Genomic DNA, 70,153 nt, shown 5'->3' on the forward strand with positions numbered 1-70,153 from the left:
TTTGTAAACGTGTTCTTTTCCAAATTTCTCATTCTGCCACTAAAAGAGAAAAAATATTATGATGAATATTATAATGGACTAATAAACAGTAATGAACAAAAGCTAGACACACTGAACCAAGCCAAACCCATTGCCATCGATCGATTTCACTCCATGGTGACCCACATGTGACAGGGCAGAGCTGCTTCATAGAGTTTTCTTGGTTGCAACTGTGACTTGAAGCTGATTACCAGGTCTCTCTCCCAAGATCCCAAGTGGGTTCAAACTACCAACCTTTAGTAGAGTGGAAGCCATTTGCATCACCCAAAGACCTTAGAAAAGGTATAATTTTTTTTTAAAAAAACCTGTTGCCATCAAGTCAATTGCAACTCAGCAATCCAAGAGCCCGGAGAAGAACTGCCCTCTAGGGCTTCCAGGGCTGTTCCAAGCACCAACTCTTTCTGGTTCAGGTACACTGATGCCAGAAATGTGATTTGTACACTGTAGCAATATAATTACATGCAATTTATTTTTATTTTAAAAATGAAAACATGAAACAATGCACACAACCAGCCAACAGAGGTTCTGCTGTAGCTGCCTACAAGAGGAAGAGGGGAATATTACTCTTCAAACAATAGATAAAAAGAACGGGAAATATCTACTATAGTACTGGCAAGCAGATAATTTCTAAAGAAAAATCTAGCACATGTATCAAATGGCCCCTTTTTTCATAATTAGGCCTTTTCCTCATTGACTGAGAATTTGAGAAGCCCAAGCAACATTTCCCGGAACTGCCATTTCTACCCCCAGAAGGGGTAGAGTAGAAGACCACAGGTTTTAAAAACATGCTGGTGCATAGGTCCTGATCTCTCACCTGCAGGCTGTGATCATGGAGAGCTTATTCAACTTCCTTAAGTCTCAGGTTTCTCCCCCATAAAATATGGATACTTATACCTGCTTTCGGAGTTGTTCTATGGGTTGAGTAAATTAAACAATAAATGCACTACTCTTAGTAGCCATTAAAAAATTAGTTCCTCTTTTTTCTTTGATGCACAATAAAATGCTCTCCGGTCTTCAACCAGTCTTTCAAAACACCACATATGTAGTCACATGGCCGAAGTACGAAAGTGAGGGAATGGGGATGGAGGTGGGGGGTATGGCAGATGATTCCGTGGACTGGGGCGTTAGCCCACAGGAAGGTTAGGGAAGTTGAGTGACAATCCTAAAGGCAATAGGAACACTGAAGGTGATGGGCAGCGGAGTGGCATGGTCAAAGGTACCTTCGATTGCTGTGTGATCCAGTGAGACTCATCTACAGAGTTTCTATTTGCCTGCGCAAGTTTTGTTGTTTTGTTTATAGGCATGAATTCCTAGGGAACGAAATGGACAAGAAGGCGATGCTGGCCTGGGGCAAGAGGATGGCCGTGGAGATAGAGAGAACACGTTAGATGCCCTCCTCCCCAGGGGGCGGCCCCAAAAAGAATGCAGCGGAAACCCAGTGACACGGCCCTGGGAGAGAGAGAAGGGAAGGCCCAGGAGAGATGGGCCGTGGACAGGCAGGCTCTCCTCTCGGGCCAGTGCAGACGCGGGGCCCATCACCGCGCCGGGCGAGGAGAGAGGTGACGGCGCGGAGCACCCACCAGAAAATGGTGCCGAACTTCATGCTCCTCCAGAGCTCGGTGAAGTCCTCGAAGCGCACGCTGTCAGTCTCCTGGAAGCGGCTGAGCAGCGCTTCGCAGTCGGTCTGCAGGCCCGCAGGAGCCCCCATGTTGCGGGCCCACAAGCTCCGCGCGCGCGGGGACCCGCAGCGTTGCTCAGGAAACCAGGCCCGGAGCCCCGCCCCTACGTCTTGACGCGCTCGCGCTCTCGGGCGTGTGAGCCAATCCGGAGCAGCTCCGCTCAAAGCCAGGCTAGCGGTAGCGGGTACCGCGCTTACTGCGCGTGCGTGCGGCTTGCGCGCGCGTGCGTGCGTGCGTGCAAGTAGTTGATTTACCTGCTTGCCTTTACTTTTTGCAGAATACAGGCAGTTCTACTTAGTTTACTTGTTATGAATGTCGCGAAATCCAGGAAATTTGGGGGTGGTGTTTTTTGTTGTTTTCAGGACTTCATTCCCCCCCATCCCCCAACTGTTTGATGTAAATTAACTCCACTTCTACTCTCCCCTTTTTGGTGTTCCCAGTTCAATGGCCAACCCTCACATCTATACATGGCAAAGGAGTCAGGCGTACCTTCATCCTCAGAGTAACATTCTTACTCTTCAATACTCTGAAGACCGAAGAAGAATCCATGCTAGAAAAGAATGTTGAAAGTAGCATGGATTGCTTAAACGACAAACCAATCTGTTTTAGACGTAAGGCCAGAGAGCTCCTTAGAGACAAGCATGGCAGGACTTCATCTGATGACATACTTTGGACATGTTGTCAGGAGAGACCAGTCCCTGGGCAAGGGCAGCAAAGGAGATGAATTAATACTGTGGCCACAATCGGGGGCTTGTGAGGATGGGACAGGCCAGTGCGATGTTTCATTCTATGGTGCCTAGGGTCACTATAGGCTGGAGCTGACTTGATGGCACCTAATATTACCCCCACTCTCCTTTAAAGTGACTCTAGAGTAACACGTGTCAATTTTTAAAGATAGGGAAGTATATCCCAACTGCAGCCCACCACTTACCCAATTAAAGAGATTAAGAGAATCTTTTAAGAAGTGGCCAGTGTAGGAAAGGAATTAGTCCTTTCCAGGTTCCCAATCCCCGCACAACCCCCCCACGCCCCCCACACATACCATGTAGTCTATGGTACTTAATGTGTGACTCTTGCAGTCCCCTGAAAAAGTCCTTGAGAAGTGGAACTGTATTCCTTACCCTCTGTAGACATCTGCCCACCACACATGCACCCTTACACAGCGATCTAGTACAGTACTTTGTGGAAAGTATCTACTTGATACCTATTGATTATTCAGGACAAATTGGCTTTCTGTTTACACTCCATCTCTAAGCTGCCCCCAAGACCTAGCTTTGGAGTACTGCTTTGTGCTGTCACCACTTCCCTGGTACAAGGTAACTCTTTTTACTCTTTGAGAGAGGTTGTTGGATGCCGTTGAGTTGGTTCTGGCTCATAGTGACCCAATGTACAACAAAAGGAAACACTGTCTGGGCCTGGGCCATCCTCACACTTGTTCCCATTCTCTGCAGACACTGTGTCAAGGCACCTCCTTAGGGTCTTTCTCCCAAGCAAGTTGTCATTCTCCAGGGACTGGTCTCTCCTGACAACATGTCCAAAGTACTGAGACAAAGTCTGACCATGCCGCTAAGGCAGCGGTTCTCAACCTGTGGGTCCCAACCCCTTTGATCCTGATTCATAAGAGTAGCAAACTCACAGTTACGAAGTGGCAATGAAAATAATTTTATTGATGCAGAGGGCTTAAGTGGAGAGCAAATGCTTTGAGAGTGATTAGGGCAAAGAATGTATGGATGTGCTTTATACAATTGATGTATGTATATGTGTGGATTGTGATAAGAGTTGTATGAGCTCATAATAAAATGTAAAAAAAAGAAAGGAAAAAAAAAGATGAAGGCAGAGAAACTCCTCTCATAAGGGGATGCTCCCCCAGCCCTCCTTATGAGAAACTCATGCCCACAAGATAATCTGGATTATATGAAGAAGAATGTGGCATCAAGATTGGACGAAAGCTTATTAACAACCTGCAATATGCAGATGACACAGCATTGCTTGTTGAAAGTGAGGAGGACTTGGAGCACTTGCTAGTGAAGATCGAGGATTGCAGCCTTCAGTATGAATTGCAACTCAATGTAAAGAGGACCAATCCTTACAACTGGACCAATAAATAACATCATGATAAATGGAGAAAAGAAAATCATTTTATAGTTGGGGGGGGTCACCACAACATGAGGAACTGTTTTAAAGGATCATGATATTAGGAAGGTTGAGAACCACTGCTCTAAGGAGCATTCTGGCTGTACTTTTTCCAAGCCGGATTTGTCAGTCCATGGTACTTTCAGGATTCTTTGCCAGCATCGTTGTTCAACCTCACAGATTCTTCTTTGGTTTTTCCTATTCAATGTCCGACTATCACATACATATGAGACAACTGAAAACACCATGGCTTGGGCCTGGTGCACCTTTGTCCTCAAACTAGCATTCTTACTTTTCAACATTTTAAAGGGGTAGACATCATGCACAGCAGATTTACCCTCACGTAATAGAACACATTATGGGGCTGTCACTAGATGCAGCTTTGATTCATATTTCTTAAACTTTGATGTGTTTTTCGCTTTTAAAGTATTATCTAGATACAGAAGAACTTAGATACCATGTCTGAGCAAAGACACCTAGCAGTAAAATGAACATCAGTGTACCAACTACCTGTGTGGAAAGTAGAACACGACCAAGATTGGGCTCCTCAGCCTGTGACCTCCCCCTTTCACACGTTCCTCAGCCTCTACCAGTACCTGGAGCAGCTACTTGGAATTTTGTTCAGATTTGTAGTTTTTAATTTCGTATATTGGATTTTATCACTTCATAGATCATTAAAGCAGTATAAAAGGGGCTTCATAATGCATGGAAAATGCAATGAAAGATAATGGAGCTTTCCCACGGACTTTTTGAAAACCCCTTGCATTATTTAGTTGTAGCCATTTTCGAGTTTTATGAAAATATTATAAATAATATAATTTTTTAAAGCTTGCTTTCCCCTCTTAATTTTGTTTCTAGGATTCTTCCTTGCCATTATTCACAAAGGATTCATTTTCACTTCCCCCTAATATTCCCCGGTGTGACTGCACCGGTTTCTCGATCAGGTCTGCAGTGGAGGTTGAGGCGGGCGCCTGATGCTGCTCTCCACTGCTGCGGGAGGAGCTCTGAGGGCAGAATGGGAGGGGCATTTGGGCTCCTAACTGCAGAGTCAGCGGTTCAAAATCACCGGTCGCTCTGGGAAAGATGAGACTTTCCCAGAACTTTTCATGAAAAATTTGTCATCTCACTACCTGGTTTCCATCATGGCGCAGGATCAAGGTGAAAGAGATGCCCCCGCAAAGTCTGCCTCGACAGGTGCGCGGGCGGAGAGAAGAGACAGAGTGACCGGGCAGCCGAGGTGCTGGCACAGCTCCTGGGCCAGACCTCCGTCCTCCTCAAAGCCAGGGACACCGTCAGATCCGTTGGCATCAGGAGAAATGGAAAAACTGCCATCCACGGAGCCGAGGCAGAGGAAATCTTGGAGAAAGATCTACAGATGCGGGAGTCTGGGTTATGGAAAATAACTTCTCTGATACAGGAAACTTTGGACTTGGGATCCAGTGATCAAAAAGGACCCGGGCCTCGGGAGGGCAGGCTACAGCATGGCCGGCAAGAAACAGAACAGGGTGCCTCGGGGCCAACCCAGAATGGGCAAAGAGGAGGCCATGCGCTTGTTCCTGCAGACGTATGATGGGATCGTCCTTCCTGGCAAAGAGATAACTGTTTTCAAAAGACCAACAAAAGTTTACAGTGAAAAAAAAAGTCAGAATGGACTCCGTGCCCGGAGTCTTGAGAAGGTCCTCGTGTTGCGGTGGAGGCTCACTAAGGAGTCTGGGCGGGGCCATGGTTAAGAGCTCAGTGGCTGACTAACAAGGTAGGGCGTTCAAAGGCATCTGGAAGCTCCGCGGCAGAACAGACCTGGATCTGCTTCCCAAACCGCTGCCAAGAGCAAGCCCTCGGCGGGACAGTTCTACTGCCACCGGGGGTCAGAATTAAACCGGCCACACCCAACGACCAAGTAGCTGGCTTTGGTTAGTTTTGTTTTCTGTTTTTAATGAAAATGTTCCACAAGCCGACTGCGAGGTCTGGGACATCTGTTGTGGATTATCCCACGGTTTGTCCAAAACTCCTGTGAACGACTCTGTGATTGCAGTCGTGCGTGGAACCCTTTCATGTCCATTCTTGCAGTCCATTTTGAAGAGCAGACATCGTTATCTAGGAGTCTCTGGGAAGAATCTTCACATAAAGCGTTTCTTAATTTTAATATTTCATGGAAACAATTTGAGGTCTCAGAATCGCAGTTTTCCTGTCAGGCTGTAGACACGCTCATCTTCAACTTACAGTGCATGCTCCTTAGGGATAAACCACACAGCCGGCCAACCCCGCATGCCCCCCCCCTCTGTGACTGCCACCTCTGAGACCAAAAGAAATGCAGTACTCTCCTGAAATAGAGCTGTTGTCATAAAACACACACGATGGTCTGGGCTACAAATGATTTCATTCGTAAAAATTATTTTAAATGATGCTCAGTCGCTAGCATGGATACAATGCAGGCACGCAGCATATTCCCCAAACAAGCAAGTAATCGAAATAAAACCACCCCTGCTCCCCCGCTCCACACAAACACCCCCTGGAGGCAGTTAAAGCTTCGATCTGAGTAATGAGGCCTGGCTGGAAGTGCTTTCGCTTGCCGGCCTGTAATTCCGACAGAACAGAGATGGCATCCAAGGACTGGACCCTCAGTAGCAGCCTGTTTGCCCCGCGCTGAGCCACTGCGCCAGCGGGCCTGCTTTGGAAGAGCTTCCTCTCCAGTAAACTAAGTCTTGGCGTGCCTTTGGGCAAACAAATAACGCTTCTATTTTCTTTATTCCATTACGGCAGTCGTAGATACCCACGCTTTAAAAATAGTACAGTTAACGGTTAACCACGCTCCAAGTTGCTAGGGGACCTCAAACATTGTGTGCAGGGGGGCTGCACCTGCCCGCACCCCAAGTCTCACTTAGAAGTCAGCATTGGGCGTTGACCAGTCAGCGAAGACAAAGGGCAGAGCTGGGCCCTCGCCTGGCGCCATCCAAAGGGCAGAGCAGGCCAGCGGCGCCCACGTGCGCTCTCACACGTAGGCGCCGGAGGCCCGGAGTCGCCGCCCGCGGAGCCCCGCGCTGACCAGCGCGGGTCCCCGGCACCAGGCTGCGGTGCTGAGACACGGCACGTACCGGGGCGTGGCTTGCAGCGCTCTGGGCGGGGCTGCAGGAAGTTTCCGAGGGCTGGGGTTCAGCATCCTTATTATGTAGCACCAGCGGCACTACGAACTAGCAGGGGTGCCCGGTCTTTGCGTAAGCTTGGTATTTTCCCCGCTGAGGGTCTATCTGGTCCCTCTCAGACACCGGACTTTCCTCTCTGCGCTCCCTCGGAGGCAAGACAAGGGAATAAAGGAAAATAAAGGGCGCAAGAGATCGGTGTCTGGGCAGTTCTTGGATAAGACCTTCCGCTTACAGGTAAGAATAAAAATTATGTCCAAACCTCTGAAAGGCGTGTACACAACCAACCCCCAGAGGGCATCCCACAAAATAGTTTGTGGTAAAGTTTTTATTTGGGAAGGAGACGATTTCATGTAAAAATCTGCAGGCTGCATTCGTTCTCAGTAAAATGATCAGGCAACAGGTTTGCTGCTATTGGTGTTCTTAAAACACTAGGGGAAAGTTTTGTTTTGTTTTGTTTTTTGGGGGGCTACATTTTAGTTCCAACTAGCAACATGTATGCAAAGGTTTTTATTTAACCAAGTCTAGTTAAAAGAAAAAAAAAGCCTACCTGTATCCTTGCCAATTGTTTTTGACATTGCTGTGTTAAATATTTGAACTTTAGACTGCTTATATTTCTGCAAATCCAATAACCCTCATTTCAAAGGGTAATTGTTTTATGGACTTAAACCACTAACTAGCATTTCAACACCCTTATTAATTTCTATGCCTGTCCTGGCATTCCTTAGATATCCTCCTTATTCCTAATGTGTACCTTCGTTATTTTTATGTGCTTTCTCCTATTTGCTATTTGAATAGTTGGAAAGTAGTTAAACACTCTAACTGAAGGGTCAGTGGTTCAAAACCAGCAGCCACCCCATAAGAGAAAAAAGGCAAAGTCCTGCTTCTGTAAAAATTTACAGCTTTGGAAATCCGATAGGGCAGCTCTGTCTTAGAGAGTTGCTGAGATGGAACTGACCAGACAGCAGATTTTTGCTTTTTAAGTGGAGGAAAGTTATGTTCCACAGGACTGGTAAGCATGCAGGGTGGTTAGAGCCACAGACTGCCAGCTTAAAGGCTCTGCTACTTCTCCAAGATTTTTCGAGTCTGGAAAATGAGATACAAATTTTTTTGAAGAGGGTGAGCTAGCATAGAGCAGTGGCTCTCAACCTTCCTAATGCCACGACCCTTTAATTCCTCATGTTGTGGTGACCCTCCAACCATAACATTTTCGTTGCTACTTCATAACTAATTTTGGTACAGTTATGAATCGGGCCACCCCTGTGAAAGGGTTGTTTGACCCCCACAGGGGTCGCGACCCACAGGTGGAGACCCGCTGGCATAGGGGTTAGTCTTCTAACCTATGAGCTGGACCCTCTGGGTAACTCAGTGCTTAGAACAAAGGAACAAATGCAATAGGCATCTTTGCCATACTTTCTCCAAGTGTGGAAAGCACGATAGTCCAATCATGGCAACACCAGAAAAAGAAGAGAGGATAGCCATACATGGGGATGCAAGACTAATGAAGGAAAAACTAGGAGTTAAAGGGTTAAACCCCTTGATAAAGGCATGATTTTGGGGGTTGATAACCACAATGTCAGTTGTTCAATACCACCAGCTACTTCTGGGAAGATGAGGCTTTCTTCCCCCATAGATTTTTTAAAAATCACTTTATTGGGGACTCATATAGCTCTTATCACAATCCATCCCATATTTAAGCCTTGAAAGCCCACATGGGCCATTCTGCCCTGTAAGAAAGGCTGTGGTTACAATGTACCCCATGACAGTGGGTGTGGGATTTGGGGGAGATATTTTCTGAGGATTGCAGTGAATCAGAATTGGTTCCACAGTATTGTTGGTGTGTTAGTGTCAGAAAGCACAATGCCAGGAAAGGTTGGTTTCTATTGCAAAGAGTTCAAAGTACTCCAGTGGCTTGCTTTCTGAGTAACTGAGAGCAAGTGCTTTGCTTTCAGCTGGATTGCCTTTTTCATGCGGCTTTTGCTTCTAATCACTGCTTGCAACTCGTTTTCCCAAATTCCAGGCTGTTCCATAATCTGATTTACTAATATTTGAAAATGACACATAAAACATATACTTTCCAGTTGAGGAGTCCTCAGGGTGCGCAATCTCAAAAAGTGGCCATGTGAACCCACCTGAGCCTGGTGACCTACTTGTGAGAAATTCGTGGTAACCCCCCCCGGGGCCTATTTCTTCCCACGTTAAGCATGAAGTTGCCAGAATCAACTTAGTCGCAACTGTCGTTCTGTTTGGCCCAAGTGAAGCTACGTTGCTTAGAAGAGAGGCAGAATTTTTCATTTTGGGACCTGGGCTGAAGTGAATCCTTTATGGCCACACTGGGCTGGGAACCCTAAGGCTAGTAACTGGAAAACACCATCAACTCTGCTGGAGAAAGATGGGCTTCCTGCTCCCTAAAGATTGACAGCCTCAGGAAGCCCCAGGGACAGGTCTCTGCTGGAGGAGCCGACTTGATGGCAGTGGGTTCGTTTTGGTTATCCTTGTGATCTCCTCTAGCATATTGTAATTAAGGATCGAAGTACTTTTGTGTCGAAATTTTCATGTTGTAGTAATCACATTTTCATTCAATATAGTCACAGGGACGTGTGGTTTTAGTTCATTTTCTTCAGGTTACTCTCACTCAACCTGTAAGATCCAAGGTTCTGGTATTGCCTACATAATTTTCCGTGAAAATAATTTGCTATTTTATGCATGGTAAAGCTGGACAAAGAACAGAGTGGATAACTGATGTGTTCGACATATGGTGTGGGCAGAGAATTGCCAATAAACCGTGAACTGTCAGAAGAACAAATAAATCTGAGTTGGAAGAAGCGATGGAGACAGTCTTACATATTTTGGATGTGTTATCAGAAAAGATCAGGTCCTGAAGAAGGAAGGAATAATATGTAGTAGAGGGTCAGGGAAAAAGATGCACTTACTCAATTGATACAATGGCTAAAAGAAAGGGCTCGATAAAGCAACAATTGAGAGGATAGCTCAGGATCAGATAGTTTCACGGTGGTTGTGTTCGGTGGGTGTGAGTTGGAATTGACTTACAGTTCCTCCCAACAGCATGTGGTCAGGATTATAACAGCAATCTCCAAACTCGAGGCTATGGAGTCGATGTTGACACAGTGACCCTACTGGACAGAGTAGAACTGTTCCTATGGGTTTCCCAGCCCGTAACTCTGTAGGAATAGACAGTCTTCTTCCTCCCACAGAGCAGCTGGTGCTTTGAAACTGCTGACTTTGTGGTTAGCAGCTCAGCACACAACCACTGCATGTCCAGGGCTATGGGCAGACTTTTTCATTTAGAAAAATCTGGAATAAAATCCCCTTGGGGTTTTATTTTTAATCCTTTTATAAATTGTCCATTTTTCAGTGCTGTTTTCTAGGGTACAGGGAATCACAGTAATTTTCTGTATCTTTTTATAACTTATTAAACTATGATTTTTTAAAAAAACTTATAATGATAAAAGCATGTAGGTTTTTCATAAAAAAAGAAATACAGAAGAAAGAGTAAAGTTTTTTAAAATAAAAGAAAAAAATTATTAAAACCAAACGTATACCAAGGTATGTTTACTATTTGACCTTTGAAATCAGAAGACTCAAGTTTACATTTTTGGTAGGCTCTTTAGTACCTTTAAGGATGGACATATTATTGATCATTTGGAATAAAAATTTCTTCATCTGTGAATGAGAGATTTTCAAATCTTTACAGGAATGTCTAGCCCTTACTTCACCCAATCCATTTACATCACAATATTAAAATTTTGATTTTTGCGTATCACATTTGTTTTCCAAGCACTTGTTTTCTTATAGAACAGTGTGATTTGCTATTATTGATATGGTATTTCAGAAAGAGTATACAACAACTCATTGCCATCAAGTAGATGCTGACTCATGCTGACCTTACAGTGACCCAGAACTGCCCGCTGGTGGGTTTCCAAGACTGTAACTCTCTATTGGATGAAGATAAATGGCAAGAGAAACATAAAATAACCAATACCAAAATATCTGTCATTAAACACTTAAATTCTTGATAAACAAGTCTATAATCTAGAGATGTTGCAGCGAATAGTTCAATATTAACGCTGATCAAAGGGGGGCCTGGTCCACAGATGTTTATTTGATGTAACAAAACAATACAGTTAGTGTTAGATCCAACCACAAAGAACAAAAGGAATGAAAAATTTGTACAATGCACATAGAAAAACAAGGTATTTACTGACACCTACATATTCCTAAAATAATGCTTCTAAAATTACTTATTAAAACCTACATAAAAACAGAAAGATGTTAATAGCGACAAAGTGCATAAAACCAAACATCAAATTTTGAGCAAATTAATATACTAGGCAATTTTACTAACAATGCATGATTTTTTTTCTTGTTTACAATCTGCTCAAAATATCTTTATACCAACAGGTGGGCAGAACATTTAAGTTTAATATCAATTACGTAATATTAGCATAAACTTCCACAAGTACAGATAGGGTTTTGTTTTCTTTTTTCAGCTGGCAAAGTGACTATAGTAACATAGATCATTTCTCTGAATTGAGAATTTTATCCAAATAAATGTCACATACCTTCCAGATATATGCATATCTTTCTTTATCATGTAAATGGCTTTACCCATTTAAATAATAAACCATACAGTATTTAAGAATCATTATTACATGATCAACAATGACATGTTCCAGGTTTAACAATTTTATAGGCAAAAAGAAAAAAAATCTTCTTAAAAACTAGTCTTATAAATGCAGAATATATTGCATGAGTAACTGCTGGTATTTTTTAAGAAAATATATTGTGCAATTGAGGCTACCATGTACTGCTGGCAAAGCATTATTTATGTAAAATGTGAAAAGAAAAAATAAGAGTAAAAATCTTTCAACTGCTATCACAATGGTGAAAGGTTACTTGCCCTCTTAAAGAAAATTATATTGGCAACTCCTTGGAAAAAATCTGATAAGGAACAAACTCCCTAGTCAAAAATAAATAAATAAAAGGTGCCTTTTTAAAAATGACATTACTATTATGTAATGGTTTACATACCAAAGAACTGTGAAAATGTTTTGTGGGTGATCTGGCATTAAAGAACATACCAAAAAAAGAGCATTGATGTAAATTAAGTAAAAAGGGGATCAAATTGAACTAACTGAGTTTGTGCAGTATTGTAGCCAGGCTTCTAAAATTAGATATAGAAAATATAAATAGACTGCTTTAGGTAATGAGCCACCAGTGTCCAAAATAAGGAATGAGATTATGAAAAAGCTCAGTTGACTTGATCCAGAGCTCTGAGTAATTCTTCACCCTGCAGTAGGTTTCTGCTGCCTTGTACAGGAGCATTCACTTCACAATCATAACTGGTCAGTTGTGGTAATCCACTCTCATCCAGTGACTGCCCCAGCAATCTACATGCTAAATCTGAAAAACAAAGAGAGATCTAGTTATTCACTCATCTAGTTAACACGCATGCAACACTCCCTACGTTCCACATACTTTGCACATTTAGCAGAAGACCAGTGCCTGCAGAAGGACATCATGCTTGGTAAAGTCGTGGGGCAGGAAAAAAGAGGAAAGCCCTCCATGAGATGGAATGGCACAGTGGCTGCATCGATGGCTTCAAACATAAGGACACTTGAAGAACAGGGCAGCGTTTCGTTCTGTTGTACATAGGGTAGCTATGAGGCAGAACCGACTTAACAGGACCTGACAACATGTAGTAGGAAAAAAAGCAAATAAACTTGTAGAAGGGTTTTCAGTCTCATGGGTAAAACCATTCTATCAGCCAGCAAGCGCTATCAAATGTTACTGGTGCTATATCAGGGTACAGTGGAGGCACAAAGACATCAAAATATTTTATCCTCTTTTCAATACTGACACTACACACAGATGTAACAGATAAATACTGAAATGGGAAACTCCATTTCAAAATATCGGTTTTTGAGTGACTGTCTTTAGGTAAGATGCTACTTTATTTGTAAGTCTAGCATGAGGAACCAAACTTTATTTGTAAGTCTAGCATGAGGAACCAAAGCCATTCCTCACTATTTAAAAACTGTCTTTGTGAGGGTTAAAGGAGCCCAAGGTGCCACAGTGAGTTATGCTTTGAACTGTTAACCATAAAGTCGGCAGTTCAAACCTGCCAGCTGCTCTCTGTAAAAGAAACAAGGAGGCCTCTGCTCCCATTAAAATGTATAGCCTAGGAAACCCAAAGGCAGTTCTACTTTGTCCTATTGAATCCTTATGAGTCAGAATCGACTCATGAGTTGTTGAGCAGTTCCAAGAAGCTCTGGTGGTGCTGCCAGGAAGTGTTGAACTGTTAATTACCAGGTCAACCAGTGGTTCAAAGCCATCAGCCACTCCATGAGAGAAGGATGAGGCTATCTTCTCCTGTAGACACTTACACACTCAGAAGCCGTCTGCGTGGTTCTTTATGAGTCAGAATTGACTCACTGGCAACAAGCTTTGTTTCTTTTTTGGGGGCTTGTGAGGTTCAAGAGCAGAAAAAATAAACTAACCAGATGGTATTAAAATAATTGTCTTTTGTTCCATTCCATTCTGTTGACTAGACTTGCATCCTTTCACACGTTTCCAAGAAAGTGATGTGGTCGTTGTAGAATCATCAGGCTGCTGTAATAATGTTCCCTAGAGAAAGTAGAGTTAATCAATTTTATTATGTATGTAGACTTCTAAAAAGTAGTTTCATAGTTAATAATAGATAGCCAGGTTTTAAAATAAATACTGCCATAAATGATTTTTCTTAATCATATGTTACTTTAGACTGGAATATACTAACTTACCCCCAATCCACTAGTAATTATGTAAATAGAAGAAAGTAACTTAAAGAGAGAAAATGGGATTAATGGTAATACAGGGAGTGGAATAATGGAGAATTTCACTACTTTATGTAAAATATATCTGTATTGTTTGGAATTTTTACCCCCCCAAAATCGATTCATTAATGTTTATGTTTTTAAAAATTGGTGCCTACACAGTAAAAATATAGAGACATATATAAAATTCAGAGGTAGTACTAGCTAAAACAGCAAATATATGAATACATTCTCTCACTTACAATTCCTACTGCTTGAGAAAGCGAACCATCATGCTCCATTTTTCGCTTTCTCTGTGCATTCTGCAAAGCTAGTATCTTTGGATTGAATTCTTTTTCGGAAGCAGTAGTTCTAGGAGAGAAAAAGAAGGGCAATTCTAAATAAAAATACAGGTTGTTTTACAATTTAAAAAACACAAACCTATACCTATCCACAGAGAAATGCATAATGCCATGTTTTCCACATTAAATTAGCATGTTATGCATGAAAGAACTTTCTTGACTAATGAAGCTTACAACCATATTATTTAAACCATAACTTTTAAAACAAAATCACCTATAAAATATGTATCTCCCTACTTTGTAACAGACTTACACAGATCTAAAGTGGCATCTTTATAGGTCAGAATAGTTGAATATCTGCCTTTCATATGGGTCAACCTATTAATGACTATAATAGTTGGACAAGATCCTTGGGACTATGGAAATAAAAGATGATGATTAATCTGTACTGAATCTTCAGCTTATAAAACCTTTCATGTTCTCAGCAGAATCCCCAAGGGGAAGTTAAATAAGTATTATCACACCTATTTTATAAATGAGAAACCCAAAGCACAGTTAGGTTAAACAACCCAAACCTGCTGCCATTGAGTCAATTTCTGCTTCACAGCAACCAAGGCAGACAATCTTTACAGGAACAGATAAGTCTCAACTCTCTCCTGTGGGGCTTATGCATGAGTGTGAGCTGCTGACCTTGTGGTGAGCAGTTCAATTCTTATCTAAAAGCATCACCAGGGCTCCTTAGTTGCTCAAAACCCCTGAGAATTAGTTGTAGCTATGGGAACTGGAACTAGAGCTCCTGAAGCCCACCTCACTCCATGTTCTTCCTACTCTACCATTTTGCCTCCATATTGATCAGGTTATCCAAAACCAAAATATCTGAATCTAAAATTCACGAACATACATCAATTTACTTATCTATGTGGGTCTCTAAAGCGTCCCTATCCCCCAATACACCACCTTATGGTTCCCTTTTTTTCTTATTTTATATAGCTGAAGATACCATTTGGTTAAAAGATTACTCACACCCACTTCAATTACACAAACTTACGTAGTTTTGTGTGTATATAAATACATTTTAAACTGTAAAACCTGCATTATATAAATAGGCAGACTATTAAATTCTTACATAAATATATTATGAAAAACTAAATTTTACAATTTTAGTAGAATACTTTTTGTAGTTTATCTGTAATCTTTGCTCTAGAGCTCCAAGTCTTCTAGTTCAGTACACTTTGATCTGGCAAATAAGTGCCTACAGAGGAGCTTGTGAAAGCTAAGTTCATCCCTTCAAATACTTAACACATGTCAAGTGGAAACTCATGGAAAAGCAGTACTTGCTAAAATGACCAGATGTTAAACGATGGTTTGGGCCACAATAAAGTACCAGGGACAGTTGCCCAAGAAATAGAATATCCCGAAGGCTTCTGTAGCTAACAATAATGTGTAAATTGCAAATTATTTGCATTTATAATACTATTTGCATTTATATTACTATACTTATTCATCTATTCATGCCACAGCCACTTACTGACCAAGTACTACACACTAGATCCGCAAAACTCAAACCCACTGCCACCTAGTCAACTCCAACCCTACAGGACAGAGCAGAACGCCCCTTAGGGTTTCTGAAGCTTTGAATCTTTACAAGAACAGGTAATCTCATCTTTCTCCCTCAGAGAGACTGGTGGATTTGAACAGCTGACTTTGTGGGTTAGCAGTTCAGAGCGTAACTCACTGTATCAGCAGGGCTCCTTAATCTCAGATACTGGCTTTAATACAATGCCCAAGATACAGTCATTGCTCTATTATAGAAGTTGGTAACAGTAATTTATAAAGTATTTTAAAAGACTTCTGAGTTCCTTTAAAACACCATGATCTTTTCCTAACTCGGAAAAAAGACCTAGCCATCTAGATCACGTTGGTACTACAGGGCAGGGAAACAAAACCTAAGTCCTGGCTGTAGCAGTCCCTCTCTCTCCTACTCTTTGCTTCCCCGACAGCTAAACTTGTTTCTTCTAACTAAGGCCTAAAAATTAAAAAACAAAACAAAACATCTAGTCCAATTATAATTAAGATTAATGTTGTAACCCTCAAAAATACATTTATCCTACAGTATAGCTAATGTTCTATAAATACTTGTTGAAAAATAAAAGCCATTATAATACAACTATACATAGCAAAATTAATATATATAGACTATTAATAGTTAACTTATTGGCTATTTAAAAAATGTTTTAATGTCTTAAAATTATTTAGTTTTACGTATACAGAAAGGAATTATACAGAAAAGTTCTGTGAATTGCCATATATTATTGCCTGCATTGTATTTGTACACTTGGTTGCATTTTATTTGTACAAGTATTAGAAAACCCTCCTACCTCCTACACTAAGATATGTGACATAATTATAATAAAAAATACACAGTCTAATTTAGGAGAAAATTTTGTAGTGCTTGTGCTCAGCGAAGGAGTTGCATGTCAATGTTATATTACTTAAAGCCTATAGCCAGATGTATTTGGAACACAGTTTCTCAAAAATAATAAAAACTATGACTTATACATTATGGCACATAAATACCTTTGACTCAAAGCGACAGATAACAGGTTAGGGCTTCGTGGATGAGACTTTCCTGTCTGCTCAATGACTTCTTTTCCTGTTCTGCTGGGTGAGGCTGTCCGACTTTGAGTTTCACTATATGGTGATGCTGAGGCACTAGCAGTTTCTTTAGGTACGTGGGCAGGAGATGGAGGTGCGATCAATATTTTAATGTCTTCCATACCATCTTTTGTCACTGTATGTAATTCATCAGAGGTGGCAGTGGTAATGTTGGCAGTAACAGCGGGTCCTTGCATTTGAGTCTGCTGGAATACTGTAATTGTGTCCCCACTTGGAGGGCTTGCAGAACTTTCTAATGGTGACAACTGATCAAATGAACGTAACTGGAAGTCATCATCCATTGGGATATAGGGGGCTAACATCTCCAAGTCTAAATCAGTATCCTTTAAAAAAACAAAACACATGAGTTCTAACAATGGGCACATCTTGTACAAGAAAAACGAAGCCCAAAGCCACTTTAGACTAAAAATATAAATTACCGAGAAAGTTTATGTACCTGAGTGGAAAATGGGTTCTTTGCCTCTGTGTCTTCAGCGAAAAGTTTCTCTACCAATTCCAACTTGAATTCATTGACCATATCACTGTCCACATCAAAGCAATAGTCACTGGGACTGTTAGGCTGTAAAAATGATTAAACGTGTTTATCTTTTCCTTGAATAAGCATCTGCCTATATTTTGCTAGTTGTTAGAATTCTCAAGTATGATCTCAGAGAGCACACAACATACTCAATCTCTCATTAAATTCGACCTAACTACTTGTTGTAACTGATATTATGTATTAAAACCCAACTTAAAAAAAATCAACCTAACTATTTAGAAGTTACATTTTCCTGCTTACTAAATTTTGGCAGGATTCATATATCTGACTGTACATAAAACAACTTAATTTATAAAATCATTCTAAAGAATTCAACTTATCTAATCATTCAACTCTCACAGTGGTACCCAGTTGGCTAATTTGGAATCTTCTTGGAATGTCAGGGCACCCTCAAGTGGTGGTCTCGTGCATGGACTATCTTCCAGAGCTACTCTGGAGGATGCAGGCGGGACTTGTTCTTTCACCAGCTTTTACATTAATGGAATTCTGGTAAGAATTATAACCCCCTAAAAACTATAAGCTATTATTTTAAGCATAAAACTTTACTTCCCCCAATCTAACAGTTTTGTCAGATTTACTTTTGTAATTAAAAACAAAATGAATTAAGCATTTTATACTAAGCAACCAGATCATAGGTTATGTAGTCTCCTGAAAGCTATCAGCTGTCCAATCCCTATGCTTAGCTTGCTAGAGGTTTTCATCAATATATTCAACGCAAAATAATTTGAGCCCTTAGGAAAGCTTAATGGGTTAAGACTGAAAAGCTGGTGGTTCAAATCCACTAGCTAACCCTTTGGGAGAGGAATCAGAAGCAACTGATGGCAGTGGTTTTTGGTTTTGGTCAGGGCAATTTGTGTCTCATTTGCAACATTCAGATCTAACTTATCCTAATCCTGGTTGTATTTTTAAATTTAGGCAGCTCTGAAATGGGATGAGCTGGATTTAGAAATGGAACTCTGTGTGACATCACTAATCCTAGCTCAGCCTAGCCCTTAAAGATTATTAGACTTACAGAGCAGGGGTCCTCAACCTTCCTCAGGCCGCGACCCTCTCATACAGCTCCTCAGGTTGTGGTGACCCCCACCCCAACCATAAAATTATTTTCCTTGCTACTTCCTAACCATAATTCTGCTACTGTTATGAATCAGGCAACCCCTGTGAAAGGGTCGTTTGATCCCCAAAGGGGTCTCCACCCACAGGTTGAGAACTGCTGAAGCAATCAACATCAAGATGGAACTGGGGTGTGTGTGTGTGTGTGTTTGATCAGGTATTAAGAGATAGCACTGTTCTCTGTGGATGTCAAAATTCAACAATTCCTTATCCTGATGTAAGTATAAAGAGAAACAATATACGTTTTATATTTTGATTTATGGTTCACAAATTCTTGTTCATATACACAATTATTTTTGAGTTTCAAATATGTGCTAGGTTTAAGTTAGGTCCATACCTTTTTATCACTTAAAAAAAAAGCTAACATCTACACAAACGTAATTTTGAAATGTGGCTCAAATGAAAATTACCTTAAATTTGCTAAACCTGAACATTACTACCTGCAAGTTATCCTTTTATTACATCGTGACCCTTACCTCTGGTGAACTCTGTCTAGTGCTGCCATCGGAAGGGCTGGCTGGCTGATCCTGGACCTGGGGCATGGTAAAAGAGAGTTCTAGGGACTCTGAACTTGGTTCCAATTTTAATGCAACTTCTTGATTGAGTGCAGGGTCAGCACTACTTCGAAGTGGTTTTGGAGTTTCCGAGGCAGGAGATGGAGACATTACCAAACTGATAGTCTGTAACTTTTCATTGGATGAGGGAAGCATTACATCATTATACAAGGGAACTTCCTCAAGTTGCTGGTCATCAGTTTCTGTGTCTGAAAGAAAGAGACCTATGTAAACACTATCTAGATTTTATCATGCACAGACATTTATGGCCCCTTCTGTAAAAAGGTTGTCTAGTTCACTTGAACAACAAAAACGCTCATCAGAAAATTTACACTTTACAAGATTAACCCTAATTGAGTTATCTTTCCAATGCACTATTGGCAACTCATATTATTCTGTGTGGAATGCAGGGGTGGTCTAAGTGGTTAACAATGTTAATGAAAGGTTGAAGGTTTGAGTCCACTGAAAGATGTTTCAGAACAGAGACCTAGCAACTGAATCTCAAAATTCAGGCATGGAAACTCTACGAGGCCCATTGGGCATTCACCATCTCGTGGCCAAAGGCACAGTGGATGACTACCTTTGGCCCCTGATTCAGGAGAAGATCAACGCTGAGGCCGGCCTATCTGAAACCAGTTTCTCAGACACAGCAGAAACCACCGATTACTTCTACAAGGTCCCTATGCAGCAGACGATCTACGATCTGTTCCAGAAGTCCTTCGAAGACAACAGAAGCAATACGGAGCTTCTGGAGGCACTAGAGATCTTTGACCCTGGAAGTGCTTCCAGCAGCGGGGCCCAACACATGGGAGAACCCCCAGACCAGAGCACACCCAGTTGACCCAAGAAAAGATCTGAGTTTTTTGATAATTAGGACAGCCTTACCTGTCCTCTGTAAGAGGGTCAAATCAGCCTTTTACAAATCACAGAATTCATTACAATAAGGCGTTATTTCTTTAAAAATAAAAACCACTTATCTACTCGGTTGATAAGAATGTCATGAATAAGAACTGCTGCAAAAGCACTAGTAAAAATTATTATATGACATAAGAGACCTGCAATTCTGACATTTTCATATCATGTAAATATTAACACTTAAGCTGCTTTGAAACTAAAGTTTTCATTTTAAAAGTTCGATGTTTATTCTTTAATGAAACAATATCTGTTATACTATAACCAAACCCTCACTCCCCCCCCCTCCCGCCCCCATCCCCAACTGCCTTCAATCCTAAGTCATGGTCTATAGAACAGAGTAGAACTGTCTTGCAGGGTTTCCAAGAGTTAAATCCTTATAGAAGCAGACAGCCACGTCTTTCTCCCATGGAACAGTTGTTGGGTTTGACCTGCCAACCTTCTGATTAGCAGTTGAGTTGCACTGTGAATTACACTAAAAAGCTGCTAAGTTGTAAAGAAAATATGGTATCAGACTGTGGAAGTAGCAGAACTGGGAAAAGAAATACCTTAGACCCTTTGAAGAAAGTGTCTAAAACTTGACAAAAGTAAATACTTTGTTATGAAAACCAAAATGCATAAGACCCTAATGTCTGAATGGGTGTCAACAAAAATGTTGAAGTTCAGCTGAAACGGTGCTTGCGACGACAGACAAGAGGTTTGATGCAGTAGCAGAATGACTAAATACTCACCACTGCTGCCAAAATCTAAAGCTATGATGGTGTCTCCAGCAGCTGGCGCTAACAACGTTAAAGCATCGGGTTCCTTCTTCAGTTTGTCAAATAAACTACTTGTATCTTCTGATTCAACTTTGGTGAATAGCTGACTTATTTTCATATCTGAAGACTCAACAGGTTTGAGGACACATTCTGTTTGTTGAAGGGAGAAAATCAAGTCGTGCTGAATAACACCGCTGTTAAGAGAGAGAGATGAATAATTCCTAAATGAACACTTTAAGCACTGGAGAGAGGAGTAAGTAATTTTGTCTCTTAAAATATTTTTAGGAAAAGAAGATTCCTTGACCTAACCTCTCCTGCATACTTTGTCACACTTTAGATTTAAAATATCAGTAAAAGACAAAGACCTAATATAATTCATACTACACTATAACAGTATTCAAATATTGACAGACTAATTTTAATAAAGAAACTTCAGCTATCCCCTTGATGGTAACCTACTAGAAATGAACAGCCAGGTCTGTGAAACACACAAAAAGATACTCTGAATTCTTGTACTGACGCACATAAAATGTGAACGGCACAAGAGAATTCTTTGGCATGATCTGAGGCACAATGTAAGGGTAGGCTTAGGATAGAAAGATATCTAAGTAGTGAATTGCCACATTGTTCTCTGCTGGTGAGAAATGAAATGATGATACTATTGATGGGATTAAGTAGAAGAGGGATAAAGATAATCCTCAAGTCTGGCGCAGATGTGTTTCTTTAATTGCTAAGTAATAAACAAAGATGAAAATACCCAACCCTTACCTTTAAGCCGTTTATAAACTAGTGTGAAAGTAGCTATACAATTAAAATACAATGTGGTAATTGCTAAAATAGAGGACCTTTACTTCCCAGAAAGACTAAGCGTTATACAGATTGTTAAGCATTCCAAGTGGGGAATTCTTACATAATGGGAAGTCACAAAAGAACTCTTTGGCACTGATATTACAGTTCTGAAGGATGATATCAAAACTGTCAAAAATAAAAGACCAAAATCTTCCTAAAAGGGGTAGCTATGAATGTTAGAGGGAAGGACAAATCTAGGAAAGCATGGGAGGTACGGGAAAATGCAAGACACGGCAAGGAATATGGCAAGGATGTCATGCAACGGGGCAAAGGTTCATCTTGAGGTGACCTTTAGGAATGTGGAAAGTAGACTAGAGATCAATTAGAAGCTTACTGAAGTAGATCAAAGATGTTCATAATATTCATAAACCAATGAACTGGGAGAACTGATGAACCTGCAAGAGCTATGTGTTCTATCGAGCACGCCTTCCTTATCTAATAGAATTCCTTTGATCCTCATTTAACCCTTTGAGGTAAATATTACCATCCCTTAAATATCAAGGGAATTCAGAGAAATTCAGAGATTTCTCCAGGATCACAGAGCTAATGAGAGGGAGACGTAGGTTCCAAAGGTGAGTATTCTTCCTACAAAAACTGTACAGCTGTTTGTGATGGTACATACGAAGAGCTGCGTGCTGAGAGAGCTGTCCAACAGCATTTACTCTACAGAAGCCCTGGCATTTTTTGAAACTCATCTTTAAGATGCTTGGAGGAAGGATAAAGATACATAGATACTATCTGTGGAAATCAATGTATAATAACTTTCCTGGAAACCTTGGTCAGAATACTGAACATAATTATACAGAAATGAAATTAAATATAGTAAGTGCTTCCAATCTTACATCCTATGAAAGATTTATCATTATTAGGTGTTTTTGAATCAGTTCTTACTCACAGCAACCACAGGCACACATCAGAACAACATGATGACCAGGTTTGTACCAATCTCACCATCACTGCTATACTTGAGCCCCCTGCTCTTCCTCTTTGTTTTTTTGCTAATCCTCTACATTATCAAGAATGATGGCTTTCTACGGGGCTTGGTCCTCCTGATACCATGTCCCGGGCCCAAGAAACAAAAATTTCATCATCTTCAATTCTAAAGATTCCAGCTATACTTTATTCATTCTACCAACAGTGTATGATATATCCAATATTCTTAACTAGTACCATAATTCAAATACATCAATTATTCTTCAGTTTTCCCAAACAGAATGCATCTCTTGCATGCCTTAGATGATTGAAAATACCGTGAATTGGGTCAAGGGAACCTTAGATCTCAAAGTAACATCTTCGCTTTGTTAACACAAAGCACACAGCACTCAATATGGATTACCATTAAATGTTCAGAAAATAAAGATCCTCGCAAAGAAACCAATAAACATCATGAAAAATGGAGAAAAATATTGAATTACCAAGAATTGCATTTTACTTGGATCCACAATCAATACTCCCATGAAAGCAGCAATTATAAATCAATCACTATAGGGCACTGGGTAAATCTACTGCAAAAAAAATGAGGGAGAGATGGAAACCAGTTTCCAAAAATGAAGAACAAAAAGGCTCACTTTCCAAGCTTACCTCACAACATAATTTACACATACAATGCATTGTGGTTGAGAGTTCTTTGTGTTGTATATAACAGTTGCTTGAGTTTCAACCCAGACATATCCACCTCGCTTGGCAAGCATTCGATACTGTCCTGTGGTAACTTGTCCTTTAGTAAACACTAGGAGTAAAAAGAAAAAAAAAAAAAAAGACTTGCAGGAAAAATAACTTTGAGTTTTCTAACAAATCAATGGTTGAAGATCAATTACTGTTTTCTAAGAAGAAATATTTAAGAGTCAGTTTTAACAGTTTAAATTGTGATAAAAAATCCAACAGACAAAAATGCACCCATTTCCAACTTCTTAACCCACAATTTTCGCTGTAAGTCCAAAGGCCAGGTATGAGGGGTCAGGTACTGACTGAAATTTCCTGAATGACTTCTGTAGCCAGTAAAGATCAAGCAGGCTAGAGAATGATGAACAAACCTTAATGTTACAGAGGGCATTGAGGAAAGTGTTACTATTATTTCCTTATATGCCTGTGACAGTGTCCAGAGAACTACTGATAGTCATCTGAATATAAATTGATACTGTCCTGCAATCTTCAAGCAGCTGAGACTGTCTAAGTGATTTAGTTGGGAGAACCCATTCCCAACTCATGGAAACTTGATGTGTGTGCAAGTAGAAAGGTGCTCCAGAGGACTGTGACTGAGTTTTCAGAAGACCACCACTGGACCTGTCTTCTGATGTGTCACTGGATAAATTGGAACCATGAACCCAGGACTCTATTCCAGTAAAGGTACTGCGTAGGTAATGACGATGGCATTATCATGAGTATCTGAGCCCTGACTGCAGACTACAGCTAAAGACTAATTAATCATGCTGTGGTAAAATTAACTGTCAAGTGAGAGATTCCCAGTCTTTATTTGGGGATCTTAACATGATTTGAGCAAAATTCAGAATCGTCTTACGTCTACTGTGTGCTTTCTGTGTGCCAACTACTCTTTTGCTCATTTAGGTGTGGATTCTGAAAATGAAGCTATACTAGTCTACATTTTATCTTTTGAGCCTCTGCATTTAATGTCCAAATGTGTTTAAAATATATTAAGAGCTTCTCATAAAAGTGGTATTTGTAGCAAATACCACAAGTACATTTAATGACCAAAATCTCTGATGAAAAGGTCTGTGAACACATTTTCCTAGGAGCCTAGTTAATTTTAACCCCAAAGTTAAATATATAGTCAAGCAGTGAAAAGATTCTAAGAATTGACATAATTAGGAGATTTGTGCTCTCCCATTGTACTTACTATCATGATGAGTTTTAGTCAGATGATCAGAGTCCAAAGCATGATAATACTCATAAATGGAGCGACCCAACAATTCTTCTGGTTCATATCCCATCAATTCAGTAATTCTGTTAAATAAGAAATAATCATAAATTAACTCATGTTCTTCTGACTCATATCCTGTTAAATTTAATAATGGAATTTAAAATTATAAAAAATACATAGACTAACAGATAAAGAAAAATTATGCTTCTTCAGAGTAATTGATATAAATTTACTCAATGGGCAAGAGAATTTTAAAAAACACACGGCTTCCTTGTTTATTTAGAATAAATTTATATCATCCTTAGTAACTCTGTAGGCTTTTATAGCACCATGCATTTTTGTAAATCTTATGGATTCATCCTATTATTTGACCTCTTAAACATAATCTCTTCACTGAAATGCATTCATTAACTTTTATCATATCTTAATGTATACACTTTTGGTAACTAAGCAGGATTTTAGTAAATATAAAGTATTAAATAATGAAAATTATAAAAAGTCACTAGATTAAACTATAGCATTATTTTCCCATAAAATCACATTCTTATCTAACAATTTTTAAGTCCTTAGGCAAGGTGTCACTTTGGAGAATCAATATATACTACAGAATTCTAAGAACATCGATTAAGGAGTGTCACACTATTTTGTTATAAGAATTTACTTAAGATGAAACAATGATACCAAATTAAAAATGAACTAGAAAGTAACCCAGTAATAGCATCCAGTTCTCTGTATCGTTATGACAGAAATTAGATCTCAGTATTCTCTGCTAAGCCCAGTCTGAAATAGAACTCATTTCATGAGAAAAGGGAAGTTTGTCTGAGAGCGAAATATGGGTGAAGACTTATTGAGGTGCAAAACAAGTCTGACATAAAGTACTGTGTACCCAAACAAACCCAACTACTTACAGACAGCACTGAGAACATGGACTTCTTCTAAGAAAGGTATACAATACTGCTTGTGTTGTCATACCTCAAGGCAATTTCTGCCATAGGTTATCTCAACATAATAAAGTATATAAAAAATAGAAAGGCAACTAGGCAACTCATTAAGAAGCCAAGACAAAACCTTGAGTTCTTTAGCTTTACTAAGGGGCGTACCAAAATACATCAACACCAGGTGGCAGTATTACAAAGGAATAAAAAATCTGTAACCCACTCTATCACCAGCAAGATGATTTCCAATTGACTTCCTTTCTTAGTTTCCAAGACTATAGGCCAATGCTTAGCCCACAGTGCCACCAGATTCCATTTATACAAAGGGAAATAGTGTATTTTAATAAATGAGTCTCAGATTTCGTTTTAAAAAGCATTTGAACTGGTCATACTTGGCTTATAGGAATCCTGACAGTGTAGTGATATTGGGCTGCTAACTCAAGGTCCACGACTGAAACCCACAGGCTGGAGTGCTGGGGAAATAGGAGGTTGTCTGTTCCCATCAAGATTTAGTCTCAGAAACCTGTACAGCAATTCTACTTTGCTTCACTGGGCAACACTGAGTTATAGATATTTGATGGCAATGGATTTAGTTTTGGTTTGTATGTTATACATTTAAATAAAATTCTTTTGTAATTATCTTTCTTTTTTCACTATTGTTATTTTTTTTTTAATGTGCTGGCCTTTTGAATACATTTGAAAGGATGAACGTGCCTTTCAACGCAGAGGAAAAGACCAGACATGCTCTAGCACAGTGTTACGGCCAAGGGAACTATGAAGCACACTCGGATGTCCACTGTGCAACACTATTGGGAATGCATATGCCAATCTGTAGCTGGTATTGTTCAAAGCATGAAAATAAAGACAAAGCATGGTCTCTGAACCAAATATATAAATCAACTGTTATAGTTTCCACGCTACTTATAAACAATGTGAATGAGTGCAGTGATAAGAGTTTGTATAGGAAGCAAGTGTTGTGTCTCATTACAGAATGGCAAAATGAGAAACATCTTGCAGAAGAGACTTAATGAGCTGAGTATTGAAGAGGGCACCCAAGAGAAGGCAAGAGCATTTCAATAAAGTATCCCACAAGCAAAGACAGCAGTGAGAATGTGTTTGTTATTTGTCCCGATGAAGATAGTTTGATACTTGTTGGCAGGGGAGTGGAGATGAAGGTGGGGAAGCCGTCAGGAAGATCAACTTAGTAGCAGGTGAAACTAATAAGCCTTGTTCAATGAGATGTCAGTCAGTGCTTTTCAATCTGGGGTAGAGTATATATCACTAAAGGACTCGAGAAGTGGCCATTTAAACAGAATACATTTTCCTAGAAAGCCAATGATATTCATATATGAGGAAGGAAAATAAAGTTAATGCACCTTTAGAAAATTAGTTTCTTTTCTATACCAAAAGGGTGGACTTTACTAAATCTGTTCAGAGGTGTTTTTGGGTTTTTTTAATGTATTAATAAATCTGTCACTATGAGTCAGAATTGACTCAATGGCAGTGAGGATTAAGAAACTTGTGGTACAAAGGAAAACATTACATCATGTATTGCGTGTGTCCTCCACAAAACAACAACCAACAAAAAAATTATAGTCTACACCAGTGTTTCCCAAAGTAGGAAATGGCTCCCCCTTGTGGGTTGCTGGAATGGTCCAGGGGCTGCACAAGCAGCTATCCCGACTTCACCCTGGATTATGGACTTTAGCACAAAAGTTTTTATTGCTAAGGAGGCACTAAGTAATTTTTTTTTCTGAAAAGAGGGTGGTGGGCCAATTAAGCAGACCATTCTGTGCAGCCTGCTTGAGTACAGAGATTATGCATTTTTGTCTCTAGTTTAAGTTAGTGCCATGAATGTATCAGTTGCTGAAATTAAGTGTGTTCATTAGCTATTAATAATAACTTGGGGCTGTTCGGAAATAGACAAGTTAAAGTTCTTTAAAATGGGCATTTCCCCCATATCCTGGCTTTTGGGGGTTATAAATGTGAAAAGTTACTAGGAAGCACTCTGACCAGAAAACAACGGTCCAATGGTCAAATGTAAAACTGGCCTGGATCTCTATACAGGGTCTTCACTAATTCCTCTGTCATTTTGCTAATTTTCTGACATAATCAAGGGAAAATGTCATTCTCTTTCACTTTAGCTCCACCATCTCCCTTTCTTCCAAGCTTACCCCTATATTAAGAAATCCTCAAAAAAGGCCAAGTGTCTCCGTTTTTCACACAATCAGATGAATACCATAAAACACTTTCTAACTTTATTTTCGCTTTACTAAAACCTGGCACGTTCACTGCATGCACTAGGCACTCCCCAAACTCTTTACTCCACACAACAACCTTTTGAAGTAGAATCCCTAATTTAATATATAAGTAAGATGTGATAGTTTATTGTGCCAGCCTGGCCAATAAACACAAGTGGGATTAATTGAAGGGCGGAGAGATAAATGGCTCAGTGAGTCTCACCTTTTTTGTTTCTCGCTCTTTATTCATCGGACCAATACGCGGCTGCCTTGCTTGTTCTGTTCCTCAATTTAAAGGGTACACTACTTGTGGGACGCCTAGCCTGTGGACTGTGTCACTGTACGTTGAGGTCCCTTTAAGCCCACACGATTGGAATGTACATCTCTGGAGCTGGGGACCGACAGTTGGTGAAAGTTGGTGACTTGCCTTGCTGTTTGCTGCCTTGGTATATATAGCCCAGCTCTCTACAGAGAAAAGACTGGTGGCCCTCAAGACTTAAAGGACTGCTAGTGTCCACTGCTTTATAATTTAACTGTTCATTTCTTGTGTTACCTATCTATCATCTATCTGTATCTATCTAAAATTACTAGCAATCTGGTTTTGTCTCTCTAGGGAACCCTGTCTAACACATAAGATTTAGAGCAATTAAGTACCAAGGTTAAGGCCACCCTGTAAGAACCAGGTCTGAATCCACTGTCCAATTCCAAAGCCAGTAATCTGTCACATTTCCTGGTTCAATGGGGTGGAGGATTAATGTCCACTTTATACTACAGCTAGGTGTTCTCGTAGAATCTTCAAGATAGACTTATGCTAAACCAAGCTCATTGCCTGTTGAGGTGATGCTGACTCATAGCAACCGTACAGAACAGGGCAGAATTGTCCCTGTGAGTTTCTGAGACGGTAACTCTTCACAGCGTAGAAAACCTGGTCTTTCTCCTGAAGAGCAGCTGGTCTCTTCGAACTGCCAACCTTGCAGATAGATCACAGCACCCCTCATAACCACTACACCACCAGGGCTCCCAACCTTAGACAGCAGGTGTTACTAATGATAAACAAATGGGTGTTTATGGAGAAAAAAAAACAAGATCTGAATTTAGGCAGCAGAGTTAAGGTTTAGCTGTCTGACAACCAAATATACGATTTTTAACAATTGATATACTTCCTTATAGTAAAAATGGGACAAGTAAGCAAATGATTATAATAAAGTACGTGCTATATGCAAAGGCACCACAGTATTAAAACGTGTGGGGAGTGCTGGATTTCCAGTGGCATAGTGAGTTTTGTATCGGGCTGCTAACCATTAAGGTGAGCAGTTCGACTCTGAAGGAAAGGTGGGCTTTCTGTTCTCATAAAGATACAACCCTCCAGAAACCCACGGGGCAGTAGGGTCACCATGAGTCAGAACTGACTTGATGTCAAGGAGTTTGGTTTGGTTGAGTTTGGAAGCGCCAAATAGGAGAAGGGGAACCATGTAGAAGCTCGTCTCCCAAGATTAATTGGGACAAGCATTCATCTTTGCGAATGTCATCCTTAGAAGGTTATATTTGATTGCATAGGTCTACCTTTTCTTCAAAATGTACATCTTTTGATAAAGCAAAAACTTAACTTCCTATAATATTTTTATAAACAAATTGCTTTGTGAAGAAGAGGCAGAGCGACTGAAGCTTCTCCAGCAGGAGAGTAACTGATTTTCACATTACAAGTCTATTCTCTGGCAATTGGCATGAGAGATTAAAGGGGAACAAGGCCACAGCAACAGTTCAGCGAAAGCTAATACTAATAAACTGAGGAACATAATGACAGGAGGGGAAGGGTGCAAAGGGATGGATCAAGAGAGAGGTAGTAGACTGTATCCATAAGGGGGTTTCACAAAGTTCATGGAGAAATGTCATTATCCTCTAATTTCTCTCTTCCATGTGCTTTCTGAATCCCCCCTCAGGCAAGATAGGAGACCAATCTGGTATAGGTGGTGAGGGTGAGAGAAAAGTTCAAAGATGGCTTCTGAACGTATTTTTACCAAACCCAATGTGTCTAAGATTCCAAACTCAAACCCACTGCCATTGAATCAATTCTGACTCATAGCACGTTATATATTAGGGTTTCAAAACTAAATCTTTATAGGAGCCAAGACTTCCATCTTTCTCCAGTGGATTGGATGATGGTTCTGAACCACAGGCCTTGCAGCCCAATGCTTAACTCCAGGACCAACAAGGCTCCTTAATGTGCCTACAATAGTGTTATTAAGCACAATAGGATGTTAAATGGAAAAGCACTGTGTGATGATGATGTTTGGGGGCAATAGTTGAGTTACAGAGATATTCAGTTTACAGTATAGAATATAGAGCATATCCAGTCAGGAAGTAGATAAATAAAATAGTTTCAGAGATAAATTTTGGAAAATGGTAATAGAAACCAGTGGCAGAGAAAGAAAATATATAACATGACTAAATGACAAAACTTCCCTTTTGGACTACAACCAAAAGTAATCTATCCTCTCTCAGAATGTGCACTGAATGTTTTTGAAATATATTAATTTTTTTCCTTTATGTGCATAAAGCCTTTAAAGGGAGTGGGACTCTTGATGCTAATAATCATTGTATGGTATCGGTAAAGTTACTTATACATAGCAAGTCCTTAATGAATATAGCTGAATATATTTACGAAGTCAATAAAATATTACTGAGCTCCACAAGATACACTCCTTTAATTTAGTGGAAGAAGCATATGATTTACCATTCCGTGACTATTTGAAAGAGCTGGAAACAAGAAATATCAAATTATAAGTTTCGTCTAATTTACCTTTCATCACAATAAGAAAATTTCATATCCAGGCTGTGACGACTGAGAAAAGTCTTGCTATCTAAAGGAATTTCAATATTCGATGGATGAGGAATGGGTTCACAAATCAGCACCAAGCACGTCATAGGCGGTTTCTTATATCCGCACTGAGACTGGTTACTCTCAGTGTCGTATACATGGATGTGGCCTGTGCAGTGAAGTACCTGCATGTGAGGATGAGGCAAACAGGCCATTTGTTAACATAGAAGACTACAAGAAAATGCAGTGTTAGTTGAATATGACATGATAGGCATGCTATGCTAAAGGTCACTTTCATTAATGGATTAACTTCTGAATATCATGATAAACAGTACATGTTTTTCCTTTGGCAACACTCTTGACTCCCAGTATTGTAGATGACTTTTAAAAAATCCCCTTATGCAAACATGGGTTGCTTTTTCATTCATTCCTTCTGTTCATGATAACTGGTTAGTAGTTATTTCCACTCTGATGACTTTATTTCAACAGTAAACATACCAGTGATCATTACTTTCAGTAAACACTACTCGAGGAAGGAAAGAAACTAGAAAGACATTTGAACAAAATCATTATATACTATAAGGACAGGAAGGAAGATACTTCAATGACAAGTTTTCTACAGTAGAAGCCTTATGAATATGGAAATGTTAACACAATTCCTTTATTCTTGGTTTTGGTCAGTCAATCAACAAATATTGTTTGTTTATTTTTTAGATTCAGTTTCCTTTTCCTAAGCGGTTTGGAATTTGGGGGGAACACACACAGTGTTTAACTCTGCAAATGCCAAGGATAATTATTTAAGATTCCTCCAACAACGATATTTTAACACAAGTGATCTCAGGATCACTATCTATCTACTATGTCAAATCCACTATGACTCACTAATCATTCTTATTTACCTTCCACGTCGCAGACTTAATATTCATAGTTCTGCCCCGGCTAGTCAAGGTACACTTCATCCTGAGAAAAAAGCTTCGTTGTGTGTTTTGCTCTTTACCTTTTTTCACAGGGCCTTAATGAAAGCAAGAAATAAAGTTTAAAACTACAATCACCAAGACAAACTTGATAATAAGAGTAGCAAAATGCCCAGCACCTCAGAGCTAGTCAGATAGATTTCTCAATATAAATACAAGTGCTTCACAGTCCTTTTCCCGCCCCAGTATATCTGACATCCTCTAACCAGTAAACAGTACTTCATGTCTACAATGATTTTCTGAGCCAGTGGGAGGAGCATCCTTCCTCGTGTTAACAGGTCATTATTCGACATTCACGTGAGTAAGCTTGGTTAAACTGGAGGAATTCCGAACTCATCCTGTAACTGTGTTATCAATGTCTACCCCCAAAAAACAGTGTGAGCACACCCACCCTATCCTTTATTGAAAGCGATGGCACAATTTGTAATACGCACTCCATTTATCTATTGAAGTTTAAAAACAGCTGTGATCTTTCAAATAGAAATAAGTATTTATATGTATCTGATTGTTCCCTTACATCTCCCAGTAAATCAGACAGATAATTGTTTCTATGGGGAAATTTATACTTATTAAAAGCCCCCCAAATAAACAAAGTCAGAATTAAACAAATTTAAGTCTTTGACTCTAATCCAAAACCTAATATAACTTAAAAATTCAGATTATAAACAGGTTGAGTCAGCAAATAGTAGCTTGAGGTTATATCTTCTCTGGTCAGGCTGATTCAAAACAAATAGAAAATGAATCATTATTTAGGGCTTGGACTAAATACTGCAGGTGATACAAAGATGAGTAAGATACACTGTCCTCCCTGAAAGAGTTAAACTTTTAGTAAATATTATTTTAAAGGAAAACACGCTACAATAATCCTGATTAATTGTCCAAATTAAGTGAGCGCTTCAAAAGAAGAACAGAGAGAAACTAGAACAGAAACTTCTACCAGGAAAGTATCCTAGAAAAAAAGAGCCCTGGACTGTCCAGTAGGTTTGCGTTAAAAAGGTGCTCCGCTGAAGGAAGAGTGTGAAAAGTCTGGCGGTAGAAAACCAGCCCATGTTCAGGGGACAAAGCGGATTGGCTACAGTGGAAAAGCAAACCAATCAGAAGGCACTGCTGCAAGGGAAGCTCAGGGCCATCACCACGGGGCCTTGGATGCCACACGATACTACAGGAAACGTCACAAAAATGTTGCGAAAATAAGTTGGGAAGCACTATCAGGAGCCCAAGTCACACCCCGCAGCAGTGTATTAGGGGCAGTTATGGTGGGTGGTGAGGGGCCAAGAACAGAAGTGGAGACGAAAAGAAAAATGAAGAGGTAAAATGTAAAAATTTGAACACTGCTGGAAATCTAAAAAGATCTGGACATTTTAAAGCTAGTATAAGGAAGCAGAAGTGTTAACACAGTGAACAGAAATGAAACAAATGAGGAAAAAACCAAATTTGAAATTTAGGCATGGTTAATCAGAAATGTTGGATTCTTGAGGAAGATGTTCATAAGTCATGTGATGGGACTAGGAAAGGTGAGGGCGGTCTTGGTGCTGAGGCACATTATTGGGAGTCTGCTTTCTTAGAATCATTCCAAGTACTGGCAGAGTGCTCTTTAGAGGCAGGGAAGGCCAAACATTGCCTTACCTACTATGGACATATTGTCAGGAGAGACTGACAGGAGGCGATCATATTTAGTAAAGTAGTAGGGCAGCTGAGGGGGGTTAGGCCCTAAAGGCGATTGACTTGACATTTCGGCTGCAACAACGGGTTCAAGAACACCAGCCATGGTCAGGAGGGCATAGGACTGGGGAGTGTTTTGTTCAATTGTGCACAGAGTTGCTATGGGTCAGAATCAACTCAAATGGCACCTAACAACAACAGAACCACTGCAAGGATGCCTGGAAGCCCAGTAGGGGACGTGCTGGGCTGCCATCTTCAAGGTCCGCAGTTTTAAACCTCCAGCTGCTCCACGGCAAAGACAGGGCTTCTACTCCGGGATCTCAGAAACCTACGGGGGCAGTTTTACCCTGTTCTATAAGGCCGCTATGAGTCGGAAAATCAACTAATGGCAATGAGTGAGAGTATCATTCCAGTATGGATTTTTAAAAGATGTCACAAAAACCACACTCGTTTTGGTAATGGGGGTAGGCATGTGTGTAGTGGCAACACAAACTCAGAGATCAATGTCTTGCGGGATTTTAAGTCCTTAGTAATCTAAACTAGAATGGACTGATCTCTGGAAGCCCACAGCCTTTAAATGGAGAACCCAGATTTTTTTTTTTTAGAACCCAGATTTTTAAAAAACAAAACGGAAACAAGGTTAATGGGAAAAGCACTAGCAGTATTTTCCTGGTAAAAAGAACATTTTAAGACAACTAAAATTTAAAGTTCTTAAAAACAAATGATTTATTTTATCAGGTCTAAAGCATCTTTCAGACTCACAATGACTATGTTGTAGAAACATATATCTTCAAAATGTGACACTTTGTAACAGCCCTTCATTTCTAAGAGTAGAAATCTATTGTTTTGTTTACCAGAAAAACATAATATATCCTATCTAATTTAGAATAATATATCGAGATTCTTACCCAGGCAAAAGACTTGTTGATATAAAGTATAGCTGTAGGCTATATCTTACCCATGGGATGTACAAAGATTTTTACAGGAAGCTTGTATAAAATTAGATGGTGCCTGGCTATCAGAAAGAATAATATAATGTCTGCAGTCTTAAAGGCTTGTTTCAAACTAGCAGCCATCTAAGTGAGACGTCAACTAAGCTCACATGAAAGAAGCACACCAGCCCTATGTGAACCAAGAATTGTACATTATATAATCCAAATCTGAAAGAGGGCATGCTATTAGAGGTTAAAATTGTGCAATTCTGGTTTGCAGAAAGCTATCGATGACGACGGAAGTCCAAAATACATCGGAAGGATCTACAAAAGGAATAAGCCGCTGGTGATTCCCCTCTGACCGGACGTGGGCTGGAAATAACCTGGTTACCAGACACTGAGTAGTAGACACAATTATAGACTAAAAGGCTAAAGCTGACTCAGATGGTCAAAACCTTGTCATTGGCTCTCCCTTCTGATACACTTTGAGCTTGATATGGTTTTTAATACGGTTTTTTCTTTTCAAATTGGGGCTTACCTCTGTTGTATTTTGTTACTGTAGGTAGCGTTTTTGACTCTGTCATGTAACTTTCTATGTTTTTCGGTATAAGAAACCTAGGTTGAACGAATCTACAGAAACAATAACTGGAATAAGGTTCATGGGGAGTGCACCAGGGGAGGGGATAACTGGGAACTGACACCAAGGGGCACAAGGGGGAAGAAAATGATTTGAAAATGACTGTGGTAGTGATTGTACAGCACTACTTGAGATAACAGACCGATGGAATGGTATGCTGTTTAGATTATGTCCTGATAAAGCGATTTGAGAAAAAATTTTTATGAAATGTCAAGAAGATTAAAATATTAATTAAAGAATACTTACTTTCTAAAGTACAAAGTGAAAATTTATAGATAAAATACAGGTAACATTTCAACTGCTTTTCTAGTAAGTAGAAGCACACTCACTCACTGCCGTCAAGTCAATTCTGAATCACAGTCTAACTTAAAACTTTCTAGCTCATGTTCACTTAGAATTCTAGACACAATTCAGCTGCCAATTCTTACACTAATTGCGAAAGGTAGTCCTGTCATGAAAAACGTTCTAAAGTCATTTAATAATCATCAAAGCATTATTCTTTTATTTCATAAAATGCCAATCATCAGATAAAAACAAACGTCATAAGTCGAAAAGAGTCATCTTCAAATCAAGGTAACATAATTTTCTATTTTTATAATAGTTCATTTTCCTCAGTAATTAATCACTTCAGCTGAAAAAGAGCTCACCTTTGCACCATCCTCACCTGCTTAGAAAGTATCAACTACAGGAAGCACCAGGTAGCCAATACACTTCAAAGTCTAAACACTGAAACTCACAGAACGAACTCATTTATAACCCACTAGGGTAATTTCTCAGTGTATTTACTCTTCTTTTATCCTGAATTAGCTAAGTACAAACTGCAATTGTTTTCCAAGTTAACATAGATACACAGTTCCAAAACCAAACTCACTTGCACTTTGGGTTTTTTGAGACTGTATATGTTTACATGAGTAGAAGGCCTCATCTTTCTCCTGCACAGAGGCTAGTGGATTCAAACCTTTGACCTCATGGTTAGCAGCCCAATGCGAAACCCACAACACCATCACTAGAGTTTGGAATTAAAAAAAAAAAAAAGACAAGTCCCACCTCACCCCACCCCACCCCCAACAGGGTGAATGGCAGTTTAAAAAAAGTAAAATTCACTACCATGAAAAAGCACTTTAAATATTAATTTATTAATGATTGTCGTAGAGTCCTGAGCCAGTCCACCTGAGCCAACCCATGCCCTGCCACTTACAAATCAAGTAATCTTGGGCAAGTTACTCAATCATTCTCAAGGCCTCAGTTTCCTCATCTGTGAAATAGAAATAACAACACTAACTTTACAGGATTGAGATGAGGAACAGAGGTTCAGAGGCATAAACAAATGCAGAGAATATGCCTGGTTCAAAGTAATCCCTCCATAACCCATTTCTATCAAGTCACTCCCAACTCATAATAACCCTTAGGAGAGCAGAATTGCTTACTATCGCTTCCAAGGCTGCAGTCCTTACAGAGGCTGACGACAGCAGCTGGTGTTTGAACTGCGAGGGCAAACATGCCAACCTCCCAGTTAGCAGCTAACTGCTTCAAGCACTGTATCACCAATGCTCCGTAACCCCTCCAATGAGCCTAACCATTTTACTTTACACGAGATGTGATTAAAAAAAGAAAACCATACAAATCTATTCAAGAATTATAAATTTGAGGTTAATATAAAAGCAAACCAATTTACACTCATAAACTAGAGAGCAAAATACAGCTGCAGAACATAAAGTTTCATCGTGGTAACTTTCCATTGTGAAAGACACAGCAAATTATGATCAGTACATCTGAAGATTGTTAAATAAAATTTACTTATACTTCAAGAGGTATTTAAAATAATTTTGGAACCGTTGATTGCTTAAAGCAGTAGCAGGCACTGTGGTAGCGCAGTAGCTAAAGTGTTCAACGGGGAATCAGCAGGCTGTCAGTGTGAGCCCGTCAGCCGCTCGCTGGGGAAAGATGGGGCAGTCTGCTGCTGTCAAGATGACAGCCTCGGAAGCCCTATTAGGGTGTCCTTGCTCTGTCCTATAGGGTGGCTCTTGGATGGAATCAACGGGAAGGCAATGAGTTTAAGTGGGAAGTGGGTTTTTCTGTGTTCTATTGTTAAAATTCTGATAAGCCAAGCTCCACATTCTCCACAGGGTTTTTAAAAGCTTGCACTCAAACTGGTACCCCAACTTCAATAACTGTTTAAAATATTAATATCTACATTTTAACTTATGATTCCTTTGGTTCTAAGTTTTATTTACTTTTCCTTTATGAAACATTGCTGTCTCTCTAGGTGGCACAAATGGTGAAGCACTTGACTGAATCCACTCAGCAGCTTTGAAGAGATCACTGCCTTGAAAAGCCCACGGAGCAGTTCCATTCTACCATTAGGGTCACCAGTGAGGGGGATCAACTCAACTGCAACTAATCAAATATGGAATTAGGTGGGCTTCTATGAAATACTTAAAAACTATAGAATACAGTTTTAACAGAGAACAGAGTAACATTAAATAGGAAATAAAGTTTTGTGTTAGGCTAGAACAAAACTTAAAAAACTGCTAACAGTATTTAATTATATAAAACAACCTGTTAAATTAAATCAAACAATAGACTTTTGTCCTCACCATTTCTATGGGTTAGCATTTCTCTCATTTCCTCATGGTCACATGGATGAGTAAAATCAAACACACTGTGTCCGGTTAGTTCAAACTGTAAGCACATTAAAAAAAAATTAGATCTACAGCATAAGATCGTAAAAACAAATAGTAGCTCTCTTTATATGTGGATAGTCTACCTGAGTTAATCCCATGTATTTGTTTACATTATCAGAAATGTAAATCATATCACCATCATCTGTGAGAACCATAACAAAACCATCTAGGGCTTTCAAATAAAAGCAATTCATCTGTGCCTTCATTTCATCTTCAATATCCAAATCACCTAAAAGGGCACAAGAATATGAAAATAATTAGTTTAAGATTCCAACTTAAATGGTAGTGACATCTATGCAGTATAAAAAGTTTTACCTAGATATTTTATTTTACATAGCATCTACTTTATTTCTGTGTAACCACCCCCACACCCCACCGTCACTCTTCTTTAACAGAGAAGAGTCAAAGACAAAGGTTGGAAAAGGCAAAGATTAGAACAGTAGCGTGCTTTTGCTTATTATTTAAAATAGGATAGCAGGGAACACTAGAAAAAAGAAGTCACAGTACTAAGAGGAAGATAGGTAGGGTAGGGCAATAAGGTAGGGAAAAAAATCAATATAGTAAGAACTGCCCAATGAAACTTTAAAAGTAGGTAATAAAAAGTTACATTATGAAAGAAAAATTGAAACTATGTCTAAGGGACAAAAGCAAAATGAGTAGAATTGTTTCAAAGTAACAAAGTTAAATTTGGTAACAATGCTGTGGAAATAGTTTTAAAGTACTTTATAATGGGGTATACAAAAATCAAAACATTTTAACATTCTTCCAAAAATAATCCCTAATTTCTAATTTTCAGGTCTATTGAACTTTGTAAAAGAACTCACCAGCATCTAGAAGTTTCCTCACACGCAAGTAGCTGATGGTAAGCCTCATAACAGAAGCCTTGTCAAGATGCGAGCTGACATTATGGGGAAGAGGCAACTGATGAGCAAGCTCATAAAACACTTCCGACTCTTTACTTCGCCGAGATCTGGCTGCATCTCGAGACTTTTCTTTTCTGCGTTCGGAACTAATCCTATTTAACAGCCCAAAGGGGGTGGGGTGGAGTGAGAAAATGTATATGTTAGGATCCTGTTCGAAGAAGGTATTTCTACCAGGCCATATCAAACTGTAAAGTGTGCTTTTAATTTAAAGCCTGTATATGCAAGGATGTACTTTCGTACACATTCAAAAGTAGTCTCAGTGTACACAAACCATGAACAAATTTAGAGTATGTACAACTATCTAAGTTGTACATAAAACCTAAAAACAGTTCAGAGGCTCTTTAAAAAAAGAACCATAAACAATTTGCTTAGTTTAGTCTATTTGTTGCTATGACCCTTGAAACTCTGCTTAAGTTAGACGACACTAAAAATCCCCCGGCCACACTGACGAGCACTTACATGCCAAAGATCGGTTAGTATTTTGTACCGTACGCTGTACCCAGGATCACTGAGTCAGAGCCGATGACCACAACCTGCAGCAATGCTTCCTTAGCAGCCCCTACGTAAATGGAAGGGCAGGGCCCAGCACTAAGAATTTAACGGCACAGGTGCAACAATTCATGAAACAACTTATACAACTCACAGCTAGTACTAGAGATTTTATTAAAATATACAAAGCAAGACCACCCTCCAAAAATCAGATATCTTTGCCAGCCATTTGATGTTTCAAGCGTTGTTATTTGGGGTTTTTTTTGGGGGGGGTGCAGCTTTGAGGTGTCTTCATTATATGAAGCAAACATAAGAAGGGAGTCAATATTATAAGATGATCACTAGTTACGATGTGGGGCTCCGGTCAAGTCAGGATGAGGTAATCATCACAAGGTAGCCCTGAGTCCTGCCGATCTCAAAAGGCAAGCTAGGGAATCCCAATATGGGGCTGGCAGGGTCAAATCCTACCTCAGAGCTTACCCTCTGGTAAACATTGTGGGATCTGGAGTCCTTATCAAAATTCCAGGTTCTAAGAATGACCTTTTAAGAACCAAGGACCAAGACCAACTTACTCTAAAAAGCTAAACTTGCTACCATGGTACCATGTGCCCCAGTAAAGCACTTTTTAAACAAACTGATGTTATGTGGTAATTGTATGTTACACAAATGTATCAGCCATTTTCCCAAAAGTATGTGCTGCCATGTGTTTCTGTGTCATAGTTTGGTAATTCTTGCAATTAATTCGAAAATTTAGTTTAGTGTAACTTTCATATGCAATGGAAGATTAAAAAAAAACCATTGTACCAGCTTTGCTGCAATATTTTGTTTTACTGCAGTGGTATGGAAACAAACTGCAATATTTGAGTTAATTCCATATCAAAACTAAATGCACTGCGGTCAAGTGGATTACAGGACAATGCAGAACGACCCTGTGGTGCTTCCCAGGCTGTGATCTTCACAGAAGCAGACCTCTAGACCAGCAAGATGTAGCAGAGGACCTTCAGGTTAGCAGTCAGGCATTGAAACCACTATGCCATCAGGGCTCCTTTCCCATTTATTAGTCAGTGCCTTTCATTCTCAGAACAATTCTATAAAGAACAAAACAATAAGAGTAGCCCCAGTGAATCACAGAACAGCATGAACTGTTCCTTCACTCAACAAACACTCATACAATAATACCCAACCTCTTAAAAAATTTTTATATATTTACTCAGCATCATAAAGTGGCCTATACTGTGCTAGGAACATTGATAGGAGGGTCCCCATTTCATCTACTGAAACCATCTAATGCTGTATGAGGGGGCTGGAAAGTTCATGGAAAGTCGTCTTTTAAGCTCCCTTTTTTCAAAGCCCCCTTGTACTAAGTGTCCCATAATCAATTGGGGGACTTTTAACACTTCATATTCACGGCCTCCACTTTTGTAAACGCTGATTTCATACATCTGAGGCTGGCCCTAGAAACTCGGGTTTTTAAAAACTCCTGAGATGTCTTGATACACAGGGAGGTTTGAGAGCCACTGACTAAAACAGTCTTCACTTCAGTGTTGCAGTTAGCTGTGTTGAAGTGACCTGAAGCACAGTAGGAGGAAACATGGCCAGGGCCCGCACCACCCTCACAATCTGTTCTGTGTGAGTCCATCACGGCAGTTACTGTGGCCGTCACCCACTGCGTTGAGGCTTCCCTCTACTTCGCCAAGCTCAATGCCCCTTTCCAGGGACTGGTCTCTTCTGGTAAAATAGCCAAAGTGGCCGAGACGGAGGTCCATCATCTTTGCTTCTAAGGAGCATCTGGCTGTACTTCAGTGGTACTTTAATCACTCTCTCAAATTGCCAGCCAACGATCCTTCCAAATCTACACGGGATATTTACTTGTAAGTATCAATATGCATACTCGATATACATAGCTACCATTAATCTGTCTGTGTGTCTTACTGTGGTGGCTTGCATACTGCTGTGATACTGGAAGCTAGTCCATGAGTATTTCAAATACCAATGAGGTCCCCCATAGTGGACAGATTTCAGGGGAGCTTCTAGATTAAGAAAGAACGCAACCTCCTCATGAGGAAGTTATCAAACAATATAATTATTATCACACAAGTAAAATTTTGTTGCAAATAATTAAAAAATAATTGGAGCAATACATTGACATGGAGCTGCCAGAAGTTCAAGTCAGATCTAGAGCAAGATATGGAAAAAAAGTCATCCTACTGTCAGATGAATCTTGGCTGAAAGCAGAGAATTCCAGAAAGAGGTTTACTTGGTTTTATTGGCTATGCAAAAGCATTTGACTGTGTGGATCCAAGCAAGCTACGGCTAAGATTGTGAAGAACAGGAATTCCAAAGCAATTCATTTTGCTCACCCAGAACCTGTACACGGCCCACGAAAGAGGCAGTTGTTCCGAAAGAACAAGGTGATTTTGAGTGGGCCTAACATCAGGAAAGGATCCTTACAGTGTATGCTGAGCAAATAATCAGAGAAGCTAGTCTATGACAAAAATACAGTATCAAGATTGCCTCTTGCTCACATGAACAAATGGCAATTTGCATAATACACAACTTTGCTTGCTGAAAGTCAACAGGACTTGAAACACCGATGAAGATCAAAGACTGCAGCCTTCAGTATGTATTACAATTCAATGTAAAGAACAGAAAAATACTAACATCTGGACCAAGAGGCAACATCATGAAAAACAAATAGGGATATTTTCAAGGATTTTATTTTACTTGGATCCACATTCAACACCTATGTATGAAGTAGTCAAGAAATCCAATGATGTACTGCATTGGCCAAAACTGCTGCAACAGATCTCTCTGAAGTATGACAGAGTAAAGATGTCACTTTGAGAAGAAGGGTGCACCGGACTCAAGCCAATAGCCTCATATGCATGTGAAAGCTAATCAATGGATAATGGAAGACTGGAAAGGAATGGATGCATTTGAATTATGATGTTCAAGGAGAATATTTCTAGGACTGCCAAAAGAACAAACAAATTGGTCTTGGAAAAAGTACAGCTGGAATGCTCCTTAGAAACAAGGATGGTGAGATTTTACCTCATGTAATTTGGACAATCAGAGGAGGGACCAGTCCCTGGAAGAGGACATCATGCTTGGTAAAGTAGTGGATCAGAGAAAAGAAGAAAGACCTGCAAGGAGATAGGTGGATACAATGGCTGCAACAATGGGCTCAAAGAGCAATTTTGAGGATAGTGCAGGACCAGGGCATGTTTGCTCTGTGTACATAGGGTCACTATGAGTCAGTACTGACTCAACAATACCTAACAACAGATACAAGCATGAGTACATGAGTGAAAATCTACTACTGTTCTTTCCTCTCTCCTTACAGTCTGCTCTTACAACGTTATTGTTCTTGCTTGTAACAAGGGAGTCAATTCAATCTCACAGGCAACCTCATGTGTGCAGAATACAATTGCACCACAGGGGTTTCAAGGCTGTGACCTTGAAGAAGCAGATGTCGAGGTCTTTCTTCTGAAGTACTTATGGTTATGTTAGAACCACCAACTGTTTGTTTAATCGTCACGATCTTAAATAAATGCACTACCTAGCGATTTCTAAAGTAGCCACTAGGCACTGTACTGCCAGAATAACACTTGCATTAGGTAAATCAGGTCAACTCAATCCTCTGCTTTAAATGGATTTTCCCTCATAGATCATAAGGGCCTGCCTCAGTGATTAGGCCCCTTCCTCTTTGGTTTTATTTCTTACCTCTTTGCCCCTCTTGCTTACTCTGCTCTAACCATAATGGCTTCTTCTTCTTTGCTAGTCTTGGGACACTTGGGACCCACTCCATTCTTAGAGCCTCCACACAAGATAGTCCCTCTGCCTGAACCAACACTCTTTTAACATTCTGCCCATAAAATTCTTCAATATTTCAACCATTTCAAGAGGCACACGGAAGGCATGGACAAAAAAAAAGCTTCAGGAATTGTTAAAATATGCAGGGAGCTATTTCATCAAATGGATGCAAGCCTGGAAGGATTTACCCAACTCTACCAGGAAATTTGGAAAATAGCTACCTGGTCAGCCAACTGGGGAGATCTATTATTGTCTTAGGTAGTCTTTGAGTATGTTGCATTTTATGATGAATTGCTTTGTTGTACAACTCTTCTTGATATGATTGAACTATTGAATTATACAATGTGTAGATTCTATCTCAATAAAACTGTTTATAAATAAATAGTTACCAATTAAAAAAAAAAGATAACTCCATGGCTTATTTTCTCCCCTTTCTTAGTCTTTGCCCCAATTTCACTTTCTTATTGAAGTAAGGTGCTCATTGCCTTCATCCTAGTCCTCCTGTCTTGTTTTGTTTTCCCCATAGTAATTAATCAGCTATATTATCTTATTGTTTATTATATTTCTTATCTGCCTCGACCTCTCCTACACCTACAGCAGAATGTAAGCTCGAGCAAGACTTGTTTTCTATTTTGTTTAATATCTCCCAAGCATCACCGACAATTCCTGACTGTCAACATGTGCAAGCTGAATATATAAATAATATGAAACTCTACCCACTGAAGTACCTATTTATTATTGTAAAATAAATGTTACAACAAATGATTATGAAAGCTATTCATTCTGTGTACAAACAACCATTTATTCATTTAGCTGCTTACTAAATGCTGTATGAATTCGTTGTGTAATAAACACACACAGTCAGGTCAGCACCAGAGGCAGCAGTGTCATTTTCCTTAGTGAAAAGACAGCTATTGATTACAAAAATCATTAAGTAGTACAACAGTGACAGCACTGCCAACATCCAAGTGACCTTGCCAGAGGAAAGTTAAATGCATAGCGAAGTGCTGAGAAACGAGAATCCTAATTTGTTGAGATGAGGCTTAATGTTTAAGATTATTTCCCTTGTCACTGTCCACCCCAGACATGTCTTCCACTGCTCTGCCTAAGTTAAGGTGGTGGCAAGAAGAACGCATGAATTTGCCTTTTGATGTTCTCACCCAATTAAACCAATACCTTTATAAAATCTCTAGCCAATAGAAGAGTGGACTATTTTCCATAATTTTTTTCAAGAAATTACCTTAATTTTTATCACATAACATATTTTCATTAAGTTGATTCCTAATCCTATTATCTTTTTAAATATAAGTCATTTTTTGAACAGTCTATTCTTAAATATTTTATACCTTAAGAAAATTTTGTTACTAATAAGATCTAGTGTTATATTTTCACCTAGTAACCACTTAGTCATTTAGTTGCATTCCTAAAACAGAAAAGCAGCTCAATAAATGGTGACTTAATAAATGTTGTGTGAATTAATTGTGGAATAAATGAACACAGCCAGGTCAGCACCAGAGCCAATTGTACTTATTGCTAAATTACAAAGCTGGAAATGTAAAATATTTAATAAGAAACATATTCCTACTTAATAGAAAAAAATCATTAACAACCTGGCATTTCAAATTAAATGTTTCAGGATAGCTAGGAATTTGTTCTTCTCATTTCTCTGAGAAACAAAGTTATAATCAATAAACTTAAAATTGAACCTTTGGAATCCCCATGTTAATGAACGCCATTCATTTACTCAACAGATATTATTTGATAATTTTCTATGAGCTAGTCATTGTTGTTAATCCAGGGTTACAATAAACAAAGACCAAGTCTCTACCATCAAGGGGATTACATTCTAAGATAAATGTATTTCTTTTTTACACTTAAAAAATATAACTTTTTACTGTGAATTGGGTGAAGCTTTACAGAGCTTCACATTCAGGTTCACGTTCAACAATTCTCACACATTTCACTCCAACTCATTCACAGCAATCTCCTAATTGCAACACCATTCATGTGGCCCTAAATTTCCCACCTCCACACCCCTTTCTCCTAACCCTTCTGGTGCACATGGTTGATCTCACATGGCTGATTATTCTAAGGTGAAAGTACTTCACTAGTACAACTATGCCTCTTATAGACCTATTGTCAGGCAGCCTTTACCCACTAGCAGTCACAAGTCAACCTCTCTATCTAGAAAGCATTAGCTACATCATCTTTCCATAAATCCGGCTCAATTAAATATCAGGATATAAGGTAAAGTCTATTAAAAAAAAGACAAAATAAGAAAGTAGGGATAGAATTCAATGACAAACCAGTACAAAGAATGTATGTGAGAAAACGGCACAAAGGCCCCTTCTGACCTCATCTGGCTAGACAAGGGAGGAGAATCCAGATCCACACCAGCCTAAGGCCAATTGTCACAAGATGGAGGTCAGCCGTACTTCCATCCTCCATCTTTCTTTACCCTGTTGTGACACCAACCTTTCCTCCCATAGCACTTACCTCTTTGTTGGGTTTGAATAATCTACTACAATGGCCACAAAGTTCACAAACACAATTATGGGGTTAAATTATCAGGGAAGTTAACAGGTTACCACAAGTCAGGGTTATACATCATTAAAGATAAAGACTTTGGTCCAAGTTTCCCTCTGGTCCTCAGAATCAGACATTTGGTCCCCTTGACCTCTGCCTCTTTGGGCCAAGAGGTCCACCCACTGCTGTCTCACAGTCTCAATAGGGTTCTTTTGTTTTGTCTTACTGTCTCCTGCTTTGGTCTTCTGCTTTGTTCCATGGTCTCTGTGCCACCACCTCAGGTGCCTCTGGTGTATCTGCCACTGTAGGCAGAGATCCCCAACATGCTCCACTGGTGACACTTCTATGGTCCTGGGATTCTCTCTTCTTGCTTCTGAGATGCCTCATCCTTATACTCACTAATCCCCTCTGTAAGTGTTTGCAATACTCTACTTGCATGGTCCCACCACATCATTTGGTAGGAGTTACAAAGACATGGATCGAAGCGACATTCCAAGTAATTTTACCTCACCACAGTATGAAACAAACAACAGCTTTGCCTCAAAACCTAACAGCATGGTTAGGGATGAAGATTGTGATAATGGTGGGATGTGCTTTCAACATTTCAAGTTTCCTTTTAATCTCATCATGTATGTTACAACATTCAAGAGTAACGGCTGTGTGCTCCTGGCTTTCCCCAGCTCCTGTCAACTAAGCTATCACTCTTCTCCTTGTATATTACCCTCCCTCTTCAGTTTGCATACTCCTTTCCTTCTGAAATGGCGACAAAAAGAAGCTCCGTTGAAGAATGAGTCTTGCTTGACTCTCCTCCTACAGAATCTACCATATCCATTATTACCAGAGAAACTTTCCCAAACAAGATGTGTATTGTCTGATCCTTAAGTCTCCTTTGTCTATAGAAGGATACAAGTATCTCCTCCCCACAACTTACTGAAGGGTTGTGGAGAGGAGATGAGCCAGGCAGGGTGCTTGGTAGCAACAATGAAACATAACTTTCCTCTTGTTCTTAAATGCTTCCTCCACCCCACTATCATGATCCCAATTCTACCTTACAAATCCGGCTAGCCCGGAGGATGTACTTTGGTACAGATAGCAACTGAAACACAGGGAATCCAGGACCAATGACCCCTTCAGGACTAGTGGTGAGAATGGTGATGCCTGGAGTGGAGAGGGAATGTGAGGTGTAAAGGGGAAGCCAAATACAAGAATCCATGCATAACCTCCTTCCTGCGGGATGGATAACAGAGAAGTGGGCGAGGGGAAATGTTGGACAGTACAAGATATGATAAAATAATAATTTATGAATTATGAAGGTTTCATGAGGGAGGGGGAGGGAGGGGGCAAATGAGGAGCAGATATTAAGGGCTCAAGTAGAAGGCAAATGTTGAGAATGATGATGGCAACAAATGTACAAATGTGCTTGACTCAATGGATGTATGTATGGATTGGGATAAGAATTGTACGAGCCCCCAATGATTTTTTTAAAAGAAATATAAGTGATACATGAAAAAAGGGGATACATGTAACATTGTTACTAAGTGGCAGATTTGATACACAAGGCTGCCAGAAGCCAGTAGGATTCAACTAACTTCTGAACACCACTATTCACATACTCAATTTGTAATTTTATAATGCAATGGTTACAGAAATTGGTAATATTTTCACTAGAAATTGAGGAGACATGTGAACTACATTCATGTATTCTTTAATGGCACCACATAAAATCAAATTTTGATGTATTATTTAACACCAGAGAATAATGAATGGAGATTTACAGTATGACAGGGCTTCAACCCTGTCATTTAGAATTTTGTTGAAGATAAACCTCAAAAGTTCAAAGCTGTGTTTTCATTTTGTGGGCAATGTTTTAAAAGTGAAAGGGAAAAAAATGCATTGAAGGAAGCTGAGATTATGTCAAATTAATACCAAATGATCATGGCAAAAAATAGGGTAACATTATTTTAAAGCAGGGGTCCTCAAACTTTTAAAACAGGGGGCTAGTTCACTGCCCCTCAGACCTTTTGGAGGGCTGGACTATAGTTTAAAAAAAACTATGAACAAATTCCTATGCACACTGCACATATCTTATTTTGAAGTAAAAAAACAAACGGGGCAAAAACACCCGGTGGGCCGGATAAATGTCCTCGGCGGGCCGCATGTGGCTCACGGGCCGTAGTTTGAGGACACCTGTTTTAAAGTACATACTCAGATGGGAATCATTGGCCCATCCCAAAATTTCCTAAGGATTACTCTGCTCCAAAAGTGATCCAAACATTAGTCAGGGCGGAGAAATTCTGGAATAAAAATCCTTCTAACATCAATAGCTGCCAAAAATGAAGACGATCTTTGAAAATTTTCAAAGCAGCTAGGTAAAAATCAGTTAAGAAACTATAAATATGCCCCTACAATGGTGCGTACTAATGTAACAAAACTTAAAATCCAAAAGTCACTGTTTTGTGAGAACCCTGAACCTGAAACCACAATATACTAAAGAATAAAGCATAGGATACTAAATAAAACTCTAGATGAAAGTTTATTCCTATGTAAACTATGAAAAGAATATAGATATAAACCCTTAATTAAACCATTACTAAAATAAAATGTGTGTATGTATTAGCTAGCCATGCTGTAATATCTTTATAAATATGATTACAACACAAGTTGCAAGAGCCTTGATGGAATAATGGTTACACATTAGGCTGCTAGCTACAAGGTCAGCAGTTCAAAACCACCAGTCACTCCACAGCAGACAGAGAAGCAGCTTGTTTAGCTGCCCTGCCTGCAGAAAAAATACCCTTTGATTTCCTCACTGCTAATTAGTTCCCATGGCCCTAGAGCATAGTGGTGATTTGTTAGGCTGCTTACGTGCAAAGTCAGCTTTTTGAAAAGATCAGCCACTCTGAAGGAGAGAGGCAGGCTTTCTACTCCTGTAAAGGGTTGCAGTCTTAGAAGTCCACGCAGGCAGTTCTACCTGTCCTATAGGGTTGCTGTAAGTCGGAAACAATAAGGTGGGAGTGAGTTTTTGAGATTATACTAGTGAATAAATGCAAAAGTGGCTTATGCCATTTGCATGGACTGAGATAAAATAGATTATACAATTTTAATGGATTTGAGTTACCCAGATTTTTATTAATTCTCACATTTTCTACAAAAAGAATATACCAAATATGCCAAACAAAGAAAATGAATTAGTGAGCTTAGTTGTTTCAGCAATAAATGTAAAAATTGTGTTGCTCTCCCACAATGCAGACCTGACTGATTTTGCTTTAAATAGTTCACTTTAATCTTGATGCTTATTTCATACTAAGTACTATCACTAGAGAGGTGCAAATTAAAGGATGTCATAAAGAAAAATGATAAAAAACAAGTATTACAAATTACTATATTTTACTTTTAAGTAGATCTCTAATTAGGTAACGAGCTTGACTAGTCTGATTTAAATGCTACAATATATCATTCCACATAACCAACATAAATACACTCTCTAATTTGTTGGCATTATTTTTGGCTTCCCTTTTTTGAACCCAAAGCTTTTTAAAAAAATCATTTTACTGGAGGCACATAGAGCTATTTCAGTCCATACATACATCAATTGTTATAAATCACATTTGTACATTCGTTACCCTCATCATTCTCAAAACATTCGCTCTCCACTTAAACCCTTAGCATCAACTCCTCATTTCCCCCCTCCCTCTTCCCTCATGAATCCTTGATAATTTATAAATTATTATTTTGTCATATCTTACATTGTCCAACTTCTCCCTTCACCCACTTTTCTGTTGTCCAACTCCCGGAGATGAGGTTATATGTAGATCCTTGTAATTGGTTTCCCCTTTCCACTCTACCCTCCCTCTACCTTCCTGGTATGGCCAATCACACCATTGGTCCTGAAGGGATCATCTGTCCTGGATTCCCTGTATTTCCAGTTCCTATCTGTACAAGTGTACATCCTCTGGTCTAGCCAGATTTGTAAGGCAGAGTTGGGATCATGATGGTGGGGGAAGGGGGGGAGCATTTAGGAATTACAGGCAAGTTTTATGTTTCATAGTTGCTACAATGCACGTTGACTGGCTCTCTCCTCCCCGCGACCCTTCCGTAAGGGATGTCCAGTTGCCTACAGATGGGCTATGGGTCCCCACTCCACACTACCCCTCATTCACAGTGATTTGATTTTTTTTGTTCTTTGATGCCTGATACTTGATTCGTTGGACACCTCATAATCACACAGGCTGGTGTGCTTTCTTCCATGTGGGCTTTGTTGCTTCTCAGCTAGATGGCCGCTTGTTTACCTTCAAGCCTTTAAGACCCAAATGCTGTATCTTTTGATAGCCCGGTTCTATCAGCTTTTTTCACCACATTTGCTTATGCACCTGCTTTGTCTTCAGCGATTGTGTCAGGAAGGTAAGCATCATGGAATGCCAGTTTAATAGAACAAAGTGTTCTTGCATTGAGGGAGTACTTGAGTAGAGGCCCAATATCCATCTGCTACTTTAATACTAAACTTATAAATATGTGCACATAGATCTATTTTCCAATCATAAATATATTTACATATGTAAATGCCTTTATTTAGAACTCTATAAATGTCCTTTGCTTCCTAGTTCTTTCTTTTATTTCCTTTTACTTTCCTCTTGTCCCACTATCATGCTCAGCCTTCATTTGGGTTTCAGTAATTCCTTTCGGTTACATTACCCTTCATCATGCTCTGTCAAGCCTCCTACACCCTCCTCACCACCGATTTGGATCACTTGCTGTTCCCTTGTCCCTGGGTTTGTTAATACCACTACCTTTCCCTCCCCCTCCCCTTCTCTCCCGGAACCATTGGTCCTGTTGTTTTCTCCTGGAGATTGTTATCTAGCCTATTTTATTTAGACAGACCTTTGGAGATAACATGCACAAAAACAAGATAGAGCAAAACAAAGCAACAAAAGACAACAAAATAACTGCTTTCCTTTTTTAAACCATCTTTTTGTGTTTGCTCTTTATCAATATTTCCTAAGGTTTCTAGACCCTGAGTGTACAATTCCAGGACTGCAGTCATCGCTACAACATACACTTCTCAACGAGGATTAGTAAAGCATGTGAGTACTCGATTGCTGCCTGAATATGTAAGTGGAGGTGGCAAAAAATATGTATCATAACGAACAGTAGGAAATAAATCCAAAACTACTTCCAGACAAGAACCTACTGCATTGCACGCTGCAATATGAAGGGACAGGCAGCATTGTGGCATCAAAGCAGCACGGGCCTGGTTTTAAAATGCTGTTACAGGCCTTCTTCACACCGAAATACTGGCAGCACTGCCACACAACTGACTGGCTTCTGCATTGAGAAAAATCCATTTTTCAAACTCTGCATAAATAGCGAAGTACTTGATTTACAATATCCTTTTAAACTAGTAAATGTGATACATTGCTCAACAGATGTAGCTGATCTGAAGAGAAGGATGAGAAGTAGAAACTACAGACAACTATACTGATTATCAGTATTTGGCAGCTATACCCACTTCACTGAAAATGGCTGAGCGAATTTTATCCGTTATTAAATATTAATCTTTTACTCATTGTTTTAGACAAATTGGATTGTCCTTTCCTATACAACCATAATTTGATAAATGATCTGCTGAAAAAGATCAAACTGAATAACAAGTTCAAGTAACAACCCCCACCTTTCCATTTTGTAAGGACACCAACATTTCATTTCTCCCTAGAAAAGACAGACCATATTCAGTGATTGCTATAATTACAAAAATGTACTGTGCAAAGTGGCTTTCTAACATTGTCAATTCTTCACTGATTTTTCTTTCCAGTTTATGAGCTAATGCAAAGCCATGTCTTTGCTTAAATAGGACAACACATAATCACTGCAATCTGAACAGTTTTTATGTCTATCATTCATATTTGTGTCAATTACAAAACCCAACTAGGTGAGAATGAGAAAATTATGATTTATAACTGAATAACTTGTAAACAAAGCACAATCGGAGCCAATATTTGCTGTGTGGTTTTTGTTGGCAGACCCTTCACAGATCCCCACTAGAGTTTTCTGTCTGGAAATAATACTTAACAAGTGTGCACTCACTCACTTGCGGTCCTTGGATGCCATGGCCTCAGTCTGTTAGACTTTGCTAAAACCCAACAGTGAGGGTGAAACACAAAGAACATCACACACACACACACACACACTCTCTCTCTCTGAAGCCACAGTTGAGTTCCCTTTATGCAGGGCTGAACCAGATGTGTCAGAAGCCATACCTATGTGGTCAACTGGAGAGAACAGAATCTGAAGGTTGTAACCAATCAGTCAAAAGTTGAAAACACGTAAGTAACTTTTATCACATACAAAAGTCTACAAAACGTACATTTGCTTTGTGGAATTGTTCAACTCCCATACTCAGCGATACATACATAAATGGATGTAACAACAGCACCACTAAGTAAGTCTGTTTTGCAAGTCACATGATCAATTTCTTTTAAAAATAAGCTTAAAGAAAAGGAAAACTAAAATATTTATTCACTTTTCATTATCTAAATATTTATTTCCTCCGAAATTTTTTCAATTTTCTTACACAATGGTATGTAACTATTCTGACAAAATGTAATGCTCTGATAAATGTGTCATTTATTGCTTTCTTGAAAGACATTCAGAAACACACGCATAGCAAACAGGAACTGAGCGTGTCCTCTTAATGTGCCTGTTACCTCATTTATTGGTATATATTGAGTATCTGTGTCCTGAGAAACACATACATAAATTAAAACTTTTAGTGTAATACTTCCAGTACTTGAGGACATTTGCTACATTAGTATATTAATTATTATCCATGTATTGCATTCAATGTATTCTATGTATGCCAAATATATTTTAAAGTTATAAATATCACTGTTCACAACACTTGGGCTATAAGCCTATATCCAATGCTACACAGTTCAAAATAACTTGACTGGCTCCACGGTCACTGCAATGGACCACTTGCTTTCGCACGTCATCTGAGATTGATGTTATCGCTGGTGGTTATAGGGCACATTCAAGAGCAGACCCTTGGGTCTGTACCAAGGCAAAGAATACTGCTGGCCCTCTTGGCTTAGTTGTTGTATCAGCAGATGGTGGAGACATGATGGTTCTCTCAATGGATTCATATCCTATTAATATAATCTCTACTGTCCAGTAATGCTCATAGGTTGGATCTAGCACACAATGTGACTGTAGCATTAGACTTAACAGACCAGCCCACCTCTTGTTTCTTAGAAGAACCAGTATACTTCCAAGAGATCTAACCAGATAAGGAGTTTCAAAATACAGCCAGGGCTCACAGGAGAAAAAAAAAATCAATGAAAGATCTAGCAGGGCAAACTGGCATTCTTCCAGGAAACTGAAATATGGGTAACTAGAAGGGAAAGTTTGTTTCTTTTCATTTTTGGAAAACAAATTATATGAATACAAGTTTGGAGATGTCAGTGGCCATCTTCAATGCGATATAGTCTGTCCGTGACAAAATGAGTGTAATATGCAGAGCAAACACACATGAGTCCCTGGGAAGGTCAGGGATTACACTTTTGAGAATACCACTTGAGAGCTAAATTTATCTTAAGTCAAAGTGAAATGGTTTGCACCAATATCTGGTTTCCCCTGTTATGCTAGTTTGAGCTGTGTCTCACTGCATGCATACATAATACACTTAAAAGACGCTTAATACCCTTGTCAAATTGCCAACAATATAAATAAAAAACACACGAACTTTAATGCGATTAACACATTTTAAAAACCTAAAAATATAAACTGGTCCAAACTTTCTGGAAGACATTGCAAGCATTCAAATTTACACATTTGACCCAGTAATTTTCATCCTTAGAATTTATTAGAAATAAACATGACTATAACTAAAATGCTATTAATTCTAATCATTAAATAAGGAAACATTAAACCTGTGCATCTCAACGGAGTAAGGATAAGACAGTTATATAATGGAGTATCATTGAGACTTTGAAGTAATATTTAATGGCATTCTAATAATACGTAAGTGTCTCCTATGTATCCTGTGCTACATATTTTCAGTTAAAAACCACAGCAACCCCATTTATATTTAATCCCTTAATTAATTGCTCCAATGAATTTTAAGTATCTGGGGGGGGGGATGGTCACCTTAGAAATCACCTGTCCCTTCTGATAACTATGTTTATCAAAACTTTCTGTTCAAAATAAGTTTTGATATAAGGATGATAGGAATAAAATAGGCTATATCCATATCCACTAAATAAGGAACTATGTATGAAGGAGCTTCAAAAATTTTGTGAAAAAATTAAATTTATAAGAGTGGAATGTTTCCATGAACTTTTGAAGTCCATTTGTATTAGGTTAAGCATATTATCTAGTTTAATCTTCATAATAATTTCACTAAACCCTAAGCATCTCATCCATAGAGATAAGGGTACCCTAAAAGGAATAAGTATACATTTTAAAAAAGCAGATTAAAAATACAGTATGTCTATTGTGGTCCTATGTTTATTAAAGCATGCTTACATACATACACGCATAGAAACAAGGCAAAATTTCATATGAAAAGGTTGTTAATGGCTTTGAAGTAATGAAATGGCAGATGATTACATATACCATACATACGTGTGTATAAGCTGAGCTTTTCAGTACATTTTTAATGCAGTTTTTGTGGTAAAATTAGGTGCCTCAACTGATCTTCAGGTCGGCTTATACTTGAGTATATACAGTATTTGTACAGATTAATTTTTTTTCCACCAAAAATCTTTTTATTTCTTTAAACATTCAAACAGTAATTTAGCCTAACAAAACGATTTTGAACATAAACATGGAGCTTCAATGGGTGGCACAATTAAGCGCTTGACCAGTCATTACATCAGCAATTTTTGCCCTCGCAAAGGTACTTCAGAAGACAGGCTGATGATCTGCTTCTAAAACGTCACACCTTGAAAACCGGAGAGAAACACGGTTCAAATCTACACAAATGGGGCCATCATGAATCAGAACTGACTCAACAGCAACAGGTTTGGTATACACTACAGCAATGGGAATAATCAAGCCTCACTCCTGTAACAACTATGATCATAACAGAAGTATACATACACTTGTGTAGAGATACATCTGATTAAAGATACAGGTATTAGATACATCTGTATCCAATCTTAAAGGTTCTCTTTTAAAGTTACCTTAGTGTCATACAATAGCTACAATGACAAATAAGCTTCACCTCTAACTCCAAGAATGGTGTTAATTGCCTGGGATGCTTTAATGAACAAAATCTGAAGCCATCTGTGACACTGATGGAAAGAGGGATGTTAATGTCTACTATGGGTGTGGGAGGGGCAGTGGTGGCAGTTTTACTCATATTTTTCATCTTTGCTAAGATTTAGGGAAATTCTGTCCGTAGTTTGAATGTTAGAGTTTGGATGACAGTATCAAAAGAAGTCAAATAGACTCCAACCTTTCTACATGGTGGTGTTGCAGGTGCAGTCCTATGGACTTTAGCCCCAGGTGACAGAGAAGAATGGCCCCATTGGGGTTTTTTTGGGGGGTGGGAGCTACAATCAACAAGGAAGCAGATAGCCAAGTCTTTTGCTCATGGAGCCATTGGATGAATTTGAACATCTAACCCTCAGTATCAGTGCTTAACCACTGTGCCAGTAGGGGCCTTTAATACCTCTCAAAGACCAAAAAAAAACAAAAACAAAACAACTTTAATTAAGGGAGAATATACAGGTGAAATGGGACACACACAAAATATATAGGTGAAACAAGAAAAGCCTCAAGTATAGGTGTGACAAGCTCAAAAGAAATAGGTAGGTCAGGGTAGACAGGGGGGCACAAAGGTTATGGGAAAACGCTGGGCTGGTGTATGTAAAGGCCTTGCAGTATATACTGCAAGAATCCTGGAGATGGAGTACGGCTCATGGACTTTGCATGGTGATAACACCATCACTCAAAAAGACAACACACATTTCTAGGGGTAAAGCCACTGCCATGTAGATGCCTCTGATTCAGTGATCGTATACAGCAACATTCTCAACCTGTGGGTCATGACCCCTTTTGGGGGGGGGGTATCTAACGACCCTTTCACGGGGGGTTGCAGATTCATAACAGGAAATTACCGTTATGAAGTAGCAATGAAAATAATTTTATGGCTGGGGGCACCACAACCCAAGGAACATTAAAGGGCCGCGGCACTAGGCAGGCTGCAAACCACCGCAAGCACAGGGCTTCCAAGACCATAGAGCTTTATGGGAGCGGACGGCGCCTTATGATTTTCGGTTAGCAGCCCAAGGCCCACTCAGCACCAACAGGACTCTTCCAAAAAGTCACCCACTAACCTCTATAAAATTATTCCCATGACGTTTTTGTCACAATTTCATTCTTAGAAAGCTAAGGTCTTGGTATCATTGATATATTCACAATCAAATCCTCTATCAAGTGCTACTAAGCCTAAGTTATTTCATTGCCAAGAATTTTAAATTTAAAATCTATAGAATCCTGATAATGACCCAAGAAGATCTTTCATTAGTTGATATTAACAATATTTTAGAAACATGATTGGTAATGTTGATCATCTTAAAGATAACAGCAAACATGTATACAGTACTCATTATTTGCCAGGCATTGTTCTAAGCATTGCATGTTTCCTAACAATACGGCAGTTAAAGACAGGAAAACTAAGGTACAAAAAAGATATATATGAGACAAGTTAATAGGTAACCAAGAGTGGGATTCAAGGCTAGGTATACTTGACTAGCTCCAGTCCTTTGAACCACTAAAAGTTACATAAATGCAATAATATATACTTAAAATATTACTTCTAAGAACATGTAAGGATAGGAAAACAAATGGGAAATAGGCAGGATCTTAAACCGAATTAGGATTTTAGCTAATTACACACACATTTAATAAAAGGTATGGAAGGTAATAATGTTAACAGTGGCTATCGATGAATGGTTGAATTATGAATACTTTTTCTCTTTATAGCTTCCTGTATGTTCCAAACTTTCCATAGTTAATTCATATTGTAACTTGGAACAAATGTTTGAGATGTACATGTAAGGATATTCATTGTACCTTATTTGTAGAAATATTCTAAATGTCTACTAATCATAAATAATTAAGTCATGATAAATGCAGGTTAAGTAATGTGATATAGTATAGCAAATGAAATCATTCTTGTACTGACAAGAATTACACATGATGTTAAAAGAAAAATAGTTAAATGGAAATAATGTATCTAAAACACTCAAAACCATACACCATGAATCCAAGGGAGTTAAAAGTTCAGGGGAAATAAACCATTATCTAGTGATTCCATTTTTCCCCTTTGCACCCAAAGCATGCATGGGATCCTTGGTGGTAGTGGTTATGAGTTGGGATGTGATCCCTAAAGTCAGCAGTTCAAAAATCACTAGCACTGAGGGAGAAAGCGGGGCTTTCTATTCCCATAAAGAGTTACAGTCTCGGAAACTCACAGGAACCATCAGAAAGAAGCACAGTAGTCTAACGCAAATCTTTACTAAACATGAAGGATATATATAGTAGGCTACTGACATTGCTTCAGGGGAAAAAAATCAGTCAAGAGATTTCTCTCTCTTAACCTCCTACAGATAGCTCAACACACATTAGCAGGTAACCCCAAAATCTCATTCTAAGTCCAGACTTCATTAAGGTCACAGAGACAATTCAAGCTAACAGATAAAAGATTGGACAACCTTCGAGCAGCAGCAGGTGTTTTACAGTGGACCATGGGGACGAACTGCTACTTTATCAGTCCGGAACAACCTAATGTTCAGTGAACATGCATATGTGGATGGATGCCCTAATGATTTCCTACCAGTTGCCACAAAAATTAAACCAATAGCACAGACCTCAAAACCCTTGCCTTGAGATGAAACCTAATGGTATTTTGACTATGGAGGTACTCACAAGAACAGACAGCTTCTCTGCCTTGTAGGTTGCATGGCGCATTGGGAGCCATCTTTAGCCAAGATTAATATTTACAATATTTATACAATAACTTTACTAACAAGACAAAAAACAGGTTTTGAATTACTACTCATCTTAACGACCACAATGCCTTCCACAACCCTTGCTGAAATGAACTGAGTGGTTAATATACATATTTAGGACTAGCCACTAGAGTCCAGAGTAAATTTAAAGTAGCTTCTTTGACTTACCATACTTGAAGAAGAAACATTAAGAATGAGGAGTTAAAAAGGGAGCCGGGGTGGGGGGGGGGGAGAGAGCAGGTGCTCAACAAGAAAAATTGATACTTGATGGCATTATAACTCAGGGGTGTACTGTTTTAGTAGGAATCCCTTTTAAGGTTCTAGATCCATAGCTTTTTGGTTCATAGGGGATGGATGAAGACAGAGAAAAAGAAATATGATTAGTAAAAAGTAGAAGAAAGGACTTATAAGAAGTTGATTAAACTTTTAATGGTCAAAGCTTCCTTTCAAGTATATAAGTGTTACTAAGATTCTAAAGCCAGGCGCACTGGGAGAAGCACTTGGCCTGTAGTACTAAGTTTCATCTTCACAATGACCCTCAAGAAAGTTACCATTATGACTATCAATTCAAACAGGCTCAGTGGGATTCAGTAGTTGGCTAACACTACACACACGCTAACGTACAAAAAGCTGGGACTCTTTAGTTTGGAGTTACATGGCTCCAAATTCTGTGCGCTTCAACACCAGGCATTCTGCCCCTTAAAAAAACAAGTAGAAAACTGAAGTAAAACTAACAACAAATAAGATTCCTAATAAATGAGAGAACCTCTTGATTTTTAATGGCCAAAGTTAAAGAAGGAAGCTAAGGAATGTCCATTCTCAGAGATCCAACATGTGTTAGTTTTGGAAAACTTGGAACAAATCTGGCAAGACAACAAACTCCTTTAACATTCCTTTGAAATCTAAAAATCTACACTCGTGCCATCAAGCGCAGTTCCCACAAGTAGGGAATCAACAAAAAGTGCCCTATGTGAAAGCTATGTGACTATACCCTCTTTCCGTTCCCATTTCTTCCAGTCTTTCAGCCTTTTTAGTTTCCTTAACCCAAGCTTCCATTAAAATGGCATGGAACTTAGGCTGCCCCCCTCACCCGGTTCCCAGTACATATGGGAAAGCCTTTCCGCTCAATGACTAAAATGATTAGTAAGAAATAATTGAAAAGAGACATCTTTTACAGCCATCTGAAAGGAGTGGCCAATGAATTAAATATTCAACAATTAGACAAAGGTTGGTGGGTCAGATCCACTCAGAGGTCTCTAGAGGACCAGCCTTCCAGAGATTTGCTCCTGAGGGGTCACAGCCTGAAAACCCTAGAACAGTTGTCCTGGGCACACGGCACACGTGGGGTCACCAGGAATCGGAATCCACTGGACTAGTGACAGTAACAACCAAAGCTGCTCTGAAGCCACAAAGTTTCAATTACGTTACGAACCTCTTTATTGAGAAATGTGAATTAGTCTGATTCAAGGCTGCTAAATTGTAATTTAAAAGTTTTATCACAACCTTAAAACACTAATTTAAAAAAGATATGGGAAAGAGGAAAACTAAACACTAAGTCCTTTAGAACTGGAGGTATGGCGCAGGAGCAAATCCATTCAGTCACATTAAAGTTGCTCAATTTTCAACTCATCAACTTCAAAGATGAAATGAATATAACACAGCACATAAAAAGGAAGTATCTGATGCACCAATTCATATATTTTATTAAACATAATTCCATATCCAATTAGGGCTGAAAGTTGGCACTACACAGAAGTCACCAGCCTTAGGTTTATATTTACAACACAGCAGCCTCATCATTTCATCAAAAGCATTGTGATCACTTCTACAAAATTAATTGCAATTAATTGCCAGCAACTCCTGGAATGAAGTTCAGCCCTGTCCTGTTTGCTCACTTTTTAAATTTTATGAGTGAGTTCTTTAGTGTGTGCAAAGTGAGAAGGGAAACACTTCTACTGAAACACGACCAAGATACAGGATCTACAAAGTAACTGGAATATGAACAAGCCTATCTAAGAGGTTATAGAAAAGAAGCTTGCCCAGGGTAGTGGAGGCATTTAACAGTAAATTCAAGATACTACCTATAGGTCTTACTATAAATTTACAATTTCTTAAAATGATTTCGTCCAAGGTTAAAATACCAAAGTGAGCGAAATGGAGTGTGTGTGGGGGGTGCGGGGGGCGGGGGAGTAGGGTCACTCTGGATTCCCCGGTTCCTTCCAGTTCTTATCCTTCAGTAACGTGTCCACCCCTTGGGCTCACACTTCAAGTCATGTTTTCGATAACTTGCAATAAATTCTAACGGAGTTATTCTTTGTTTAGGGGGATTATTGATGGTTCTTCCTTTTTTAATTTCTGCAAGATGAGGCCGCGTCCTGTAAAGTCTGCAACACCTCGGGGCTGCCTTTCCTGGGCTCCGGTCACTCTCTTTTGTATAATTTCCAATCCCCCTAAAATTGTTGCCCTAAGCAGCCGCTTAGTCACGACCACATTTCCACGAGTGAATGAGCCTATATATTTGCATCGCCGGGCTCCCGTGACCTGCGCGAGACGAGCACGGCCCCGAACTCGCGTGCTCTCTTTAAAGCTGCCACTTCCCTAAATGCTGGTGGCGCCCACTCTCCGGTCCGTGCAAGTTTCGTCCAGGCCATTCAACCCAAACCTGCATGTGCAGCCGAAAAAGTTCGCACCTCCAAGGCCGTCCCGCCCGCGAGCGAGCGCACAAAGGCAGAGCCGCCCGCCGCAGCCGACGCGCGCGGGGCCAGCGCGGCGGCGGCCCCCGGGCGGGAGCCCCTGTGCCCGGAACCCCGGCCGGGGCCGCGGAGAAGCTGGGGCCGCGTTTTCAAAGGAAGCCCAAGGACCCGGGCGGGAAGGAGCGGAAGCCGGGGGTGCAGGCGGCGGCCACCGCGCCGCGGCTCGTCCCTCTTCCCGGGGCTCCGGGCCGGCGCGGCCCCTCCCGGAGGGACGGAGCGGGCGGGCGACGGCCGGGCGACGCCGGGCTCCGGCGAGCGCGCGGGCAGGAGGGCGCGCGGGAGGCCGAGCAGCCCGGGCGCAGCCCCCCGCCCCGAGAGTACTTTCAGTGTCTCCCACCCCCCACGACAAGATGGCGACGTGGACAGCGGGGGAGCCGACCGGCGAGGTTCGGGCGCGAGCAGGGAGGGGAGGAGAGGCAGACACAAAAAGGCCAGCCCCCGTCCCCCTCCCGGACGGCTGCGGCGGCCGGGGCCCCGGCGGGCGGCGGGGCGGGAGCCCGGGGGGGAGATGCGGCCAGCGGAGGACGCGTCTTACTTTTTCTTGTCGTTCGCGCCGCCGGCGCCCTCCATGGCGAATGGGTCCCCGGGATGCGTTCGCGGCCGGCGGCCCCCAGGCTCGCTCCGGCCTAAGCGCTGGCGCCTCCGCACGCGGGGAGACCAGAGGCAGGTCCACAGGCGGGGACTGCGAGGCCAGAGGCAGCGGCCACCGCACAGGTCCAAGGCGGGCTCCCTCGAGGGCTGCTGGACCGGGTCGGGCCCGATGCACTGGCCGAAGCGGCGGCGAGCGCGATCCTCGCGCTCCCTCGGACCAGACGGCTCTGTGCACTGAGGCGCTGAGGCAGCGACAGGGGGCGGACAAGGGCGGGGGCGCGCTCGGGCGCGCGAGGGGGGGGGGAGGCGGGAGCGCGCGCGCCCGCGGGGCCTGCCGCGCGCTCACGCCGGCCCGCCTCACCTGAGGGGAGGCGGGTTCCCTGTGAACCAATAGCAAGCGGCGCAAGCGGCCAGTCCCCACCCCAGCCCATGTCGCTCTCAGCCAATCAGGCGGCGGTCATCTGGGCACCACTGGGACAGGCTCCAGCACTCACGTGCTCGTCTGTGTGCAGCTGCAGGGGGGAGAGAAAGGAGCCGAGCCCCGTCTTCTAGGGAAGGCAGTGTTTTGCTTTGGAAGCACTGTTGAGAAGCGGCTTCAGTGGCGAGTCCCAGCCGTATATCACATTTCCTGCCTTTTGCAGTCATCCAAGTCTCCCGCTCCCTGTCCCTTGGCGGGCCAGTGTTGGGCAGTGTTGCCGTCCAGCTCTGCTCAGTTCAAAAACCAAGCAGACGTTTGACGTCGTGGCAAGCCTCATGATCTCTCTGCTCAGAAATGTTACAACAAGGTCTTTCTTTGCCGGGTTACCCAAACACCAGCCACGTAACTTCACTCTTTGCTTGGGGACCCAGCAGAGAACTCTATTCCACTGTGTGCAGTGAGGTTTCATTACTGAGGAAAATAATGAGTAGCAAGTGAAATGTAAAAAGTTTTCCCATTCTGTAAATTTCTCAAGGGATGGAGTTGAAGTTACGGGGCAAATTAAAATCCGAAATTATTCTAAAAGCATTTATAAATGGGTATAATCTCTGTCATCCAATTGATTCCAATTCATAGTGATACTACAGGACAGAATAAAACTCCTTAGGATCTCCAAGACTCTGTGTCGTTAACTACTCAAGACAGTCTCATCTTTCTGCCACCGAGCCACTGGTGGGTTGATCCTGCTGCTCTTACCTCAGCAGCCCAAATTGTAAACTTAGCAAGATGCCTTACAAAAAGGTGTAAGTCGGCTTAATAAGTGGGAACTTAAATCTCAGCTTCCAGGAAGGAGTCGGAAGAATGGTTTTAGATAGACTTTCATTTTGCCTTCTTGCCTCATTAAAAAGAGTAGAAGATAATGTTAAATGGATTCCGAAGGGGCAACCCTGCCTTGAGTTGAATGCTCTGTGCAGTAGCCAGAGGCAGCAGGACTCTGAACTCACCAGCTCTTGGGAGAGGGCCCTCAGAACCCAGCTTCTGACTCCATTTGGTGGGGTGAGAGCTGCTAGTTTACTAACATGGTCTCGGAAGCTTCTGAATAAGAATCACTTTTTGGCTTTGAAACTTAAATTTCAAGCTTATCAGTCTTTAAAAAAAAAGAATATATTTTGAACTCAGCAAGTGAGCATCATATAAACACTTGTTAGTGCCTCTGCGTTAGTTCTGACTCCGAGTGACCCTATGTTACAACAGAATGAAACACCCACTGCCCAGCCCTGCACCATCATCACAATTGTTCTGTCTGAACCTATTGTTGCCAACACGGTCTCAGTCCATCTCAGAAATACCAGAAAACACTTGTATACTATAAACCCTAGGCTGAGTAAAAAATATTGCTACAAAATCATAGAAACTTTTATTAACCCAAAATGCCAAAATGTGAAGCTATTGTTTCTTAACATAGCCTCATGTAGGGCTATCCATTTCTGAAGGCTGGTTTTCCATCTCTCCTCTCTAATCCTTCTGGACAGCAAAAAAGAGGAAGACCTTTGACAAGATGGACCGACACACTGACTGCATCAGTAGCCTCAATTGCGAGGATGGCACTGGACCGGGAAGGGTTTCATTCTGCTGTATGTAGGGTCACTCTGAGTTGGAACTGACTTGATAGTACCTAACAACAAAAACAATCCTTCTTAGTAGAAGTCTGTCTGTCTGATTTACTCAACGTGTAAGAAATCCTAGTAGGACTGCCCATATTGCCCTTAAAGAATGAGCAGGTGCATTGCCATGATGGAAAAATATTCCTCAATGGAAACTTCTTAGTCTTTTTCTCACTAAGTCTGCTTTCAGTTTTTTAAATTACTTCCCAATAGACTCCTCAAACTCATCCTGTCTCCTTCAAGAAAATCTACCAAGATTTCTCTTTTGGTATTCCCCCCAAACTCATTTTGTTTGGAATAAGCCCATGCATGCATAAACTGAAATCTTAGGAGCGATACATTTTTACCCTCATACGACATAATAATATACTTTAAATATGCTATCTGTTTCTATGTGTATATGCACATAAGAATAGAAACATCTGGAATGATCATCTTAAACTTGTAACACTGACTCTCTCAGGGAAGAGTGCTGAGGCAAATGGCAGGGAATCATTGAAATTTGTATTTTATCTCCTTAAAGTATATTTCCATTTGAAATTACATGAATTTAATTCTCATTTTTACCATATTTGCACATTATTACAATCTACTTTGGGGTTGTATATTAATTCAGATGAATACCTGTATTGGATTAATTATATTGTGTTGGTCTGTAAAAACAGTGGTTTATATAGAAGATCATTAAACTTTTTATAAATTTGAGTAGAGCCATGGAGATATAGTTAAAGATTGATCAAAAGGTCTTTTAGGCTAGTTAAGGGCCCTTTGGATTTCATTTTCATAAGAATCCCCCTAAAATAATCTTTAAAACAATCTTAATTTTTTTTAATTTCACCTCCAATAGTACTTTTGTTTTTAGCTCTACAAAGCCTACTGATATATGTTTTAGAAAAGACCCATGGAAAATACCTAGAATGAAAACGATAACTGCTCAATTTTTTAATTGGGAAAAAGAACTCTGGAAACTATACCATTTTAGTTTAACATTCCATAGAATGTTATGAAGATGATAGGAATAGTTTTATTCTGTCTTTCAAGGATCAAAACAAACCTATAATCTGTCTGCATAATGGTAGACATGAAAAATATGACAGACTGAAAATTTGACACGGGAATTTTCCAATTATGATCAACACTTTTAGTGTAATTTTACAAATGAATGCCCTTCCAAAATCAGGTTTCCATATCTGCCTATACTGTGTGTATGTGTTGTTAAGGATATGTTGGTCATGTTATATTATGGCTATTATATATTATCCATATGTGGATATGTTATGGATTTGGTTTCTAAATTTTTTAAATACTGTAAATAGTAAATACAAAAAAACTGTCTCTTATTCCTCCTCCAAAGCACCAACTGCTACAAATGTATCTATCTAAAAGTTACTCTCTTCCCGTGCCAAATGATCTATGTAACCTTTCATTTGTGATGGAATAGCATACCCTTTGCGTACCCACTGAATTTATTTTATGTAAAAAAATCATCCATTCATATATATATATATACACATATATTACTTTACTACTTTATAATAAACAAGCAATAGAATGAAAAATCAGAAAAATTTAAAAATAAAATTAATGTTACCATTAATATTTATGAGCAAGAATCTTTTCAATTTTACTACAAATAAAATTAAGGTAAGTTCTCTGGGCACATTAAAAAAGAGACATTTAATAGCTGGAAACTACCAAAAGATATATATTTTATTAGGATTTAATACATATTACATTCTATATTCGAAAGATAAACGTTTATGTTGTACTTTGCTTTGAGCAAACCCCGCCAGGGCAATTTCCTTATCTGTTTGTGAAAACTCTTGACCTTAGAGGAAGTGCAAGTGCAGGAAATGTCTTTCTACCTACAGTTACTCTCCTAACCAGTTAGAACCATTATTTTGTCCTGCCCCTTGTATTTACTATTTGAAGCATAAGTTCTTTAATTTTGCATAACACACAGTTCCAGCTGATGTATGATATGCAAAATTAGAACGCCAATTCTCTTCACTGTAATGAAGAACAATTTCACACGCCAGTTCACACCACTTCAGATTTACTTCATTTTTATGAACGTGAAGAGTGACAATGACAATATCAATTCATGAATCCGGTAGCAGAAGTTTTAAGCATTCACCTACTAGATTTTGAGCATATTGTGCCTATAACCAAAATCAAAAAAACAAGCTCACTTACATCGAGTTGATACCAACTCATAGCAACTCTATAGGACAGGGTAGAACTGCCTCTGTGAGTTCCCGAGACTGTGTCTCTTTATGAGAGTGGAAAGTCCTGTTTTTCTCCTGAGGAACGGCTGGTAGTTTCAAACAGCTGAGCGTGTGGATTGCAGCCCAGCATGAAGCACTGTGCCACCAGGGCGCCGATGTTGGGGCTATAATATGAATATAATTATTTTTTATTGAAGACCAAAATTCAGATTGGATCTCATAATCCTAAAGGAGAAAAATCTTCAAGTTCTATATGAAGTCTACTGAAGTTCTAACAAAACGCTGTCTAACAATAAGTTCTTGCAAGATGTTTTACCTCCTGGGAGAATTTTTACACCTCTCCGCCCAAATTTGCTTCAATACTTCAATGAAAATTTTCTGAGCATGTAATTATACACGTCGGTCAGAGGATGGAGGACAGGCAAGAGAGTCGGAATGAATCTTGGGACAGAAATGTTTCCATGAATAAGCTGCATTTACATTTACAAGCTGCTTATGTGACACAGCCGTTTTCTCCACAACTGGCTTCTGCCTAGAAACCAAAACTTCTACCGGAACATGCAACATGCAAAGAACATGGCACTGAAAGGGTATTTTTCCTTTGGGTGTTAATTTCCCACTGCAAATTGGATCTTTTTTATCCTTGGAATTTTGGCATAATGAAAAACCATGGTAGAAAAATTAGAGCAAAAATGGAAGAAGCATCTCACATTACCTAGCTTGGTTTTATTTCCCCTAGCTTGGTTTTCTTTCCATGTGCACCAAGCCTCTGGCAACTCATATTTTCCAGATTTTAGGTGGAGAATGGTTTCTCTTTGAGTGTGTGTGTGTGTGTGTGTGTGTGTGTGTGTGTGTGTAATGTAGAAACATTAGCTGTTTGGCTCTTACATTGGAAAACTTATAAAGTTCTCTTGGTTAAGTGTGTCAGAACTTGCCTATGAGGAATCAGTGGCAGTCACAAGAAGAAGTTGATTAATTTTACACCAGGACTTGCAAAGACAGGTTCGCTATTTCCTTGTGGATGTTTAAAATGCATGACACTACCACGTAAGCCAGAGAGTCACTTGATTATCTTGCTATCAAGATGTTAAATATGGACTCTGTTCTAAGGATTGTGGTGGAATTTCAGAATTGCAGACGTTATCAGCCAATACTTTCCAGTCCTGACTACATTCAATTCCCTCATTCTCTGTGCACTCTTCTACGATCGCAAGGGACACAAGAAAAACCATCCCAAGAGTTGTTACATATTTTTGCATCTGAACCTGTGAATGGCCTCCTCTGCACCGGCCTGTTTGGCAGAAAGAGTACCTCTGTTCCTTGCTACTTGGTCTCTCTCCAAGCTGCATCCCACATTCTGTTAGGATCTGTGACAACTAGCCACCATTTGGCTGTCAGCCTGTAGTACTGTGGTAGCTTGTGTGTCCCTATGATGCTGGACGCTATGTCACTGATACTTCAAATCCCAGTAGGACCTCCCAAGGCAAACAGGTTTAAGCTGAGCTTCCAGAGAAGAACAGACAATGAAGAAGAAATAGGCTGCCACCTTCTGAAGGATTAGCCATTGAAATCCTAATGAATGGAAGCAAAATATTGTCCGATTATTGCTTGGAGATGAGCCCCTCCTGTGGGAAGACACTCTACATAGGACTGGAGAAAAGCCAACCCCTCCAAGGGGGGGGGGAGTGGACAGGGGGTGGACAAAGCATTTGGGACCTTCATTTGCCGAGGAGGGTAGGGCTCAAATGAGAACAGCTACCAACACCCATTAATTACTAGGATGCACATTGGGTGCAGTGTGAATCTAGAAAATTGGAACTTAACAAAAATTAAATGGAACATGTAGAAATTGATGTCCTAGGCAGTGAGCTGAAATGGACTGGTATTGACCATGTTGTACCAGACCACCAGACTATAACAGAAGGATTAATCCACAAGGAATGGTGTTGCTTTCATTGCTAAAAAGAACATTTCAAAATCTTTCTTGAAGAATTTATATTAAAGAAAATGCTGTCAATAATAGTATAATGTCTACACCTATGAGTCAGAACCAACTCAATAGCAGTGATTATTCAAAGTTAGGCAGCAGCCCTTAAAGCTCATGATGAAGAAATTAAAGCATTCTACCAACTTCTGCAGTCATAAATGGATCAACTATACAATGATGGTGCATGATAATTATTGGTGATTGGAAGGCATAAATGGGGAACAACGAGGAAGGAACAGTGGTTGGACTAACAAGAACACAGCAACCAGAATCAGGGGGAAGAGTTTGCCTCAAGGTCTAATTGTATCAGAATACTTCAATGATATGATCTGCTGCAGCAAGACAAAGCCCAGAGCCGGACAATTTTAGAATCTATTGTAATGTCTAGATGAGACGATCATGAGGTGGGAAATAGGTGTTGTTGGGTTCAATGGAGTCATCCCTAACTCCTAGCGATTATATACCACAGAATGAAACCCTATTCTTCAAATAGTTGTGTTTCAGGCCCATGGGAGCAGCCTCTGTGTGAAGCCATCTCACTCAGGGTCTTCCACTTTTTCAGCAACTCTCTACTTTATCAAAGAAAGATCTCCTTTTCCAAGGACTGGTCTCTGCTCACTTCTAAGGAGCATTCTGGTGGTGTGCCCTCCAAGACAGGCATGTTTTTCTTTTGGCAGTCTGTGGCACTTTGAGAAGCCTTTTCCAAAACCATAATTCAAATGTATCGATCCCTCTCTGGTATTCCTTATGCATTGTCCATCTTTGGCGGGCACATGACGTGATTGAAAATAACATGGCTTGGTTCAGGAGCTCTTTAACCCTCCAAATGACATCTTTGCCCATTCAAGGGGTCTTGTACAGCAGATTTGCTCAATGTAATACATTGCTTAATTTCGTGGTTGCTGCTCCTGTGAGTGTTAACTATGGACCCCATCAAGACGAAATCCTTAACTACGCAATCGTTTTGCTGTTTATCGTGGTGTTATCTCTGGGTGCAGGTTTGAGGATTTTGTTTTCATTTCCAGGAGTTGTTTGTCATCCACACTGCAGGACGCAGTTCATAATCTTCATCAGTAAGTGCTTCATGTCCTCTCCCTTGCTGCAAGTAAGGTGCAACCTTCCTATTACAGGCAGTTACCGAGCCTGACTCCAATCCTGATGCGGCATTCTTCTACATATAGTGCAGCTTCTTGAATTATTTGTTCAGATTGAATAAGTATGGCGAAATGATACAACCCTGCCACAGCTTTCCTGATTTGAAACCACACCATAGCCCCTTGATTTGTTCTAACAACTGCTTCCTGGCTTACGTACAGGTTGCTTATGAGCACAGAGCACAGTGAAGTTTCTGGAATTCCCATTCTTCTCAACGTTATTCATAGTTTTACGTTTGTTTGTTTTTTCACACAGTCAAGTGCTTTTGCATAGTCAATAAAGCACAAGTAAACATTTTTCTGGTATTGTCTGCTTTCAGCCAAGACATCAGACATCCTTCTCACATAAGCAATGATAACCCGCATTCCCTGTCTTTCTCTGAATCCAGTTTGAATTTTTTACAGGTTCCTGTCAATGTACTGCTACAACAAAATGATTTTTCAATTATCTTAAACCAAGTTTTACTTGCATGTGATATTAATAACATTGTTTGATAATTTCTGCAATGTGTTGGAACACTTTTCTTTGAAACAGGCACAAATATAGATCTCTTCCAGTTGGTTGGCCAGCTACACAATATAATGTATAATATATAAAACCAACTCAACAGCAGTGATATATATATATCACTGATTGATTCCAACTCATCTTTTACCTAGGAAGCTGTTGGTGCCTTTTAATCACCAATCCTGTTGTTACCTGTTGTTAGTAGCTCAGTGCCTAACCCACAGTGCCACCAGTGCTTCATGTATGTGTGTGTGTTGTTTATATATATGAAAATGAAATTAGCAATGGTAGCAATAATTCATGGGAATTTCCATATATATACACTCATACATTTATATACACATATATTTATTTTGTTGTGTGTATATTATACCTCAACTAATTTGATTTTACAATGTCCTTACCATAAACGGCTGACCACCTACCTAATGTCCTGATCACTGTGTCATTCTTCTAAGTCCTGGTCTCTTCCTTGGGCTAATCTACACCAGACTATACTTAAATGATTAATTATGTGATCACCTGGATTTCATGTAGGGAGCGCTGGTACCCATTGGGCTGCTAACCTCAAGGTCAACAGTTTGAGAACACCAGCTGATCCTCACGAGAAAGATCAAGGTTTCTACTCATGTAAAGAGGTACAGTCTCAGAAACCCATGGCAGCAGTTCTGCCTTGTCCTAACAGGGTTAGTGTGAATTGAAATCGACATGGCAGTGAGTTTTGATTTTGGAATTTTGGGGCTCTTCTTTACACCCTAGTCTTTGGTTGTCCATCTTGGCTTTACGCTGGCTCCTGGACCTCAGGTCCATTTTTCAGGGCTGGGCCCACTGCTCCCAGTGCTCCACCAGGAGAATAGAAAGCAGCTGGTCGCCAGCTGGAATGAAGGAGGAGAACTCAGAAGGATTTGATTTAAAAAAATCAAAACAAAACAAAAACCAACTCAGTGGATTCTTTCTGCTCATAACGTGGAGGGAAAATGAACTGGACAGACACAGATGTTAGAAGTTATTCCTCTTTGCTCCTTCCTGTTCCGGCCAAGGGCTGTTCTGTGTTTAGAGAATGAATGAGACGTGTGTACCGTATGTCATGAAGTCTGAGGCAGAGACCTAAGACCTAGAGGCAGTTCTCATATTGCATGTAGGCATGTCCAGATATATTCATAAATGACTTAAGGATTCAAAAACTGTTTATAGAACAACTGAAACTTAAATGCTAGTCATGTGGAAAAGAAATGTTCTAATATTTTTCCTGCCAAGGAGATCACAGAACACACTGCCAAGGAGATCACAAATGGTTTGCCCTATAGTTTTGAGAGAATGAGTCCCATATAGCTATATAAGCTTTAATGTTCCCATGTTTTGGTAGAATATAAGCTCTATTGTGACAATGCTTTTCTGTCTTGTTAAGCACGATGTTTACAGTGAGTAGGACAGTGAAAGAGTTCATTAAATACCATCTTGGTGACTAAAATTAGGCTTTCATGAATGCTGGTGTGCGAAGACTCTAAAAATTAGGGAAACTGTGAATAAATATACGGTTTTTAATCATATCCACCAGATGAACAACTGTTCATGAGGAATGATCTCTGAAAGTAGATTATTAATGTCTGGGAGCCCCTCTGTGATGTGGTGAAATGAGTGCTAAGTTTGGCGTCTGGGATCGTGGCTTCCTGACCTGAGCCTCCATCTAGAGGACCTTCCCTTGGTTTCCTCATCTGAAAAGAGAAGGGATTTCAGCAATGTCATCTCAAGCCCCATCCAGCTTTAGAATTTTATGACAAAGTGCCTATTAAATAATGTACCGTTTTAAACCGTTACAGGAA

At 40.0% G+C, this 70,153-nt stretch overlaps 2 protein-coding genes, 1 long non-coding RNA gene and 1 other non-coding gene across 4 annotated transcripts in view; 1 reads left to right on the forward strand and 3 right to left on the reverse strand.

Moving 5' to 3' along the window:
* SNAPC1 (small nuclear RNA activating complex polypeptide 1) overlaps positions 1 to 1,814 on the reverse strand; it is a 29,489-nt gene extending 27,675 nt beyond the window's left edge. Inside the window, exons 1-2 of the mRNA XM_075531313.1 lie at positions 1,620 to 1,814; positions 1 to 39 (exon numbers count right to left, since the gene is read on the reverse strand). The exon at positions 1 to 39 is cut by the window's left edge and continues 121 nt beyond it. Coding sequence (XP_075387428.1) covers positions 1 to 39; positions 1,620 to 1,747 — 167 coding nt within the window. The 5' untranslated portion in view covers positions 1,748 to 1,814. The remainder of the gene's footprint in view (positions 40 to 1,619) is intronic.
* A 5,199-nt stretch (positions 1,815 to 7,013) lies between these two features.
* Positions 7,014 to 38,276, forward strand: LOC142425919 (uncharacterized). The gene is made up of 3 exons (XR_012779705.1): positions 7,014 to 7,225; positions 36,845 to 36,995; positions 38,059 to 38,276. It is a non-coding gene; the product is annotated as an uncharacterized LOC142425919 (long non-coding RNA).
* HIF1A (hypoxia inducible factor 1 subunit alpha) lies at positions 11,092 to 60,627 on the reverse strand. Its single transcript, XM_075531371.1, has 15 exons — positions 60,316 to 60,627; positions 38,087 to 38,277; positions 37,346 to 37,491; positions 37,176 to 37,260; positions 31,273 to 31,385; positions 30,356 to 30,558; positions 24,357 to 24,463; positions 23,084 to 23,231; positions 20,627 to 20,847; positions 18,906 to 19,192; positions 17,218 to 17,340; positions 16,683 to 17,104; positions 14,067 to 14,175; positions 13,510 to 13,636; positions 11,092 to 12,412 (listed from the first exon to the last, which is right to left on the reverse strand). Exons 1-15 carry the CDS (start codon positions 60,348 to 60,350, stop codon positions 12,261 to 12,263), a joined length of 2,469 nt encoding a protein of 822 aa, XP_075387486.1. The 5' UTR covers positions 60,351 to 60,627; the 3' UTR covers positions 11,092 to 12,260.
* On the reverse strand, positions 25,987 to 26,119 carry LOC142427135 (small nucleolar RNA SNORA22). Its single transcript, XR_012779953.1, has one exon. It is a non-coding gene; the product is annotated as a small nucleolar RNA SNORA22 (small nucleolar RNA).
* Positions 60,628 to 70,153: the final 9,526 nt, after the last annotated feature.

This window comes from Tenrec ecaudatus, chromosome 14 (assembly GCF_050624435.1).
Source record: "Tenrec ecaudatus isolate mTenEca1 chromosome 14, mTenEca1.hap1, whole genome shotgun sequence".
Lineage (NCBI taxonomy): Eukaryota > Metazoa > Chordata > Mammalia > Afrosoricida > Tenrecidae > Tenrec > Tenrec ecaudatus.

Coding starts and splice junctions, on each gene's coding strand:
- HIF1A (XM_075531371.1), bottom strand. CDS start 60,350: ATGGAGGGCGCCGGCGGCGCGAACGACAAGAAAAA. Junction 30,559..31,272: donor TTAAGTCTGCGACGTGGAAG/GTAAATAAGAAT, acceptor CCTCACATGCAG/GTACTTCACTGCACAGGCCA. Junction 12,413..13,509: donor AATTATTTTAATACCATCTG/GTTAGTTTATTT, acceptor TTTGTTTTTCAG/ATTTAGCATGTAGATTGCTG.